This window comes from Octopus sinensis, linkage group LG22, assembly GCF_006345805.1.
Source record: "Octopus sinensis linkage group LG22, ASM634580v1, whole genome shotgun sequence".
Taxonomy (NCBI): domain Eukaryota; kingdom Metazoa; phylum Mollusca; class Cephalopoda; order Octopoda; family Octopodidae; genus Octopus; species Octopus sinensis.
The window spans coordinates 13,536,841-13,608,929 of NC_043018.1; the positions used below are offsets into that span (position 1 = coordinate 13,536,841).

At 39.5% G+C, this 72,089-nt stretch overlaps 2 protein-coding genes, 1 long non-coding RNA gene and 1 other non-coding gene across 8 annotated transcripts in view; 3 read left to right on the forward strand and 1 right to left on the reverse strand.

The window, feature by feature from the left end:
- Positions 1 to 577: 577 nt before the first annotated feature.
- Positions 578 to 2,599, forward strand: LOC118767537. The gene is made up of 2 exons (XR_005003456.1): positions 578 to 1,996; positions 2,212 to 2,599. It is a non-coding gene; the product is annotated as an uncharacterized LOC118767537 (long non-coding RNA).
- Positions 2,600 to 11,248: 8,649 nt separating this feature from the next.
- On the reverse strand, positions 11,249 to 58,730 carry LOC115223184 (WD repeat-containing protein 11). Of its 2 annotated transcripts, XM_029793627.2 has the most exons (31): positions 58,303 to 58,730; positions 55,248 to 55,317; positions 54,703 to 54,744; positions 53,468 to 53,621; positions 52,437 to 52,610; positions 50,483 to 50,584; positions 48,760 to 48,859; positions 48,324 to 48,504; positions 47,144 to 47,267; positions 45,773 to 45,960; positions 43,829 to 44,186; positions 42,300 to 42,384; positions 40,872 to 40,978; positions 39,503 to 39,575; positions 38,719 to 38,827; positions 37,900 to 38,036; positions 36,238 to 36,364; positions 34,036 to 34,086; positions 29,333 to 29,439; positions 28,049 to 28,169; positions 26,614 to 26,782; positions 25,998 to 26,166; positions 24,673 to 24,738; positions 22,454 to 22,538; positions 20,478 to 20,672; positions 18,401 to 18,567; positions 17,780 to 17,874; positions 15,319 to 15,416; positions 14,411 to 14,485; positions 13,621 to 13,765; positions 11,249 to 11,879 (listed from the first exon to the last, which is right to left on the reverse strand). In XM_029793627.2, exons 1-31 carry the CDS (start codon positions 58,434 to 58,436, stop codon positions 11,737 to 11,739), a joined length of 3,951 nt encoding a protein of 1,316 aa, XP_029649487.1. In that variant the 5' UTR covers positions 58,437 to 58,730; the 3' UTR covers positions 11,249 to 11,736. The 2 variants fall into 2 exon arrangements, with proteins under 2 accessions (XP_029649487.1, XP_029649488.1); XM_029793628.2 differs by lacking the exon at positions 34,036 to 34,086.
- Trnai-uau lies at positions 41,602 to 41,714 on the forward strand. Its single transcript has 2 exons — positions 41,602 to 41,639; positions 41,679 to 41,714. It is a non-coding gene; the product is annotated as a tRNA-Ile (tRNA).
- Positions 58,731 to 65,268: 6,538 nt separating the features above from the next.
- LOC115223322 (phospholipid phosphatase 5) overlaps positions 65,269 to 72,089 on the forward strand; it is a 19,491-nt gene continuing 12,670 nt past the window's right edge. The window contains exons 1-3 of one of the 4 annotated variants that reach the window (XM_036512135.1): positions 65,269 to 65,457; positions 70,038 to 70,060; positions 71,733 to 71,809. In XM_036512135.1, the coding sequence (XP_036368028.1) occupies positions 65,352 to 65,457; positions 70,038 to 70,060; positions 71,733 to 71,809 (206 nt within the window). In that variant the 5' untranslated portion in view covers positions 65,269 to 65,351. Of the gene's footprint in view, positions 65,458 to 70,037; positions 70,061 to 71,704; positions 71,810 to 72,089 lie in introns of all 4 variants that reach the window. The other 3 variants (XM_029793839.2, XM_029793840.2, XM_036512136.1) reach the window with 3 other exon arrangements.

Consider the following 72,089-nt stretch of genomic DNA (forward strand, 5'->3'; position numbering starts at 1 on the left):
TCATGCCTTTATGTTCTGAGTTCAAATTCCGCTGGGGTTGACTTTATCTTTTTATCCTTTTGTAATTGATGAAATATGTACCAGTTGAGTACTGGGGTCAAAGTAATTGCCTATCCTCTTCCCCCAAATTTTAACCCTTATTCCTATAGTAGAAAGGATTATTATTATTATCGTCTTTTTTTATTAAGACAGTTGAAATGCCAGTACATTATTCCCTTGAATGCTTGATATTTATCATACAAGTTTTTATTTTTTGTTTGTCTTTTCTGTTATTGTCTTTGTTTTCCTCCAGAAAGCTGTGAACCATCCAATATTATATTTATTATATAAATAAGAAACTCCCATGTTTCCAAAGGTGAATTATTCAAACCCCAAAGAATTCCTCTTAACACATGGCTATCATGCTCCCCCACTACTTCTGCTCGTGATCAGAGATGCATGTATCGTCAGCCACTAAGGGACATGCTCAACTGGTTACGGTCAAACAACTGACAAGCAGAATATTTGCTGTAGACCATCTTTTATACCAAGACAAAACAATGTACATGATAACACTTCCAATCAGTTAAGATCAGAAGCCATGAGAGCCACTGCCTGGTACTGCATTATCATTATCATTATTATTATTATTGTTATTTACTACTACTACTACTACTACTACTACTACTACTACTACTACTACTACTACTTCTACTACTACTGTTACAGTTACAGAGCTTTAAATTTTGAGTTTTTCAAATTCTACCAGAGTCCCAGAGCCTATAGAATATAGAGTGAATGGAGTTAATTCAATGAAGGATACACTCCTTCACTTCCTATTTGTGAATTTCTAGCACAGTTTCAATCGGATATCCATATCAACACAGTTGCATTGATAAAGAAAACACATGTCACCCCTGTTTGTGTTGTATTTACCTCATACCCTCCACATATGAACATAATTAAATAAAGTCTAACCATATGTAATGTAATGAACCAAATAAAATTTCTTATCAATTCAAGTTTACTCCCATAAAAAAAAAAAAAGAAGACAAACAAATTCCTGCTCCTGATAATTCTTGCCAAAAGCAAAAAACAAACAAATCCAAAATTCCAATTGATTACAAACTGAATGTGAGTCAGGTGTGGGCGTTTTGGGGGAAGTAACAACTCTGGACATGTTATTAGACTTCTTCAGCAAAGTATGGTCTTACATGTACTTATCAGACCTTGGAATCACTAAGATAATATATAACTCTTGAGTGAGATAAATATTCATTGATCAGGTCATTTAAAATGATATCATTTGAAAATTTCCCTTAAAAAGAAAAAGACAAAAATGTTATCAAATGGTAGTTAACATGTTTAATTTTGTTATATTTCGGGATGGTCGTTTTCATTTTTTTCTCATTTTTTTTTGTCAAATAAACACACGCACTCTACATTCATTCTTCACTTGTTTATTACTGTTCTTATTTGATCTTAAGTCCATTGTCTGGAAATCTTTCAGCACACATTTGTGACCTCTTCAGCAACCCTTTCCATCCATGTGTATCCTCCTGCTCCACTTAGTTCATTCTCTCAAAAATACAAAAAGAAAAAAACGACCGTCCTGAAACATAACAAGTTCTGTTTCAACAGACAGTTTCACATCGGGAATCTTGCGACACAAATTCATAAATGTAACATATTTAATGTAATCTACCAAATAAAAGGTTGATTAAGAAAGAAATGTCTGTTGTAGCATTAATGTGTCAGAGTGTTTGGAGATAACAAGTCTTCATACAACAGAGAACATTCGATGTGAATACCATTATTAACATTGTTTCAATGCCAAATATTTATTTCAGCTTGTATGAAAATTATTGTTATGGATATGTTTTTACAAGATTTCTTTAAAAGATTATTTGATAAACAATTTATGTTTTAATATGGTCAATCGTATATAAATAGTAATTGATTTAAAAAAAACTTTGGCTGTTTTTATCACTTGGTTGTAGACTTGATCTATCAGCTGGTTTAACCCTTTCGTTCTGTTGAGATGCTCTGTGTTTCTTTCAGTTACTTTAAATATAACAAAGAATTTACTAAAATAACTTCGTTATCATTCCGCTAGTGTTAGGAACATAAATTGTGACTAAGGTTTGCTGGGAGATTTTAATTCAAAACTTATAAAAACAAGACATTTGTACTCAGAGCCAGATCCAGTTCCAGCTGAGTTGGTAGCGAAAGGCTTAACACAACCAGATCATACTCAGATGCCATTTATAGGGTCCATTCTTTTGTGCTTGAAAGATAAACTTAATCTGTTGCCCCATTTAACATCACTTTATTGAAGCAGCCCCACTCTGTTGCAAGCAGGACTCCATTCTAAGAATAAATCATGGTCCCATCTTCTTGTTCTTCCTACCCACCATTGAGACCCAACAAACGTCACATGACTACTTCCCTTCCTCCTCCTCTGACAAACATATAAGGAATAAGTGTCGATATTATTTCATTTTTTTAAAAAATTCATTGTATTGTATATATATCAGATCCTTCCATGGTGACCTATTATAGAATTTATAGTATTTTCTATGCAACAAAATTCCTTGAAATAAAAATGATGCTGCTGTAATGCCCTGTTGTCTTCATTATTTACATTATTTATTCATTATCAACCTCCTCCTCCTCATCATCATCATCATCACCACCACCACCACCATCATCATCATCATCATCAACATTTAACGTCTATTTTCCATGCTAGCACGGGTTGGACGGTTTGACCGGGGTCTGGGAAGCCAGGTGGCTGCACCAGGCTCCAGTCTGGCAGTGTTTCTACAGCTGGATGCCCTTCCTAAAACCAACCACTCCGTGAGTGTAGTGGGTGCTTTTTACGTGCCACCGGCACAGCTGCCAGGGAGTCTGGCATCGGCCACGATCGGTTGGTGCTTTTAATATGCCACCAGCATGGAAACCAACCAAGGCAGCGCTGGCATCGGCCACGTTCGGATGGTGCTTTTTATGTGCCACCGGCACAGGTATCACAACTTCTATTTCCTTTGATATTTATTTCGATGTTCATGTACTTGACTGAACATCAAAATAAATATCATCAATATTATTTACATAATATTTTAATATTCAAGCAGACATTGGTCAGGTAATATTACAAAATATTTGCCTAACAGTGCGCAAGCATGACTGTAGAAGGAAGTTCACTTCCCAAGCCCATGGTTCAACATCCAGTCTCACTGTGTGACACTTGCGCAAGTGTCTTCTACAATAGCCTCAGGCTAACTAAAGGAGTGGCTGTGTGGTAAGTAGCTTGCTTACCAACCACATGGTTCCGGGTTCAGTCCAGTCTCACTGTGTGACACTTGCGCAAGTGTCTTCTACAATAGCCTCAGGCTAACTAAAGGAGTGGCTGTGTGGTAAGTAGCTTGCTTACCACCACATGGTTCCGGGTTCAGTCCAGTCTCACTGTGTGACACTTGCGCAAGTGTCTTCTACAATAGCCTCAGGCTAACTAAAGGAGTGGCTGTGTGGTAAGTAGCTTGCTTACCAACCACATGGTTCCGGGTTCAGTCCAGTCTCACTGTGTGACACTTGCGCAAGTGTCTTCTACAATAGCCTCAGGCTAACTAAAGGAGTGGCTGTGTGGTAAGTAGCTTGCTTACCAACCACATGGTTCCGGGTTCAGTCCAGTCTCACTGTGTGACACTTGCGCAAGTGTCTTCTACAATAGCCTCAGGCTAACTAAAGGAGTGGCTGTGTGGTAAGTAGCTTGCTTACCAACCACATGGTTCCGGGTTCAGTCCAGTCTCACTGTGTGACACTTGCGCAAGTGTCTTCTACAATAGCCTCAGGCTAACTAAAGGAGTGGCTGTGTGGTAAGTAGCTTGCTTACCAACCACATGGTTCCGGGTTCAGTCCAGTCTCACTGTGTGACACTTGCGCAAGTGTCTTCTACAATAGCCTCAGGCTAACTAAAGGAGTGGCTGTGTGGTAAGTAGCTGCTTACCAACCACATGGTTCGGGTTCAGTCCAGTCTCACTGTGTGACACTTGCGCAAGTGTCTTCTATAATAGCCTCAGGCTAACTAAAGGAGTGGCTGTGTGGTAAGTAGCTTGCTTACCAACCACATGGTTCCGGGTTCAGTCCAGTCTCACTGTGTGACACTTGCGCAAGTGTCTTCTATAATAGCCTCAGGCTAACTAAAGGAGTGGCTGTGTGGTAAGTAGCTTGCTTACCAACCACATGGTTCCGGGTTCAGTCCAGTCTCACTGTGTGACACTTGCGCAAGTGTCTTCTATAATAGCCTCAGGCTAACTAAAGGAGTGGCTGTGTGGTAAGTAGCTTGCTTACCAACCACATGGTCCGGGTTCAGTCCAGTCTCACTGTGTGACACTTGCGCAAGTGTCTTCTACAATAGCCTCAGGCTAACTAAAGGAGTGGCTGTGTGGTAAGTAGCTTGCTTACCAACCACATGGTTCCGGGTTCAGTCCAGTCTCACTGTGTGTGACACTTGCGCAAGTGTCTTCTATAATAGCCTCAGGCTAACTAAAGGAGTGGCTGTGTGGTAAGTAGCTTGCTTACCAACCACATGGTTCCGGGTTCAGTCCAGTCTCACTGTGTGACACTTGCGCAAGTGTCTTCTATAATAGCCTCAGGCTAACTAAAGGAGTGGCTGTGTGGTAAGTAGCTTGCTTACCAACCACATGGTTCCGGGTTCAGTCCAGTCTCACTGTGTGACACTTGCGCAAGTGTCTTCTATAATAGCCTCAGGCTAACTAAAGGAGTGGCTGTGTGGTAAGTAGCTTGCTTACCAACCACATGGTTCCGGGTTCAGTCCAGTCTCACTGTGTGACACTTGCGCAAGTGTCTTCTACAATAGCCTCAGGCTAACTAAAGGAGTGGCTGTGTGGTAAGTAGCTTGCTTACCAACCACATGGTTCCGGGTTCAGTCCAGTCTCACTGTGTGACACTTGCGCAAGTGTCTTCTATAATAGCCTCAGGCTAACTAAAGGAGTGGCTGTGTGGTAAGTAGCTTGCTTACCAACCACATGGTTCCGGGTTCAGTCCAGTCTCACTGTGTGACACTTGCGCAAGTGTCTTCTACAATAGCCTCAGGCTAACTAAAGGAGTGGCTGTGTGGTAAGTAGCTTGCTTACCAACACATGGTTCCGGGTTCAGTCCAGTCTCACTGTGTGACACTTGCGCAAGTGTCTTCTATAATAGCCTCAGGCTAACTAAAGGAGTGGCTGTGTGGTAAGTAGCTTGCTTACCAACCACATGGTTCCGGGTTCAGTCCAGTCTCACTGTGTGACACTTGCGCAAGTGTCTTCTACAATAGCCTCAGGCTAACTAAAGGAGTGGCTGTGTGGTAAGTAGCTTGCTTACCAACCACATGGTTCCGGGTTCAGTCCAGTCTCACTGTGTGACACTTGCGCAAGTGTCTTCTATAATAGCCTCAGGCTAACTAAAGGAGTGGCTGTGTGGTAGTAGCTTGCTTACCAACCACATGGTTCCGGGTTCAGTCCAGTCTCACTGTGTGACACTTGCGCAAGTGTTCTATAATAGCCTCAGGCTAACTAAAGAGTGGCTGTGTGGTAAGTAGCTTGCTTACCACCACATGGTTCCGGGTTCAGTCCAGTCTCACTGTGTGACACTTGCGCAAGTGTCTTCTACAATAGCCTCAGGCTAACTAAAGGAGTGGCTGTGTGGTAAGTAGCTTGCTTACCAACCACATGTTCCGGGTTCAGTCCAGTCTCACTGTGTGACACTTGCGCAAGTGTCTTCTATAATAGCCTCAGGCTAACTAAAGGAGTGGCTGTGTGGTAAGTAGCTTGCTTACCAACCACATGGTTCCGGGTTCAGTCCAGTCTCACTGTGTGACACTTGCGCAAGTGTCTTCTATATAGCCTCAGGCTAACTAAAGGAGTGGCTGTGTGGTAAGTAGCTTGCTTACCAACCACATGGTTCCGGGTTCAGTCCAGTCTCACTGTGTGACACTTGCGCAAGTGTCTTCTATAATAGCCTCAGGCTAACTAAAGGAGTGGCTGTGTGGTAAGTAGCTTGCTTACCAACCACATGGTTCCGGGTTCAGTCCAGTCTCACTGTGTGACACTTGCGCAAGTGTCTTCTACAATAGCCTCAGGCTAACTAAAGGAGTGGCTGTGTGGTAAGTAGCTTGCTTACCAACCACATGGTTCCGGGTTCAGTCCAGTCTCACTGTGTGACACTTGCGCAAGTGTCTTCTATAATAGCCTCAGGCTAACTAAAGGAGTGCTGTGTGGTAAGTAGCTTGCTTACCAACCACATGTTCCGGGTTCAGTCCAGTCTCACTGTGTGACACTTGCGCAAGTGTCTTCTACAATAGCCTCAGGCTAACTAAAGGAGTGGCTGTGTGGTAAGTAGCTTGCTTACCAACCACATGGTTCCGGGTTCAGTCCAGTCTCACTGTGTGACACTTGCGCAAGTGTCTTCTATAATAGCCTCAGGCTAACTAAAGGAGTGGCTGTGTGGTAAGTAGCTTGCTTACCAACCACATGGTTCCGGGTTCAGTCCAGTCTCACTGTGTGACACTTGCGCAAGTGTCTTCTACAATAGCCTCAGGCTAACTAAAGGAGTGGCTGTGTGTGGTAAGTAGCTTGCTTACCAACCACATGGTTCCGGGTTCAGTCCAGTCTCACTGTGTGACACTTGCGCAAGTGTCTTCTATAATAGCCTCAGGCTAACTAAAGGAGTGGCTGTGTGTAAGTAGCTTGCTTACCAACCACATGGTTCCGGGTTCAGTCCAGTCTCACTGTGTGACACTTGCGCAAGTGTCTTCTACAATAGCCTCAGGCTAACTAAAGGAGTGGCTGTGTGGTAAGTAGCTTGCTTACCAACCACATGGTTCGGGTTCAGTCCAGTCTCACTGTGTGTGACACTTGCGCAGTGTGTCTTCTACAATAGCCTCAGGCTAACTAAAGGAGTGGCTGTGTGGAAGTAGCTTGCTTACCAACCACATGGTCCGGGTTCAGTCCAGTCTCACTGTGTGACACTTGCGCAAGTGTCTTCTATAATAGCCTCAGGCTAACTAAAGGAGTGGCTGTGTGGTAAGTAGCTTGCTTACCAACCACATGGTTCCGGGTTCAGTCCAGTCTCACTGTGTGACACTTGCGCAAGTGTCTTCTACAATAGCCTCAGGCTAACTAAAGGAGTGGCTGTGTGGTAAGTAGCTTGCTTACCAACCACATGGTTCCGGGTTCAGTCCAGTCTCACTGTGTGACACTTGCGCAAGTGTCTTCTACAATAGCCTCAGGCTAACTAAAGGAGTGGCTGTGTGGTAAGTAGCTTGCTTACCAACCACATGGTTCCGGGTTCAGTCCAGTCTCACTGTGTGACACTTGCGCAAGTGTCTTCTATAATAGCCTCAGGCTAACTAAAGGAGTGGCTGTGTGGTAAGTAGCTTGCTTACCAACCACATGGTTCCGGGTTCAGTCCAGTCTCACTGTGTGACACTTGCGCAAGTGTCTTCTACAATAGCCTCAGGCTAACTAAAGGAGTGGCTGTGTGGTAAGTAGCTTGCTTACCAACCACATGGTTCCGGGTTCAGTCCAGTCTCACTGTGTGACACTTGCGCAAGTGTCTTCTATAATAGCCTCAGGCTAACTAAAGGAGTGGCTGTGTGGTAAGTAGCTTGCTTACCAACCACATGGTTCCGGGTTCAGTCCAGTCTCACTGTGTGACACTTGCGCAAGTGTCTTCTACAATAGCCTCAGGCTAACTAAAGGAGTGGCTGTGTGGTATGTAGCTTGCTTACCAACCACATGGTTCCGGGTTCAGTCCAGTCTCACTGTGTGACACTTGCGCAAGTGTCTTCTACAATAGCCTCAGGCTAACTAAAGGAGTGGCTGTGTGGTAAGTAGCTTGCTTACCAACCACATGGTTCCGGGTTCAGTCCAGTCTCACTGTGTGACACTTGCGCAAGTGTCTTCTACAATAGCCTCAGGCTAACTAAAGGAGTGGCTGTGTGGTAAGTAGCTTGCTTACCAACCACATGGTTCCGGGTTCAGTCCAGTCTCACTGTGTGACACTTGCGCAAGTGTCTTCTATAATAGCCTCAGGCTAACTAAAGGAGTGGCTGTGTGGTATGTAGCTTGCTTACCAACCACATGGTTCCGGGTTCAGTCCAGTCTCACTGTGTGACACTTGCGCAAGTGTCTTCTATAATAGCCTCAGGCTAACTAAAGGAGTGGCTGTGTGGTAAGTAGCTTGCTTACCAACCACATGGTTCCGGGTTCAGTCCAGTCTCACTGTGTGACACTTTGGCAAGTGTTTTCTACAATAGCTTCAAGTTAACTAAAGCCTTGTGATGTGATGGCCTGGATCAACTTCCAACTGTTCTTTCATTTCATGACATGCATTTAGTCATGATGAAATATATATATATATGCATGTGTGTGTGTGAGTATATGTATACATATACATATACATATATACACACACACACTTGCTTGAGTTGTCTAAGAGACCATAAGTCAGAGAGAAGATGCACTCATATAACTGTAGTAGAGTAGGTGTATTGTCTGAATTTTATAGTGTTTTGTATCCATCACAGCTGGTCTTACCAATGTGTTTCACGTAAACTTATATCCTGGAGCGTTCGGCAACAAACCAATTCTGCAAGATACGCTCGTCAGAGTAAACCAATATGGCAGGGGGAAAATGGTGACTGCTCTCCACTGCCAGAAGTGGATTAACACAACCAGTTGGCATTTGCTGTGAAAAGGTGATGAAATGTAAAAAGGTTCCAGGCAAGTCTGCTATGAGTTATGTCCCTTTGTTAAGTCCGTCGTGACACTGGCAAAAAAAAACAGTTTTGAAGTGGGATAAGATTGTATTAAAAGTGTATGGTTTCTCTGCTGAGGAGGGTGTGTGTGAGGTGTGTGGTGTATGTAGGTGGGATGTGTGGTGTGTGCAGTGGTGCTAAATGTCTACATTTTTCTGGGGGTGTCAAATGCATAGACTTATCCACTCTTTCCCCACTTCAAATTTTTTTTTTTGCTAGTATCACTACGGACTTAACCAAGGGACATAACTCATAGCGGACTTGCCTGGAACCTTTTTTTCATTCCATCACCTTTTCACAGCAAACGCTGACTGGTTGTGTTAATCCCCCTTTTTGGCAGTGAAGAACATTCACCATTTTCCCCTTCCATACCAGCCAACTCTGACGAGCATATCTTGCATAACTGGTTTGTCGCCTAACACTCCAGGATATAAGTTTATGTGAAACAGATTGCTAAGACCAGCTATGATGGATATGGAAAAACTATAAATTCAGACAATATATATATATATACAATAAAAATGGTAAATCATTTTTCAGTGGTTTTTCATATAACCAACAATTATTTACCGGTAAATTTCGGTATGTAAATATGACAAATTCATCGTCAGGAACTTTTGTAAAGTTCAGTATATAGTAAAAATAATTAAAAGGGCAAGCAACAGGCTGCTTTAACGCATACCGAAGGAATTAGAAATGGCAGTCAAAGACTGTTTTTTTCCATTTTCTATAAGTGATATATATATATATATAGGGCCTCTAATTTTCCTAATAAGTTCGAAAGACCTATATATATATATACTGACCGGGGGATCATATATCTGAGAAAGAAGCACACTCTAAAGTATAGATCAGGAATGTATTTACATGCAGTTAGATATGTCTGGCCATTGAGTGACCAATGGTTTCACATCCATAAAATGTTAAGCTTCATGGATGGCTCAATCAGACTCAAGTGGTGGAGGGCATATAAACCATCTTCCAACCGTCAGGTACCTCCAGTTTGAAGAGGGGTTATATGTCCTCCACCATTTAAGTCTGATGGGTCATCCATGAAGCTAAGTGCCCTATGGATGTGAAACCATTGATCACTCTTTGGCCAGACATATATTTAACCCTTTCGTTACCGTATTTATTTTGAGATGCTCTGTGTTTCTTTCAATTACTTTAATTATAACAAAGAATTTAGTAAAATAACTTAGTTATCATTCAGCTAGTGTTAGGAACATAAATTGTGACTAAGGTTTGGTGAAAGATTTTAATTCAAAACTTATGAAAACAAGACCTTTGTACTGCAGAGCCAGATCCGGTTTGGTAATGAAAGGGTTAAACATTTTCCAGCTTCACTTTGTGGATCATTGCATCATTCATCGCTTGAAGATTCACTTGCACAGTCACCCCCAAAAGTGGTTTAAACACCCAGTTTTCTGGTATATAATGGCAAAATAATGTGACAGTGAGAAGTCTGATTGTCAAGATAAAGTTATTCATTTAAAAAGGACTTCAATTCTGTTGTCAAGAAAAGTTATGGAGCAAAAAACATGTTTGGCTCACAGCTAATATACATATGTATATGCATTTTCTTTCTTTATATTTTAATCCATAATTCATTTAGTGCCTATAACTTTTTCACTGGTTTCAGGGGTTCTTTGAAGGTAATAGACACAGCCCCTTCTTCCTGACAAACCATAATATAAAAAAAAAAGAGTGATGCCTTTTGGGAAAACAAGTTTAAGAATGAGTTGATGATAGCAACTCTACACAGTCGCTTGCTCTGCTAAATAGGAACCATATACTCCTTCGAAAAACATCTCATCTTAAAAAGGAAAGCAGGAAGAAAGGGAGAAAGAAAAAAAAGGAAGAATGAGAAAGAAAAAGGAAGGAAAGAAAGAAAGAATTAGATTACCCAAAGCCCAAAGGAAAAGTCTTTTAAAATCTTGCTGTTCCACAAAAGGATGAAAAGATGCGGAAACAGTTTCATAAATCAAATGGTTACAAATAAATAAAGAGATAAGTAAGTGGCTGTGTGGTAAGTAGCTTGCTTACCAACCACATGGTTCTGGGTTCAGTCCCACTGCGTGGCACCTTGGGCAAGTGTCTTCTACTATAGCCTCAAGGCTGACCAAAGCCTTGTGAGTGGATTTGGTAGATGGAAGCTGAAAGAAGCCTGTTGTATATATGTATATATATATGTGTGTGTGTGTTGTGTGTCAGCGTTTGTCCTCCCAACATCGCATGACAACCGATGCTGGTGTGCTTATGTCTCTGTAACTTAGCGGTTCGGCAAAAGAGACTGATAGAATAAGTATTAGGCTTACAAAGAATAAGTCCATAGAGTCGATTTGCTCGACTAAAAGCGGTGCTCCAGCATGGCCACAGCCAAATGACTGAAACAGGTAAAAGAGTAAAAAGAGTAAAAAAACAAACAACAAATTTCGCGGATGGCTGTACAAAATATTTTATTATATAACAGAAGATCACAGGTAGATTACTGAACAAATTGCATTTTGAGCATGATGCTAAAACACTTTATAATTATAATAAACTTATTAACAAGCGGCACAATAAAAATTAACATTTAGATTTAGAATGTTCTGCTGTGGCCCTCATCCACATCTTTCCTATCTTCTGATTACTCAACCTTGTTTTCCTTTCATTCTCTAAAAATTTATAGATTTATTTATTATGTTTTTTTCCATTCATTTGAGTCAGGGAAACGAGTAAGGGTTATTTATAAAATTTTAATTACTATTAAACTTTGATAGCTAAACATAATGGAAATTGTTTGCATATTTTTTGTTAAAGATCCAATGGAAACCCTGATGGTTCAATTTTTACTTTTTCAGGGACCTGCGTCATTCAGTAAGACCAGAAGAACCTCAGTAATTTCTGTCAAGTCTTGCTTTGCATTGTTCCGACCCAACCCTGACCCTTTAACTGAATAATATGTTCACTTCTTTCAGCAGTTGTTCTCCTTTTTCTCCAGCCATTTGACCATAATACAGAGCCGCTTGTTTCATACCGATGTTTATAAGATACCGGCTGAATGCAAGGAATATAGCTTCAATCAATGGTGCTGAAAAATTTTGTTAAAGAAAAATTTAACTTCAAAAAGAATTTTTTAAAATCTTTATGAAACTTTATGAAAATGAAATTTAAAATTATGAATTGGCAGACACACATCTCATACCCAAAACTTTAGTGATGATGGACTGAACTGAACCGTAACTAATCTGTACATCCTCTGATAACTCACGGGTGGTGATTCAACAATTTCCCCTCAGAGCTGCACGCACATCTCTGATGTTATTCTCAGTTCTCCTGGTTGCGTGTCTCCCAGAATGTTCATCATTATCAACATTTTTTCAGCTCATACACTCTCTCCATACGCTTTCTGCAACTTTACGTTGGCCTCTGAGAAGATACGGCCAAGCTTTTGGCAAAATTCGATGCTGATTCATGGTCAATGCAATGACCACAAGCTACACACCTTCCTTCCAAGCACTGCTGTAAACCACAGAAGTGAGCTAGACTGTTAAAACTTAGTGCACATGCACTACAGAGAGGTCAAGGTCAATCTGTGCCAAGTGGCTTCAATCTGCGTGCTTTAGCTTCGTTACTATGGCAACAGTCTGGATACTTATTGATCAGACTACGTATATATATTTCTCTACTGCCCACAAGGGGCTAAACACAGAAGGGACACAAGGACAGACAAACGGATTAAGTCGATTACATCGACCCCAGTGCGATACTGGTACTTTATTTATCGACTCCGAATGGATGAAAGGCAAAGTCGACCTCGGCGGAATTTGAACTCAGAACGTAATGGCAGACGAAATACCGCAAAGCATTTCGCCCGGCGTGCTAACGTGTCTGCCAGACCACATATATCAGTATACAAATATATGCATATAAGTATTTCTGTTTGCAATACATGGACATTTGAATTTACAAATAAGAGGAGACTACATCATCATCATCATCATCATCATCATTATTATTATTATCATTATTTAACGTCCATTTTCCATGCTAGCATAGGTTGGGCAGTTTCACCAGAGCTGGCAAGTTGCACCAAGTTCCAATTGTGCATTTTGGCTTAGCTTCTATGATTCTATGATGCCTTTCCTAATGCCAACCGTTTTACAGAGTGTACTGGGTGGGTACTTTTTATAAGGCACCAACACAAGTGGTTTTTATGTGGTATATGTATATAGCACAGGCATTACTGAATGGTTGTGAACATAGCCGCACGCCCTTGCCTGCACCGGGTTAAACAAGTATCAGAATCTGGCATTTGCTAAAACAGTATCTGTTGTTTACTCACAAGGACAATGACATTACTGCCATGGCCACCACCACCACCATCACCACCACCTTGGCTAATGACAATTTAATTTATATAAAATGAGTTACATCATCATCATCATCATCATCATTTAACGTCCGCTTTCCATGCTAGCATGGGTTGGACGGTTCAACTGGGGTCTGTGAAGCTGGAAGGCTGCACCAGGCCCAGTCAGATCTGGCAGTGTTTCTACGGCTGGATGCCCTTCCTAACGCCAACCACTCCGTGAGTGTAGTGGGTGCTTTTTACGTGCCACCCGCACAGATGCCAGACAGAGCTGGCAAACGGCCATGAACGGATGGTACTTTTACGTGCCACCGGCACGGGGGCCAGGTGAGGCTGGCAACAGACACAAACGGATGGTGTTTTTATGTGCCACCGGCACGGGGGCCAGGCGAGGCTGGCAAAGTAAAACAAAGGAAGGAAAGAAAAAAATTATAAGGAAGCTGATTGTTGTAAAGGATACCATTCTCTTCTGATTTCTCAATGACACCAAATTCCATACATGCCTCTATAAACCTGGCTGCCCTGTCAAAGTATCTCATGCCATACAACATTTCAGAGACACGGAGGAACTGGCCAAGCGACAGCATAGCAAGGATTGCTCTGCTCTGAAAAACAAAACAAGAAAGAAAATCAGTGGAACAGAGAAAATAGCCATCACATCTCCAACATTATATTACCCCCACCCCCCACATCACCTCTACCACTAGCAAATCACCATCGAACCCCATCACCACCTCACCCTCCACCACCAAATCAACTTCATCCAAGCCAATGGTAACCTGACATGCTGGAAATAGAAGATAAATTTCCAGAAAATTACATCTTAATTTCTGAAGGAAAAAAAGAAAGGATTCTATAGTTCTCGACATCCCTTAAAAGTCACAACTTTTGCTATTACGATAAATCTGCTCACTCAGGACTGGACCTGGGATTAAACATCGACAACAGCCATCATATTTCTCATCTCCTCAGTTCATTTAGCCATGGGTAATAGGTGTGTGTGTGTGTTTGTCTGTTCCGCAACCACCACTCGACAACCAGGGTTGGTGTGTTTACGTCCCTTTAGCTTAGTGGTTCAGCAAAAGAGACTGATAGTATAAGTACTAGTACTTTTAAAAAATAAATACCGGGGTTAATTCAGTCAACCTGAATTCTTCAAGGTGCTGCCCCAGCGTGGCCATAGTCCAACGACTAAAACAAGTTAGAAAAAATAAAAAAGATAAAACGATAAAACAAAAGGTTTCCCTTACTTTTTGGCCCTGCTGAGACAAATGGTCGGCCCACCTCTTCACAACTTCACTGTATTCGCAATAGTTGAGGGTTGCCTGGGTTCAAACAAAGAAAGAAGATTAAAAACAGCAGCAACAACACAATCAGAATGTAAAATATAAATTGATCCAATCTCCCAACCACATTTCAATGATTCCATTCCATTTACAAGGCACAGGTGTGGATGGGTGGCAGGAAGCTTGCTTCCCAACAACATGGTTCTGAGTTCAGTCCCACTGCATGGCACTTTGAGTACCTATTTTCTACTTGTCAGTGGATTTGGTAGACAGAAACTGAAAGAAGCTCATCGTATATCATCTTCTTATGGCCGGGTTCCAACCTGGGCCACAGCAACAAAATCTACCCATCACACCTCCCAGTCCAACCTCACTGCTTTCAGGTCCTGGATACATTCCAGGCCAGCATCTGCAATCAAGTTGATGATGTGTGACAATGTTTTCTCTCCCTACATCATGAAGCAGACTCCACAAGCCTAATTTGGTCTGGATGTCTGCTACACAAGGATGCGATGAATGACCCTAAATGTGAAATGGCAGCAACATATGACAAACAAATGTCTTTAAGGAGACTGGCTGAAAGTTGGCAAGAAGATCAGGCAAAGACAGCTGTGACTCTATGGTCAGAACTGGCCTCTCATACCTACTCTACAATGTCTTTCTAAAATTAAACAATCTCATCATCAGAGTCTTGAAGCTACGAGATAATGCGTGATTAATTCAAAACAATGTTAATAAATAAGCATTACATTTGAAAGAGTAATCTAAATGCTAAAGGGATATAATAAAAAAAAGGGATGGCCATGGTTGGAATGCTGGTGATCAGAGTTGACCTGTGACTGAATAAAAAAGCATATAAACATAAAAGATACCTTGGCTAACCACACTGCTTCATCCCAGTGACCATAGGTCTGCAAATAACGGCAGGCATCAAGACCTTTGTCTATTAAACACAGCAGTTGGATTCCCTCTGCAAAATAACAACAGGCAATTAATTCCAAATAAAATCTGTATTTTGTTGATTGGTTTTAAGATAAGGAAATAAGGAAGAGACTTGTTGTTGTTGTTGTCACTCACTTTTTTTTTTAAGGACTCACGCCATTAGCCTCAAAGAATAATCTCTAATTCGAGCCTACTCTAAGCTACTAAGAGTGCGTGTGGAAACTTGAAGATCCACCCACCACACGCGATAGACTGGCGGTTGCACGGGTGCGAAAGCTACGTTGTTATCCTCATTCCGTAAATGGAGAGCTGAACCATCCTGTGGTACAGAGGATTCGCAATCTAGACTAGGGTCTGAAAGTTTACCACACCATAATGGGTTACACCATGGTTCCTCTGCTTGGTGGCAGAAGTAGGAAGAAAGAGTGAGAGAATGTTGTGGTGAAAGAGTAATAATCTTTCATGTAGCTTTCTTGTCAGAATCATTAAGTGCAAGTGCACCAGATCCATCCATACACATTTCTCTCCTACAACATCATAATTTTCTTGACACACTACCTTGCAATAAGCAACATGTCATGCCTCTGTTCCTCAAGCCACAAAACACTAGCAAACCTCTTCTTTCCTAATCCTCCCTTTGCTAAATAAACCTGTCACCTAACTTCTCCTCTGCCTATTCCTGGTACAATTCTCTGTGAGTCCCATTCTTCCAAACTGTCCACACTTGCCTCTTTGCTTTTGTGGCTCAGTTTACTTTCCTGTTCCACCATTCTTTCACCTTTGGTCTGGCAGGAACTTTGCACCAACCACAGATTTGGTACGCAGCCCTCAAGAGGTTTCCCCATTAGAACTTCTAGTTGACCTCTATGTTAGACATCTCTATCTCCTTCTTGTCAAATGCTTCAATTAGAACTTCCTAAATCTCTGACTGTTCAAAAGATCTTGGCTTTTGTCTCCAACTACCTTCTACTCCTAAATCTGAAGTTACTAACAATTAACCTATTTTGAACAGCTCATTCCTCACCTGGGAAGGACTTAGAATTTATGAGCATCCATCTATTTTGCTTTCTGGTAAGAATGTAGTCAATTTGTCTGTGTGGCCACCTGACTTACAGGTAACTGGCTGTTTTTCTGAAGTTAGTGTTGCCAATCAATTGCATCGCAGAAATCCAAGAACCTGATTCCTTCCTCATGTCTAGAACCAAATCCATAGCCTCCAAGCATACCATGGAAGCCACCAAGATGCTGTCCAGTATGTCCATTGAAGTCACCAGCCACAAAGATAAGGTCACTGTTGTTCATCCTTGAGCTAGTCTACAGGATCAATCCTGATTGAGGAGCAGAGGCAGAGATGACAGTTGTTGCTGTATTTCCCAAGACTAGTCTAAGCATAAGTATCCTATCTCACACTTTCACTATCTTGAGCCATTTATCTATCCACTTATCACTGGAAGTATGTCTACACCCTGCTACCCCATTACTATTGCTATCCTAGAAAATTTTATATCTGTTCTTTGCCCATGAGGATTCTAGCTGAGACTCTCCTCCAGCTTACTTCTTGCATGCAGCACATGTTTACAAACTTTTCTTCTAGTATATCAAAAATCCCACTTTTCAATGTGCCTTTATTGACTGTGGCTGCTCTAAAGATGCTGACGGAGTAGAAAGAATGAGTAGAAAGCTGGGGACAGCTTTCAGCATCTGAAAAGTAAAACGTTTTCAAGGATGTTTGCTTGTACACAAACTGCTTTTGCACACTATCAGCTACACAGATCAAATATTACTGCTCCCCTGAACCATCATTTGCCCAAGCCCTTAAATATCAAGGCTAACTAGACACAGAAAGAAAGAAAGAAGGAAAAGGCAAGGGGAAGGAAAAAAGAGAAAAGGGAGAAAGATTGTGCAAGATGGTGGTGGTGGTGGAGGAAAGGGGGTAAAAAGAGGTGTAAAGATAGTGAAAGCAGTCATATAAGTCACTGAAAAGTTGATAGAGAAAAAAAAAGATTTGCATAGGACAAGAAATTAATGTTTGAGATTTTATAATTAAGACACTACAATGCTTAAACCTTATACATTCTAAGAGAAAAGCTACGGAGAAAATGCAGAGTAAACCCTTAAGGCCATGCATACATATGAGAAAATTAATATATTCCAAAGGTTCAAAACTGCTGCTGACCACAAAATAGTTATGAATGAATGAGAAAATGGATGGATTGCAGAAATTTCAAGTGAAATTATTATATTGCATATTTATACAAATATATTTCAGTAGATATCAGATTTTACTTTTTTTTAAAAATTAAATTTTAAAAATGAAATAATCAAATTTTGATGAAATAATTGAATTTAACATTAAAACTGACTTTAAAAAATGTTCAAAATGTAACTAACCTGATAGTTTTCCATTGGCAATCAAATTAGTGGCCACCAGTTTGATGGTACTTTGACTGGCCCCTGATGACCGGATGCTGGCAACAAGACATGCTCTGCAACGGTAGAAGGTAACACAGGTATTATAAGGGTGTTTATTGTATGAGCTTAGTGTTGAGGATCAACCTAATCAACAGTGCTTTTCTCCAAACAAAGATTTGTGGTCTTGGACCAATGTTAGGAAGAAGCAGTCCGGAGACTACTTCCTAAAGAATTTGATGAAAAAAAGAAAAAAAATTTAATTAATTGTTGACATATCGGTGCAGGTGGCTGTGTGGTAAGAAGTTTGGTTTGCAACCACATGGTTCCTGGTTCAGTTTCACAGTGTGGTACCTTGAGTAAGAGTCTGCTACTATAGCCTCAGGTTGATTAAATCCTTGTGAGTGAATTTGGTAGATGGAAGCTAAAAGAAGCCCATTGTGTGTGTGTGTGTGTGTGTGTGTGTGTGTGTGTGTGTGTGTGTGTGTGTGTGTGTGTCCACTGCTTACAACTGCCAAAAATACAGGGGTCAATATGATCAACTGAAAATGCTGAAGGGCAATACCCAGCATGGCTGAAACCAGGAAAAGAGTTAACTGTTACCTTAGGCTGTCCACATAATAGTTATCGTTATCAGCTTCAGTTTCCAATAGCAACTGGACAGCCCGGTCAGTCTGTCCTAACAGCATGTAGTTCTCAGCACATTTTTTGGTATTTTCATAGGTGGCCCTCTTGCTATCATGCAGGGCAATTCGATCAAGTTGATATTTCTGGAAATAAAAAAAAAATCATTTTAAATGTATGATGTATGAGTAAAACCTGTTGGCTTTGGTCTAACCAGACCAGAGGTAACCTGGACAGAAGTAGCCAGATGTAACCAGTCCAGGTACATGTCAGAGTAGCCAGGTTAACAGTAGTCAGGCCAGAAGTAATCAGGTCGAAGTGACCGGGATGGAGTAGTGAAGCCAGAAATAGCCAAAGTAGTGAGGCCAAGGAGAAACCTTGTCAGGCCAGAGTAGCCAAGCCAGAAATAGCCAGGCAAAGAGTAACCAAGTCAACAGCCATGCAAGAGTAGCCAAACCAGAGATTGGCAGTGAATGGAACAGACTGACCACAGTGGACAAGCCACATGTAATCATAACAAAATAGCTGCGACAGAGGCAATGCAAGAAATGATTTAAGACAAATTAGTTTAATAATTTTCAAATATGATTTTTCCTTCTTTAAGAGAAGCTCCGGGAAACATTATAGAAAATAACAGATATTTCCTTTTAAAATAAAATATTCAAGTCTGTCGAAAACCTTATAAGCTCACTATGAACAGAGTATGTGGTTAAGTGAGAATGCGGTTATAACTGAGTGCAGGAAGGACAGTTTGGTTAAGAAGTTTGCATCAGAACCATGTGGCTTTGGCTTCATCCTTACTACATGGTGCCTTTGGTAAATTGTCTTCTAACAGAGACTTAAGTAGACCCAAGCACTGTGAATGAAATTATGTGGAGAGAGATTGTGTAGGAACCCATCGAATGGCGTTTCCTGGTTCTCTGGCGGCTGATGTAATTTGTCAACTGGTTCAACACCACAGCATCTGGCACTCAAATACCTTTAGCAGGGTCCACTCTAAGCATTCGGACCAAGCCTCCAGCCTGAGAATAACTATATATTTTGATATGCTGCTTCCAACTGTAGCCACCCATGGCATGAACAGGCAGGCCTGTGTTGCATGCACAACTGTTATGCCTTATAGAAATGGTTTAGAGAAGGAGTTGTGAGAAGGGAGGCTTTATCTACTATCTTCCTCACTCTATCAATCACAAAAGCCCATGCAATGGTATGTGGGGGGGGGGGTCACTCTTCCTCTTCTGACAGAGCTATAGAAATATACTGCATTAAAAACTTATGAGACAAAAGTTTCTGTTGGCAAGTGGGTCACCATCAAAATGTGAATGGATTGAAACCAAATGTAAATACAAACATGAGGTTCATAGCAAATATGAATATTGTAAGGAAACCCTCCTCTCAACATGAAATCCTCAGAAGCAACTCGTCTCAGACATTTCCATAGTTAACCCGTTAGCATTCAGATTTCTCCATGGAATGCAATTGCTTGTTTATTTCCATCATTTGGAATTAATGTTGTGTTATCTTGCAGCTTTAAGATTTCAATGATGTGACTGCTTATTTTTAGAATGACATTGTAGGGTAGGTGTGAGAGGCTGGATTGAGCTGGCCACTTTGAATGTGAAATAAGAAAGATATTTGGGCCAGATATGGTCAGTTTAAATGCAGAAAAGTTAAGCAAAATTTTCTGTAGTGGTGGTAAAAGAGATTCAAAATGTTGGCCAGTAATTATAATTGATTTCTAACACAGCTATTGAAACACAAATTTTGTTAAGACAGTGTACAACCAATTAAACTGATCCCAGTACATCACTGGTACATTATTTTGTCAAGCACTGGAAAAATAAAAGCAATGTCTACTTCACTGGAATGTAAAAGGTCATAGGGAAAGGAATTTCATTGGATGCTCTACTGATTCTGTTAATCCACTGCCCTTGCCATAAAATATGACAAACACTACGAAACACTACAAATAATCCAGAAACAACACACACACACACACGTGCATACACACACAGGTATCCACTTGAATGAAGAAAGCACCTGCATGTCAACTTACCTGAAACGTAGCGCTGTCCTGGAGGACATCATAGCATTTCTCCAAGGGTTCGTCCCTGAATTGCTGAATCAAAATGTTGTTGTTGTTTTGTTTTGGATTATCAAAGACTACCAAGTCATGGACCTCTTTGTTGTTCGGACCCAAGGGGACAAATAGATCTCCGATCATTCCCTCGGATATGCTGCGGCTAACATTCTGTATTTTAGAAAAATATTTTTACATTAATTAAACAAGTAATTGAATAGTCTGATAATCATTTGTATGCTTTTAATGACACAAGGTTTATCAGTATAGAGAAGGAGAAATGTCACTTATGAGGAGACAAGAAGAGAAGTTAGAGTAAAGTAGAAGCTGGCATGGTAACGTGTGAAGGAGTGTGTGGAGATGAACATCACTAAGACATCAGGCCTACAATCAATTTTTCTGACTTAATGTGTGTGTGTGTGTGTGTATGTATATATATATATATATATATATATATATAGTGAAGGTGCATGGCTCAGTGGTTAGAGCGTCAAACTTACGATCATGAGATATATATATATAAATACATATATACACAAATACATATATACATACATCTACATTTATACGTAGCCATACATCTATACAAAACAATAAAATGGAGGCACAGTTTAGTGGCCTAGTGGTTAAAGTGTTGGACTCATGATTGTAAGATTGTGGTTTCGATTCTTGGACTGGGTGATGTGTTGTATTCTTGAACAAAGCATTCCATTTCATGTTGCTCCAATCCATTCTTCTCACAAAAATGAGTAACCCAGTGACAGGCCAGCATCACCTCCAAGGGAAATGGCTCTGATGAAAGTAGCGTTAATTTTTTTTTCAGGTTGTTCAATCTTTCTCAATGGATCAATAGACCCATTGATCAGCAACGTACCTATAATGCCTACTGGAAACAGGTGTAAGCCACATTTGCTCTAATAATAATAAGGGATGAATATGTAATGACCTTTATTTACAGCTTGTCTTACAAATCACTTTGTGAAAAAAACCCAGTTTGACTGGAGCCCAGCCATGGATTTATAATGTAGAATGGTGAAGAACCATAACCTTTAATCCTGCCATAAGAGTACTTGGAGTACTTTGCGAATCTAAATAAATATTGTTAGCCTGTGGTGCCAACAGAGATCGTATGAAGTATTTTGCCCGGATTGATAACCCCTCACTATTAACTCTGTTACATATATATACATATATATATATATATATATATATATATATTTCAATACCAATAACCCAATGTAGAACTCAATACATGCATGTTTCAGAATGAAGTGTTTGCTGAATAACACCTTATAGCTCATGGCTCTGATGAAGCTATAAGGTGTTACTGAGGAACTCAATTAGCAGAAACAGCTGTAAGATAATGAAGTTCATTTATTTCTTTGTCATCTCTCTTTCTTTTATGCACACACACACACACACACACACACACACACATATATGAGTGGCTGTGTGGTAAGTAGCTTGCCTACCAACCACATGGTTCCGGGTTCAGTCCCACTGCGTGGCATCTTGGGCAAGTGTCTTCTGCTATAGCCTTGGGCCGACCAAAGCCTTGTGAGTGGATTTGGTAGACGGAAACTGAAAGAAGCCTGTCATATATATGTATATATATATATATGTGTATGTGTGTGTATATGTTTGTGTGTCTGTGTTTGTCCCCCTAGCATTGCTTGACAACCGATGCTGGTGTGTTTACATCCCCGTCACTTAGCGGTTTGGCAAAAGAGACCGATAGAATAAGTACTAGGCTTGCAAAGAATAAGTCCTGGGGTCGATTTGCTTGACTAAAGGCGGTGCTCCAGCATGGCCGCAGTCAAATGACTGAAACAAGTAAAAGAGTAAAAGAGTATACTTACATATTGCACAACCATATATGTAACGTTAAGTAAATATTTGAATGATGTAGAGTAAGAGATTAGTTCATCAAATAAGCCCGATTGGTAACTTACCTTACTCATGGGAGATATTTTCTCAGATCTAATATAGTGGAGTGCAACTGTCCAAAAGTGAAGTTCAGCTTCATCACCAAATAACCTTTAAATGATATATAAAACATTTTAACTTTCAAATAGTTTATACAACATATCATAAGCTGTAAATGGTTTCAATAACACAGTGGTTTTCAACCAGGGTTCTGCCAGTACAGTCCAGGGGTTCTGCAAGAAGTTACAAAACTGCTAAAATCGGCAGTAATTTTTAATTCTCCTGTGCAGATATGTGTGCATAAGACTATTAAATTATTGCACAGGGTTCCTCGAGCTAGTGGAATGTTTCCTTGGGGTTCCGCTCCAGCAAAAAGGTTGAAAAGCACTGCAATAACATGTTAAATAAGTAATTTATACAACATACTGATTTAAAATTTTGGCACAAGGCCAGCAATTTCAGGTGAGGGAGTAAATTGATTACCTCAACTGGTACTTATTTTATCAATCCCGAAATGATGAAAGACAAAGTCGACTTTGGCAGAATTTGAACTCAGAACATGAAGACGTGTGAAATGTCGCTAAGCATTTCGTCCAGTGTGCTCATGATTCTGCCACCTTGCCGTCTGTTTATACAACATTTTATATACACAGTTTGTTTATACAGCATCATTCACAATATCGTATAACGTCTGCTTCTCATGTTGGCAGGCATTGAACAGTTTGATAAAGAACTGGCAAAACCAAAACACTGCACCAAGACCCACTGTCTGCTCTGGCATGGCTTCTATGGCTGGATATTCTTCCCAATACAAAGCCTCATGTATCACAGCACACACACACACACATACCAGGACCTCATGCAGTGACTGAGACATTCGGTGGTGAGGGAAGCACTCCGTCGGTTACGACGACGAGGGTTCCGGTTGATCCGAATCAATGGAACAGCCTGCTCGTGAAATTAACGTGTAAGTGGCTGAGCACTCCACAGACACGTGTACCCTTAACGTAGTTCTCGGGGATATTCAGCGTGACACAGAGAGTGACAAGGCCGGCCCCTTGAAATACAGGTACAACAGAAACAGGAAGTAAGAGTGAGAGAAAGTTGTGGCGAAAGAGTACAGCAGGGATCACCACCATCCCCTGCCGGAGCCTCGTGGAGCTTTTGGTGTTTTTGCTCAATAAACACTCACAACGCCCGGTCTGGGAATCGAAACCGCGATCCTATGACCGCGAGTCCGCTGCCCTAACCACTGGGCCATTGCGCCTCCACGACATTTGGTGGCATACCATGCTGTGTGGACCTGTCGAGCCAAGTGAGACTGTAATTGTGGCTGATGTTAGTGTCAGGTAAATAGCATTTAAGCCGGAAGCACGTAAAAAGCACCCACTACATTCTCAGGGTGGTTGGTGTTAAGAAGGGCATCCAGCCATAGAACCCATGCCAAAGCAGATTGCAACCTGGTGCAGCTTCCTGGCTGACCAGTTCTCAGTCCAACTGTCCAACCCATGCCAGCATGGAAAATGGACATTAAATAATGATATAAAGTATTTTATTCTTTTATTAGTTTCAGTCATTTGACTGTGGCCATGCTGGAGCACAGCCTTTAGTTGAACAAATCAACCCTAGGACTTATTCTTTTGTAAGCCGAGTATTTATTCGGTTAGTCTCTTTTGATGAACTGCTAAGTTATGGGGACACATACACACACACACACACACACACACATATATATATATATATACATGGACAGTGCTGAGTTGTCAAACATTTAAACCAAATTTTCTCAAAACAACTTGTCCGACTGTCCCATAGGCCTCCCCTTTGAGAAACACTGATTTAACCTAAATTTGAGACACCATGTATTTTTCTCGCATACGTGTATTATCAATTGCAACAGCTGATGTACTTGCACGTACAAATGCATGTTCCCACGACTTTATCGATCGCATTCTCACCTGGAATTGATTTTTGTAATTTTTTCAAGACTTATACACGCTCTGATACCGTCGGTATCTACATATCAAATTTGAGCACAATTGGATGGCAGATGCCCAAGATCCTAGAAGACACACAGACGGACAGAACGGATTTTATAGAAGAGATAAGGTAAACCAATACCAGTGGCACTAGTATTTGCCTGATATTGAATGAATGGTTGAAAGACTATATTTTTGCTCATTTACAATAAAGGAAAGACACTATAGTGAAATGAAGAGAAATGAAAGGAGAAAAAGTCACTTACTTGGCAACGAAAAGACAACGTTGAGCTACACCGAACTTTGAAGAAGGAAGGTAAGTCATCAAGTCACTGAAAAGGGGGGGCAGAGAAAGAATAACAACTGATAATTATTATTACCAATGGTTATCATCATCATCATCATCATCACTGTCATCTTCATTAACGTCATCATCACCATCATTGCCACTGTCTCTACTACCACTATTACCATTATTCTTGCTGTCATTACCAATATTACCATAATCATTATCATAATTATTACCGTTATTACCATTATCATTAGCAGTCATTACCATCATCATTATTCACCTCATTAACATCCTTCATTATCATTCTCATTATTCTTTCATTACTTTCAAATTTTGGCACAACGCCAGCTATTTAGGGGGAGGGGCAAGTCAATTAAATCGATTACATGGTTTAACTGGTTCTTTTTTTTATTGACCCCGAAAGGATGAAAGGCAACGTCGACCTCAGCAGAATTTGAACTCAGAATGTAAAGATGGACAAAATGCCATTTTGTTCATCATGCTAATGATTCTGCCAGCTTCAAGAACACAGCACATTGCTCAGTCCAAGAATCGAAACTACAATCTTATAATCATGAGTCAGACACCCAAACCACTAAGCCATGCACTCTCACACTATCGTTATCATTAACATCATTATTATTGGAGTAAAGATTGTTTGCCAACATAACATGGCAGTCCTGGTTTAGGATGAATGTTGCTGTAATTTAGCCCCAGGAGACATTGTCTCCAGCTGGTTATACGACACGATCTGTGAGCGCATATTTTTGAACAAGGGACTCTAGCACCCCAACTCGGCTCAAAACAATATCTGTGTATCACGGTTTCCGGGTTATTTCCCTTCATCAGCCCAGAATAATTGTTCTGCAAGAGGTGGTGCTGCCAAATTCCTGTTCAAAATATATAGTTTTCAAAGTGACAACGAGTCACTGATCTATAAATTAGAAAATTACTTTATAGCCAGCTGGAGACGATGTCTCCTGGGGCTAAATTACAGCAACATTCGTCCTAAACCAGGACTACCACGTTATGTTGGCAAAAATCTTTACTCCAAAGTTCTGTTGATGAATGTCTCTCCGTGTGAGATTTACAAATAGTAATTTTCTAATCATTATCATCGTTGTTAATCTCATTATTACCACCATCATTACCATTGTCATTAACATTATAATTACTTTTCGAATGCCCTTAATCATATGTCTGTTTGACCAATGCTGACCTGGGGTAAAAGAAGATCACCAATCACCCCCATTACTCTCCCATAAAATTATAGACAAGAGAAACAAAGAGGAAGCTTACCTGTTAATAAGTTTCAGTTGTTTATTGACAGCAGTCTGAATTTCTTGCTCCTCATCCCTCATACCAGACAGCTCAAACGTATATTTTTCATTCCACGGTTGATGTTGAAGAAATGTTTTCATCAATAAAGATCCAGGAGAAGGTAGAAATGAAGGACAAAATATTTTCTCTAAAAACAAAAGAAAATAATTTTAATTATGCGTATGCGTGTTTGTGTATGCATGCATGTGTGTGTATACACATACGCATACATTTATATATATATAAAACATGCCAGCATGGTAAAAGGGATGTAAAATGAGAATGTGTGTGCGTGTGTGTTTGTTTGTGGGTAGTTTTGTTGTCAGTTTCTTCTGCCAGCAAAATGGTCAGGCTTCTTCATGGCTTCAAAGCAATGTGGAATAAGGGATCCCTTCCTTTAAAAACAGGTTAAAGGGTTAGCATTAGGAAGAGCATTTATTTGGCTGTGAAACAATGCCTCAAATGACATTCGCTCAACCAAGGCAAGCATGGAGAAGCAATCATAAAATGAATGTGTGTGTGTGTGTGTGTTCAGATATAATCAAGTGGTGCAACAGTCCACTGAGTGGAAACATTGAAAGACTAAAGGGGATACCTTCTAAATCCCAGTCCATCATGTGAGAGGAGGCTTTCTTCATAGTAAGGTCGAATACTCTTATGCAGCCATCGGACATCAAGACCACTGGCTTGTCCGACTGACCCCATTCAGCATCAATGATTTTGGGAACATCTTTGGAACACTTGTAAGAAACGATCAGTTCTTCCTGAAACAGAAATAACAATTACAATAAGAACAATAATAAAGTATCACCTGAACTCTTTCATTTCAACTTTGTTGGTTTTCTTAGTGTGTGTATGTGTGTGTGTGTGTGGTGTGTGTGTGTGTGTGTGTGTGTGTGTGTGTGTGTGTGTGTAGTCTTAGATGTAGATTTGGGTCTTCCTTCATTGTGAGACAAATAAGGCAGCAAGATTCAGTTAGTATGATTAATCTGTTGCTTTTTTCCTTTCCCTACCCAACTGGTCCTTGTGCATTTGAGGCCTTTCTGGACATTTTGGTGCCAGATGTTCTGGATATGTCTGTATATAAAATCATCATCACTTAGCGTCGGCTTTTCCATGCTGGCATGGATTAGACGCTCTGACCGAGACTGGTCAGCTGGAGAGATGTACCAAGCTCCAGTCTGGTTCGGCTTGGCTTCTATGGCTGGATACCCTTCTTAATGCCAACTACTTCAATAGTGTAGTGGGTATCTCCTAGATGTCACTGGCACAGGTGCCCTTTATGTGTCACCAGCATAGGAGCCTTTTATGTGTCACCAGCACAGGTGCCTTTTACATATCACTGGCAACCATGAATCCGCTTTCTGGTGAGAATGTGGTCAATCTGGCCAGTGCGGTCAATAGATCGATAGATTATCAGGTGACTGGTTGGTTTCCTGAAGTTGGTGTCGCAGACCATTAGGTCATTTGCATTGCAGAACTCCAACAGCCTTGTTCCCTCTTCATTTCAGGAACCAATTCTATGGCTCCCGTATACACCATGGAAGACACCTAGGTCTTGCCTGCCATGTCCACTGAAATCACCAGCCACAAGGTCCCTGTCATTTGTCTTTGAGGTAGCCTGCAGAAGAATGTCGTAAAAGCAGTCCTTTTGCTCATTTGGCAGATATACGTGTGTGTGTGTGTGTGTGTGTATGTATGTATATATATATAAACATCTGGCACCAAAAATTGGATGGATGGATGGATGGACAGTTAGATATACATATACATTTATGTGTGTGTGTGTGATGTAGTGCATTCTGGTGAAGTAGGGTAACCTTCCTCTGAAGATTTCAAATTTCTAAGAAATGTAGATGAAGATGCATAGCTTGTCAGTCGTGCATAGCTTGTCAGTCAGCTGTACATTTGTAGGTCATAGGACCCCTGAGCATTAAAGACACTTAACTTATTCAATATTTACAGAAACAATATATAATTATAAAAAAACACTGTCATTAACAAAATGGGTGAAAGTTGTTCTCTCTTACCTTTTGACTTTTTATCTCGTATATGTCTAAGCCATCGTTATACTTGAGGAAAAATTTCAAATTTGCTTTCCCTGGTCCAAAACGTATCTTTTTAATGGCTGATCTGTGGGTGGATATGGTTCTGGAAAGATGTACACAAAAATTTTTAAATTCTTCTTGCGTTGGGGTATACATGCTCAATAAATATTCATATGTAAAGTGGTTGGCATTGGGAAGGGCATCGAGCCATAGAAAACAGACTGGAACCTGGTGCAGCTCTCCGGCTCATCAGCTCCAGTCAAACTGTCTAACCCATGCCAGCATGGAATGAGGGTGTTAAATGATGATGATGATGATGATGATGACGATGATGTAATGTCCTCTTTTCTTTAGTGGCATGAGTTGGACAGTTTGACAGAAACAGACCAGCAAGGGTTGCACCAAGCGCCAATGTCCACTTTGGCACTGTTTCTACTGTCAGATACCCTCCAGAACGTCAACCCCTTCATAAGAGTGTTACTGGGTGCTTTTTTCATGGCACTAACACGATTGAGGCCATCAAGTACCCACAAGACAAGACCCCCTTAAATGAGTGGGGTATAGCATTCAGGAATACGAAAGTAACGTAGAGTAACAGAAGCAAGTGTCTTGCTGAAGTGGTGAGTCTATGGCTTGCTCACCTGGAAAGAGAGAGGGAGAGAGATAACGGGGTCGAAGTAGAAAGTGGATATGAGATAGAGGAGAGGACAGTGGGTAAGTGTACAAGAGTGAAAACAGTGTGAGAAACAGTAGGGATTCAGTTGGATGCAGTGAATAACAGATATGCGACCTAAGGGAGATTTGTAGCCACTCAATCTGCAAAAAAAAAAAAAGCAGCTAAATCTCCCTCAAATCATAAATTCTCATCTTGAGAACAGTAACAAGCCTTAGACACAAGAGAGTGCTGAAAGGCTTCTGACTTTGGGTAAAAGAAAATACAGGAGAATCAGTTTATTCAACAGATTCCCCTCTCAGAGTCACACACTCGATGCAACATTCCTTTGGTAATTCTAAGCCCAGTAAAAGAACTTGGAAAGTTGGGCTTCCAACCAGGCCCTTCATGGTACCCTTGGAGCCAGGAACTTTGCAACACCCCACCCATGCACTACATTTAGAAAAAACACACAAAAAAAAGAGTATGTTGCAAATGAAAGAAATGCTTCCTATAACTTTTTTTTTCAGGGGTAAATCTCAACAAGTCTGTGGTGATTACTGAGGGAAAAAGATCTTGGTAATAAAATAGAGTACAAATATCATGAAACAAACCTTGATATTCTTCCTTTGAGGTCCCAGATTGATAAGACACCATCAACATCACCAAAAGCCAAATGATCGTTTTTCCAGGCTAACGAAGTAATTATACTAAGTCCACTCTGAAAATTAATTTAAATAACAATGATGATGATGATAATAATAATAATCCTTTCTACTATAGGCACAAGGCCAGAAATTTGAGGGAGGGGATAAGTGATTACATCGACCCCAGTACTCAACTGGTACTTAATTTATCAACTCTGAAAGGGTGAAAGGTAAAGTTGACCTCGGTGGAATTTGAACTCAGAACGTAGTGACGGCCAAAATACGGTTAAGCATTTCACCCGCGATGCTACCAATTCTGCCAGCTCACCCATCTTAGGCCAGCTGGAATAATTTTGGTAGAAGGCCAGTAATTTTGGGGAAGGAGCCAAGTCGATAAAACCAACCTCAGTGTTCAACTGGGACATATTTATCCACCCCAAAAGGATGAAAGGGGAAGTCAACCCTGGCAGAATTTGAACTCAAAACATGAAAACAGACAAAGTGCCACCAAGCATTCTGCTCATCATGCAAATGGTTCTGCCAGCTCACCACCACCGCCACCATAATAATAATAATAATAATAATAATAATAATGAGCAAAGTATTTTCAGATGGTTAAAAAGAACAGATAGCATGGTACTATAGGCTGCAGGTAGCAAGTCTGCAACACATGCAAGACTCCAGCAGTTCTAACAAAACCTGTGTCGTTGTTGTTGTTAATAATAATAATAATAATAATAATAATAATAATAATAATAATAATAATAATAAGCAGCAGCAGCAGCAAAGAAGTTCAGTATGATTTAGAAGCAAACTGGTTATGGAAATTTGAAAGTGAAATGGAAGATGGATGAAAACAAAGTGACAGAGGTGTTTAAATTGGGAAACTCCTAAACCAGATGGTATTCAGAGATTCTGGTTCAAAATCTCTCAAAAATATACACAACCATTAGGAAATGTGAAAATACACAAGGGGACATTCATGGAAGGCTCACTCTCACCATTCCTTTTTGTTATTGCGTTAATACCTCTGGCATGTCTACTGAGAAAATCCAGGTCTGTTTATAAGTTTGCCAAAATTGAGATAAAACATAAATCCTTTGCTTTATACGGAGGATCTCCAACTATGTACGAAATATGAAAAAGACTTGGATTCGTTGATCCAAACAGTAAAAATATTTAACGAGGACACTGGGGAGGGGGGCAGTTTTTGGTAAATAAGTGCATAGTTCTAAGTATGAAGAGAAGTTGGAAGATAAAATCTGATGGTATCAAATTACCACAAGATAATATCATTAGATTGCCGAGAAATAATGAGGGATACAAATACCTAGGGGTATTTGTATTAAGACAATAAGATAATGATGGAGAAATAAGAGAAAATCTCCAAAGAGTACAAGAAAAGAAATAGGAAGGTGCTTGAAACAAAACTAAATGGAAGGAATATCGTTAAAGCAATAAATGTATGAACCATGCCAATATTAAGAAACTCTGCTACCTTTCAAAGAGGATAAAAGTTGAGATACAGATCTTAGATTAAAAAAAAAATCTAGGAAGCTTCTCAAAATGTAAAGTGTGCAGCACCCTAAAATGGTAAAATCAAAAGACTTTGCCTCCCAAGAAAGGAAGGAAGCAGAGGACTGCTAAATGCAGAAGACATCATTAGGATTGCAATGTTGGGTTTGGAAAACTATGTTATTATATGTAGTGAAGAAAGAATGCAACTAGCAGCTAGAAATGTCCCAAAACGTCACTGAAACTGTCCAAGGAATAACATGGCCATTCATGCAACAAACCAAGAATGTCAGAAGTAAAGAACACTGGTTGTGGCTGACGGGCAGAAAGCTGAAACAAGAAAACTGGGGTGCTGGCTAGAATCCCTCAGGAACAAACCATTAAAATGAATTTGATGAAGACAAAGATTGATAAAACTTGAACTCAGAGAAGAGGACATTTGTATACTGATCGAAATGAGAAAACTGAGCAAGAGTCCCAAATTGTACGAGAAACAGGAATCATCCAAGCTTCTCAGTATAGTCCCTGGTTGGCTATGAAATCTGACCCATAATACTGCAGAGTGTCTTGATAAGCAAAGGAGTTCAGGCAGCTTCTAAGGGCCCTGGACAGTTTCCAGGTCTTTCAAGTGTAAAAAAAGACAAGGAAGGACCAAAGGGCTGAAGACCTGAACCTTTGTTCTGTTGCTCAGTTATAAGCAGCACCAAACCCCCCCCACCCTTGTCCAATGAATCCACATCTTCATTAGCAAACCCAACTCTTTTTAAGACTTCAGATTCACAGCTCAAAAAATTTTATTACACAAATAGTAAATATGATTTCTAATTTTGGCACAAGGCCAGTAATTTTGAGGGAATGGTGTTAGTCGAGACCATCAACCCCAAAACTTTATTTCATTGATCCTAGACTTGACCTTGGAGGAATATGAACTCAGAATGCAGGGTGCTGGAACAAATACCACAAGGCATTTTGTCCACAGCTCAAACAATTCTGTCTATCTTGTCACTCATAACAGTTTCTTGCATAAGTGTGAAGCCAGAAATTTGGGGATCTGGTACTTTGATATTGGAAGGATGGCAGGCAAAGCTGACCACAGCAGGTTTCAAACTCGAAACATAAAAAAAAGCTGGAATAAATACTGCAAGGTATTTTGTCCAACACTAATGATTCTGCTAATCCAATAATGGTAAAAATAATTGTTTGTTTTGTAAGGCTGCGAAGGCCCATTCATACATTAACACAAAACAAAATGGTTAGAAAGATGTGTAAAGAGATACATTGATGACTTTTTATAAGACAAAAAGGGGACAAACGTGTCATACAATATATTGGAATATATTAAAGATTTTTTAAAGCTTTACACAAATATATAAAAAAATATAAATAGATTTAAATAAAAGAATATAAATAAAACACAAAACAAATAATAGCAACCAACCCACACACATGCAAAAAGCAATCATCAGAACTTGCTAAGGGCACCCATTTACACTGACCACCTACTTTTTTCATGTACTCTACATCCATATATACTCAAAATGATCAGTCCTGAAGGTGGTGCTAGTGAGCAACTCAAGTTTCGGAGTGTATAAAAGAGGTGCCACATCCCCTGATACCTAAAATAGTTTGTCGCTTATGTGTTCCACATAGACAAAGCTCATCACTGCTTCAGGATACAATTTTATCTTCTATGTCTTCCTGCATTTCATTCAAATCCTCCAACAGTCCTCTGGTGGGGTTTTTTTTAAGGATCGTCAACTGCACACAAACCCAATGAGGGATGACTCACTTTTTCTGCTTGAGCTCTTTTTTTTTTTTTTTGGCAGGAGAAGTATTTTGTTTTCCAATGTCCCCCAACGTTTATCCACCCCTGGCTCCCTTCTATCACCTCCTCTTTATTACAAGATGATGGGGTCACACCACTGGTCATGGCTAGAGGAAAGGAACTCCTGTGATCAATTTCTGGCATTGAAGATGAAGAGATTTTTTTTTTCACTCTCTTTGAGGCTGAAACTAGTGATGCAATTGGTGCTACTCTAGAAACAACCTGCAATTACTGTTGCTGTTGTCCATTCTCACTGTCTTTCCAGCTTCTCTGGACAGGAAGTCCACACACTGTAACTCACACATGAAGCAGCTATGCTTTCTGCTTTGCACCACCAGCCTTATTGCCCTTCTCTCAGCCCTGACAATGGGAAACAGCTCCAAGATTATTTTGAAATTTTCAGGGGTCATTAGAACTTGCATAGCCATGCAAACCCCATCTAACTACATCATTCTGTCTCACCTCTGTGCTCACCACCTGCCTGTAATATGTCAGAAACACCAAGAAGATAGGCCAAGGGTTAACACCACCTCCAACATCTCTTGCTGAGATTCATGTATTAAAGCATCCATATAAATTGCAAGTGTGTAACACACCAGCCTCACCTGCATTTTACCTTATCCTCAGTTCTGAAGACTTGGTACATACCTTATATGCCCTACTTCTATCAATGGAATACACATCATACCACAAATTGTCAAAGGTTTCCATTAATTGTTCCTTTGAGGGCATATGGCAATATGTGGGCATTGTGGTCATCTGCTCCAGCCTTTGCTTGCTCTTGAATAAATCCCTCAGGCAAAGAAGCACACTTCTTTGTAACTTATCATTGCCAGTGTCTAAAACCTCCCTATGATTTGTTATGACAGCAAAGGAGTTGTTAGTACTTTTGTTAAATTCATACAAGTTTGCATTACTGTTATTGTTGTTGTGTTTGTTGTGTGTACTTCTGTTTATGTCATGCAAATTTGTGTTTTTGAGTATCAGATTTTGTTTATAACTGAATTTATTTATTTCATTGTCATTTTTTTTTTTGGTTACCTTTTTTTTTTAAAATTCACTTTCATGTGTTCAAAAGTTATTTTGTTATTTGGAGCATAGTCAGTGCCACTTCTTTTTTCATTAGTACCTCTTTTTTTCATTAGTACCTCTTTTTTCATTAGTACCTCTTTTTTCATTAGTACCTCTTTTTTCATTAGTGCCTCTTTTTTCATTAGTGCCTCTTTTTTCATTAGTGCCTCTTGGTGTGCCTCTAGTAGCAGAAGCCATACTGAACAAAGTGTAAACACAAGAAAGTTTTTCAGAAAAAAAAAATGTCTAAAAGACAAACCTTTTGTCTACCCCAGGAATTGGGAGAGACATCCACACACTCCGAAGTCCCCTGTTTACAAAATAATCCAAAAAAGAAAAACTTTGATCGAGTAAAACTTGTCAACATTCCGATTCTCTTGAAACGACTCGACAACATATTCATTCACACCAAAATACAATAATACAGGTTGGACAGAAGATAACTAGCTAAAATATAGAAATACATCATTTATATGTATTCACATCAATATTCTTTCTTTCCCCGTCTGTCTTGATAGACAATGGGTTGCGCCAAGGGTGGGGCCTACTTTGATGATGTGCAGCGTCTGCTGTGACTGAACAGTCCAATTCTAGAGTGGCAGTCCTTGGTACATTTGCTGCACACAAACATCGATGGGTACGTGTGGGGTGTTGCTGCAGTTGTCCTCCTCCTGTCCCGCCTGTCCAACCACAGCTGTGCTCTCCTCTCCTCAGCCATGGAAACGCCTTTCCTCACCGTCCGACGCCAGGCAGAGCGGTCAGCAGCTGTTTCCTCCCACGTGTCCACACAGATGTTGGCAGTCCTCAGGTCGCGCTTGCACACGTCCCTATATTGTAGCTGTGGACGTCCCTTGGGTCGGGATCCCGTGGTGAGTTCGCTGTACAGGATGTCTTTAGGCATTAATATATTTATATCCTTAACAAATGCCTTAGACTTGCCCAAAACTACTACAAGTTGTGGCAACATGGTGAGGTAGCGAAAATGCTACCTCTGTGAAAAATGGAGTCTAGAGCAAGGCGAGACGTGGTATGAGCACAAACTGCAGAGAGCGGAGGAGTTGGAGAGCTAGAAAATCTTGTACTAGAACACAACAAGACAGACCTAGAGGTGGACAGACCATGGTGAACCACACATGCTATACAACTGATGTTGAATGTCCCTTTGACGAATGAATAGTCAAGAAGGAAGGCAAAAAAATAGACATATTCAATTCTCTAAAGTATGAAACAGCCCAGCTATGGAAAATGTAGTATGTGAAGATAGTGTTGGGTCCTTCAGGACAGTATGAGAAGGCATCAAGAGGAATCTAAAGGAAATCGGAATAGAGGGCCCAGCAGAACTGTTATAAAAGGTTTGCCTCCCTGGCACAACCAGAATAACTAGGGAAATATTAGATAGTTGAAAAGAAGAGATAGCATGGTACCGTAGGCTGGAGGTAGCAAGCTTGCTACACATGCAAGACTCCAGGAGTTCCAACAAAACCTGAGTTGAAAGGAATGAAAATAATAATAATAATAATCCTTTCGACGAATGACACAAAGCCTGACATTTTGTGGGAGGGGACCAGTTGATTATATCAACCCCAGTGTAATTAATTCATTGTAATTAATTCTCTTTGAAGAAAGAAAACTTTTGGTGCATGTCTCAAACCATGAATAATTTCTGAAATAAGACACAAGGCCAGAAATTTTAATAAGGGAGGGGGAGGGCGTTGGCCAGTTATACTGACCTCAGTATTTATTGGTTCTTTATTTCATCGAACCCAGAAGGATGAAAGATAAAGCTGACTTTGGTGGAATTTGAACTCAGAATGCAAAGAGATGAAGTAAATACCATGAGGTATTTTGTTCTATTGATTTTCTCAATGTTTTGCCCTCAAAATATAATTTTTAAAAAGCAATAATAATAATAATGATGATAATGGTTTCTAACATAGGTACAAATGAGTTTTATAAGTTTTTTTTGTTTTGGAGGAGGTAGTCAATTAATTAATTAGTTCTCAAATATAAATTCATTCACATATAAGATGCATTATAGACATAGTAAATGTGACTAACCATCGTTTTGTCTAGGACTAGATTGTCTGATGTGTACCTTCTTTTTAAAATGGTAAGGTAAGTTATATCTATTTCTTTACTACCCACAAGGGGCTAAACACAGAAGGGAGAAACAAAGACAGACAAATGGATTAAGTCGATTATGTCAACCCCAGTGCATAACTGGTACTTATTTAATCGACCCCCAAAAGGACATGTTTCAGTCTTATTATGACCTTATCAGCAAATCATAGATTAGCCAATGACTGATATTGCTTATTTCTCACCACTTGGTTATTTCCAATTATCTTTTGAACGTTCCCTGCATTAAACGATGTTTATCTTAACACTAACTAAACCACAGTGTTGCTTATGGATGGTGTCTTTGGGTAAATTATTTTGAAGATGTAATAAGCTAGCTTACCTCCACAGGAAGTTTAGAGACATCTGTGATGGTGCTTCCTTCAATAACAAAATGGTACAAGGTGCTTTCTTGGTCTGTAAATACCAAATGTTCCTTACCAGTTACTTTACCGCTTGGCTTGTTCTCACTAAAATACCAAAGATAAAACGGAACAATGAGACAAAACACTCAGAATATTTCTATTTATTTAGTTTTTTACTGTGGCCATGCTAGAGCACCATCTTTATGGACTTTTGATGACTATCATAACCTTAGTACTTATATATGTCCAGATTTATCAAATTATGTTACATTTTTTGACATTATACTAGTTTTACACAGGTATAAAGAAGAAAAAAAAACGATACAGACTTGTATTTAAAGGTAGTTATATCTTTGTTTAACATTTGTTTTCCCAACACAAGCAGAAGTTCAGATAGATTTTTTTGAGGCAGGATGTTGCAGCAGCCAGTTCTTTCTGTTATCAGTCCTTAAAGTAAAGAAATCCCTTTTCAGAAAAGGGTCTCTTTATTCTATAGGCATTTGACAGTGCAGAGCAACCAGTTACAACATCAACATCAGAGCTGCCGCTTCACTCCAGACAGGGTGATGAGAGAGGAACACATAAACAGTGAAGCACATATGCAGGCAGGCATCAAATCCACTCATGAGGCTTTGGTTGGCCCAAGGTCATAGCAGAAGGCATCTGTCCATGGTGCTTTGCAGTGGGACTCAACTTGAAACCGCAGAGTTGAGAGAAGCAAATGTTTTACAACCCAGCCATAGTAGTGTTGTCTATCGGTGACTGCATAGTAAGAAGTCGGCTTCCCAAGCACATGGTCCCAGGTTCAGTCTCACTCTGTACCAATTTGGGCAAATGTCTTCTACTATAGCCCTGGACTGGAGAGAGTGCAATGTATAGAAGCAGTCCGGATAATGGACAGAATACACATCCCCACCGTCACACTGCATCCCACAGGATCAAGGACCATACGTTAGAGTATGGTCCTTGGCTAGGTACAGAAACAAGTTTTATCTAAAAGAATAAACTCATGGGCGACACCTTGTCATTTGCCTAAATGTGTGCCATGGGTCTGTGTGCCATGGGTCTGTGTGCCATGGGTCTGTTCAATTAGAGTGCGACAGGTCTGTGTGCCATGGGTCTGTTCAATTAGAGTGCGACAGGTCTGTGTGCCATGGGTCTGTTCAATTAGAGTGCGACAGGTCTGTGTGCCATGGGTCTGTTCAATTAGAGTGCAACAGGTCTGTGTGCCATGGGTCTGTTCAATTAGAGTGCGACAGGTCTGTGTGCCATGGGTCTGTTCAATTAGAGTGCGACAGGTCTGTGTGCCATGGGTCTGTTCAATTAGAGTGCGACAGGTCTGTGTGCCATGGGTCTGTTCAATTAGAGTGCGACAGGTCTGTGTGCCATGGGTCTGTTCAATTAGAGTGCGACAGGTCTGTGTGCCATGGGTCTGTTCAATTAGAGTGCGACAGGTCTGTGTGCCATGGGTCTGTTCAATTAGAGTGCGACAGGTTGTGTGCCATGGGTCTGTTCAATTAGAGTGCGACAGGTCTGTGTGCCATGGGTCTGCTCAATTAGAGTTGACCTGAGAATGACACAATACAAAAGCAATTGTTAAAAAACAAAGAGAATAGTAAATCAATCAATCGAATTCTTACTTTGAGGAATTATCTAAATTAGACAATGATGAAGAAGAAAGGCTTTCGGTGTTGATGTTTACAGAACTATCAGAGTCTTTAGATTCAGTATTGAGTTTCCTCTTCAATGTCCGAATGTTAGAGGCAGGAAACCATTCCTAGATGTGACAAACAAAATACAAAAGTCGTCAGAGTCAAGAGGGAAAATAGGGAAGAAAATTTAATTCAAAACAATTAACAGATGTTTTTAAGGAATCATGACATTAACATGTTCTAAATACAATTAAATAACACATCACATAGCAATATCAATAAGTTAATTCTCTATAAAAATACATACATGCAAATACAGATATATATATATATATATTATATTAAATTAGAGATAAAACCACTATTAGGCAAATCAAACAATGAAAAACTTAAGCCAATACATAAAATTAATTAATTTATATTATTTTAAATATATATCAAAAGTATTAAAATTTTAATAAAAGATAATGAGTAAAACATTAGAAAATTATATATATATACACACACACACAACAACAACAACAAATTGTTAAGGCCTTTGTTGTGTGACATGTATGATTGATATATCTGTAGTGGGGTGGGGTGGGGGAAATATGGTCAACCTGTTCATTTCCAAGACAGAACAGTAGCAGTCACCTCTCAGGGAAAACATTCAAAACAACTCAGATTCTCAAACCATAAAACGGCAGTCATCTTTAAGAAGAAAAAAAAACACATTCAAGACATGTCTGGTCTTGGGAATATATCATGGCTGACCTCTACTGCAAGAGAAAATATTCAAAAAGAAGTTGGATCTCCGAAACCTACCACAGCTGTCATGCGTGCTGAACTCTTCCTCACATCTCGTAGCAGAGATAAATTCTTGAGGTCCCATAATTCAAATGGTTTGTCTTTAAATGTAATTACAAAATACTGTCTGCAAAGGAAAAGAAAACAAGTATACATCTTCTAATCTCATTAATTGTACCTCATTATAAAAAAAGTTAAAAAAAAATGGAAATTCTTAAATTTTAAGTAGAAAAGATACTAATGTAAAGGCTGTGTGGTTAAACACTTTGCTTTGCAACCAAATGATTTCAGGTTCATTTCCACTGTGAAGTCCCTTGGGTCAGTGTTTTCTGCCATAGCCTTGGAGACAAAAATCTTTGAAATTTGTAATTCTTTAAGTCTTCAAATAACTTCCAAAACTCGTAATTCTTTAAACCCTTGCAATATTCTCTCCCTGTTTCATGACCCATGTGTTCCCATACTTTGGCCATGATTTCCTCAACAATCCTTCCAGGTCTCTCTCCCTAAAATTCATAAACATTCTTGCCTTGTTTTTATAACTTGTGTCTCTCTCATTCTTATCATGATTTCCCCCAGCAATAAACTCTTTCAAGTCCCTCTCTCTGCCTCACAAGTGTCTTCTTACTGCTATTTCTATTTCTTGAGGTGAAGCTGGCCATTGTTTGTCCATGATGCATCCACCCATTCCCGCATGATGTGAACATGAAGTGCAGAACATCAGAAGAAATACTGCAAACCAGGGTCGGCTCTCTGCATGATCATTTTATATCTTTACCCTGAGATAATCTGGTTAATAATTTACCTCATTGGTGACACACGTAATGCATGGATAGGGGATTCTTCATCACGTTGAATTCGAATTGGGGTTTCATTCCCTGTAAAAGAAAGTGTAATTGTTTATATGCAAAGGAATAAAGTGTCAGAAACATATGTCTCTCTATATGTGTGTGTTTATATATATATATATTATATATATATATATATATATATATATATATTATATGTCCATATATCTATGTTTGTCATAGAGTGAATCATCAGCTTCAAACAAATAAAGAAACTCTACAATATTTATTGAGCACAGAGATTGACAGCATATAATTATATCAAAAATAAACCAGAATTCAGACAAAGCAGCCAGTCTAATTTGCATTTTAGGTGAAGTGGGTACTTGCTGTCAGATGAATCTCCAAATAGAGATGAAACTGGTTAGGATAATAATAATTTATTTGCCCACAAAAAGATGAATTTTTTTTGGCACTTTTTTTACATTATGCTGCAAGGGTCAGATTACAGTTATACTTTGCATTCAAATTTCAGATTATCCAATTTCATGAAGGGCATCCCTAATTTATTAACTAAGTTGTCAGCAAATGCAACTTAAACTGGCTACTTTGGCTGAATCCTGATTTGTGTCTGATGTAAATAGCTAAAATCTACCATTCTCTTTCTCTCTGGACATAGAAAGTGAGGACCTCATCTCTGATGAGTCTCCAAATAGAGATTGAACTTACCAGGATAATCTCAGTCTTTCTGCTCACAGCAAGATAAAATGAGTTCACACTTGTGTATATTTAGCAGTGAGACCAAAATCATGAATATATTTCGCATTACAACTTCAGACAAGCATACGTATATGTATACATGCAGGCATATATACATTAATACATATATAAAAGGGTAAAGACCCCCTTCGGTCATGAATGACCATGGGATTGCACCTAGAAAGTTACCCTCCTAGACACAAGTCCGGGCAAGGTTGTTTATGGAAGACCAGCAGTCGCCCATGCATACCAGCCTCTCCTCTCCACGCCACCAGTGTTATCCAAGGGAAAGACAAAGGTCGATACAGCTTGGAACCAGTGATGTCGCAACTCATTTCTACAGCTGAGTGAACTGGAGCAACGTGAAATAAAGTGCCTTGCTCAAGAACACAACACGCAGCCCGGACCGGGATTCGAGCTCACAACCTCACGATCGTAAGCTCGACGCTCTAACCACTGAGCCATGCGCCTTCACATATATACAAACATACATAAATATATGTGTGTGTGCATACACACACACACACACCTACAGAAAACCATTGTCTAGGACTCACCACACTGTCTATAAAAGGCTGGATCTTACAAGGAACTGTGTGTAAATCAACGAAAATATAATTTGCATACCTGAAATGATATCAACCAACAGAATTTCATTCTTTACAAGTCCTGAAGCACTTGGGTCAGGATATGCGAATGATATGAAGAAATGTAGACCAGCCCATTCAATCCCTCTGTAATAAAAATATAAAATAAATAGCAATCACACGTTGTGTTGTAAGTTTAAATTTAGAATACATGTACACATGGAGGACACATGTGAAAGAGAATCTAATCAGATGCTTATTTTGGTTTCTTAGTGTCCCACTACAAGCTTAGTTTAAATGTGTGTGTGTGTGTCCGCACGTGCGCATGGGCATGTGCATGCCAGAGATGCCAACCTCATAAAAAAATGATTAGTCAAGATAAATATTCAAGTCAGGAAAATATCTAATATAAGGATCGTTAAGGGAACCAGGTAATGTTTTTCCTTCATTCTCCCCTAAATGATCCCATTGCCCTCCACAAACTAAAATGCAACATCCTACGTCTCCTTAGTGATTATTTCCCGTCCTCACTTCAGCACATCATCGGTGAAGGCCAAGCTTAGCTGATGAGACTAGAACTGGAACCAAGCTGGAAACGTGTCTAAAATTATCTCCAAGACTTATTGAAAACAAAAAACAAAAAAAAAATGAAAATAATACTAGTCACTGACTAATATTGTTTTTTTCCTTACTGTAAAATTATTAACTTTTAAAGTTATATTAACTACCTTAATACTATGTTAAATATATTAAACTTGTTTTTTTAGTCTGCCCCGGTAGCACAATCGGTTAGCGCGCCGTACTTATAGAGGGTACCTTCCTTGTGTTAACTCACAAGTCGGGAGATATGCAGAGGTTGTGAGTTCGTGCCTCACCCGGGGCAGCGGTATCTCTGGCCGTTGCCAGCGCTGCCCCAACTGGCCTCGTGCCAGTGGCACATAAAAAGCACCCACTACACTCATGGAGTGGTTGGCGTTAGGAAGGGCATCCAGCTGTAGAAACATTGCCAGATCAAACTGGGCCTGGTGCAGCCTCCTGGCTTCCCAGACCCCAGTTGAACTGTCCAATCCGTGCCAGCATGGAGAACGGACGTTAAACGATGATGATGATGATGTTCTGAGACTAATCTTGAATTAGTCCTAAAAAAATCATGAAATGGATTATGTTGATTAGATAAGGTGAAGAGGGAGCAGCAAGCTGATCCTCATACTCTCTCTCTCTCTCTCTTTTTCCTTTCCCAATATTTTTGAGGAATGATTACTAACAATTAATCAACTGAAATACTTAACCTAATTATTTAATCAACCCAGAATTTTGAAATGAAAGTTGACACCTACAGGATTTGAACTCTCGATAGAAAGGGTTTTAACTAAATACCACGAAGCATTTCATCAGTTGCTCAACTGATTCTATCAAATTGTCACCATTTTACCTCACAAAAAGTAACGAAAGAGATAAAAATGTTTACCTGACAATGGTTGAGTGAACACAAAATTCTTTGTCCAGTTGTCCACTGCAAAGGTTAAAAATCTGTATAGATCCTGAATTGTTACCTGGGAAAAGAAAAAAAGACACACAACACTTCTTTTTAACATTTGTTTATCCCTACTTCATCCATGTTAGAATATGTGGGGTAGGATTTTATAAGTTTAACCTTTAAGTTGAGCTGTTGTTTAGCTCCAGGTCAACACAGAACAAAGAGAGATATGATTAATACACACACACACAGTTGTAACTAACTTGCTTATTTCTTCATCTATGATATAACAAGCATAAGTTATCTACTGATCTTCCAGTAGAGTGAGATTTGATGGAAATTTAGTGACTGTTTCTAGAAGATAGAGTAAGCACATTAAGCAGTCTTTTAACTTTGAGGTGCACTGGGATCAAGCAAAGAATTGTTGGTGCACTTTGTTTATATCATTTAATTAATAATATTTGTGTATAACAAAATTATGAATGGTGTATTTCCTGGTATACAAGTTAAATTTTTCAGACCAAAATTTAAGGAGTGGCTGTGTGGTAAGTAGCTTGCTTACCAACCACATGGTTCCGGGTTCAGTCCCGCTGCTGCGTGGCACCTTGGGCAAGTGTCTTCTACTACAGCCTCAGGCCGACCGAAGCCTGGTGAGTGGATTTGGTAGACTTGAAACATCTACTATAACCCTGGACTAACCAAAGAATTGTGAGTAAATTTGGTAGACAGAAACTGAAAGAAGCCTACACACACACACACATACATATGGAATAAAATATTCCTCACTTAAAAAACAGGTAAGGGTTAGTGACAAGAAGGACATTTGGCTGTAAAACAATACCTCAATAACACTTTGTAACAAAATTTATATATATATATATTTGCCTTTGGTCAGTAAGTGTTATTTCCTATTCGCTTCTATCTGGAAATCAATGGAAATTGACTGCTATTCCTGTCACACTTTGCTTTTCTAACCTGGACATCAATGTACTGAAACTGACCTATTTTCCATTACATTTCAGACAGATTCAGCACTGGGTTGCTGAAGCAGAAATATCATTAGATCAAATATTCTGCTCAAAACCACAGATTTGCTTGTCGGTTGCTTGACCATAACCAGTTGAACAAGCCCCTTAGTGGCTGACAATATGTGCATCTCTGATCGTGAGCAGGAGTAGTAGTGGAGCATCATAGGGGTTTGAACAAATGTAACAAATGCAAAATTTGAAGGAAATATCAGGCCTTTTTCATACTTTCTAGGGATAAGCAAATAGGGAATAACAGTTTCTACTCAAGGACAAAAATCGTATCCCACAGTGTTATACATTTGTCCAACTCATTTGCATCTAGGACTGCAGTGTCAAATATATCAAGGCCACATTGGACAATGCAGTCCTAGATAAACAGAAAGGTAGGATAGTCAAAGCAGGGTTGACCTGGGGTTTAAAAAGCAGGAGCAGTAGTAACAACAACAACAACAACAGTAGCAATGTAAAAGAGGAGGCGTTCAACAGACTTACCAACAGCCAGAAGGGGTTTGTACATGGAAGCATTTTTCTGGGTTAGTGGTGGTGACATCCTAATCACAGACACCGGGGAAGCAACGCCACTAAGGAGCCCTGTTAACATGAACTTGAGTGCAACACCATGGTTTGATACACGATACGGAGAACTGGACTCATACATTCCACCAGCACTCAACTGAGGCTGACCTATCAAATCATACAGTGTATTGCGAGGATACGGGATATCGCTGGTGATCGGGAATTGGTTTGTTCCATCGCAGTAGACAGTGTTGGTAAAACTGACCAGAGGGTCCAAAGAATAGCCAGGTGTGTACAAAGGAGAAGTCAGCTGTATTGGATAATTATAACCAACCTAAGGAAACGAAACAGATGAGAGATCAATCCATGATAATTAATAAGAGAAAAACACTTTCAACAGCAACCAAGTTTCATTACCCAACAAAGGGATTAAAGTTAATGAATTACTGGATGCACAATAATAGGTTTCTTTTGGACTTAATGAGGGGATACATGTCCAGCATCCTTGGCTCTTCAACCAACACCCTACCCAGTTTCATCAGGACAGAGATTGCCATTTTACAGAATAAGCTCAGTAGGTCGGAATGGTTCTTTCAGTACTCATTCTGTCTGCTGGGACTACAAAATATTTGCCTGACTCAAAATAACATATTTCTCAGTAATTAAAAAATATTTATGGTGCCATGGGAAAAGCCCCCATGCTGGAGCTACATAGGAGTACCCAGTGCACTTTGTAAAGTAGTTAGCATTAGGAAGGGCATCAAGCCATAGAAACCATGCCAAAACAGACATAGAGCCTGGGTGGCCCCTCTCAAACCATCTAACCCATGCCAGAATGAAAAACAGACGTTAAATGATGATGATGATGATTAAACATAATCATAATCATCGTCATCATCATCATCATCATCATGGTAATTATACTGTCTCTTGGTTTGTTATTGTTATTGTTTAATCCAAAGCCAGGTAGGATCAAACAAAACTATGTTGAAAAGCATTCAAGACATAACTGCAACATCATTTTTTGTTGACTTCAGGAATTGTGTATGCTGGACTACACTATCCAAGCCGACCTAGGTAGAGTATAGGTCTGAGGGATATTTGGCTGTCATGTCCAGAACCATATAAAGGCGATTATGTCTTGCACATCAAGAGACCACAATTATACATGTATGACAGAGTGTACACCCTGTGGCATGAGAGCCAAACTTTCAAATTGATTTGAATAATTCAGTTTGGAACTTTCATCACGCACTCTCAATGATGCTACTCTAACTGCAACTTATCATGCTGGTTCACAATTCCTTTATCAACAGAGCCCTACACTATATACACACACACATTATATATGTATGTATATCATCATCATCGTTTAGCATCTGCTTTCCATGCTAGCATGGGTTGGACGGTTCAACTGGGGTCTGGGAAGCCAGAAGGCTGCACCAGGCCCAGTCTGATCTGGCAATGTTTCTACGGCTGGATGCCCTTCTTAACGCCAACCACTCCGTGAGTGTAGTGGGTGTATTTACGTGCCACCGGCACAAGTGCCAGGCCAGGCTGGCAAACAGCCACAATCGGATGGTGCCACGGGGGCCAGGTGAGGCTGGCAAACGGCCACAATCAGATGGTACTTTTTACGTGCCAACGGCACGGGGGCCAGGCGAGGCTGGCAACGGCCACGATCGGATGGTGCTTTTTTATATAATATTAATAGTTAGGAAATATAAAAATTCCAAGCCAACAGGGAAAAAAATTCAATTTAGTACACTAAAATCAAGAATTCACAATATATTATATATATATATAGAATTTAGAGACAAACCGCTATTTATATATACACACACACACACACACACATTATATTAAAATGCAATATAAGATACAAGAAATATAAAGCAAATAACAGAAGGCAAAGGTTACCTTGTATTCTGTAGCTTTTAACTCAATGAAAAGCACTCTGCTATCACTCATTACCAGAGCTAGTAACCTTTCTGATACAGCACATAGAGAGACTCCAAATACTTTACTATGTCGAGTTATTCGTAACGGATCTGATTGGCATCGTAGGTCATAGGAAATATCCAAAGCTGGATTCAACAAGCCATCATCTACAAAGGAAAGAAAAACATTGAGTGTAGGTGTCGTGAAAAAAATGTACTCAAGAACATTCTGTAAAATTGGTTGGTATGAGGAAGAATATCTAACCAAAGAAACTAAGTACGGGCACCAGTCTATAAGAGAAGCAGCTCCCAATAGGAACTGATTTGAACTGTGAGGAATCATCCAACCCATGCTTGCATGGAAACCAGACATGAAATAATGATGATGATTATGATGTGTGTGTGTGTGTGTTAGTTAAGTTAAGTTAATTTTTTGGCTCAAAAAGCAAAAAGCAAGGCCATGTAGGGGGACATGGAGTTATGTACAGGGTGGTGTTCATGCAAAGAGTTCAGGCCATTTGTGGTCAAGGGAGACTTTGGACCGAGCGGTCGTCGGCATCTTCACTATCTCGTCCGGCAGCTTATTCCACGGATCCGCAACCTGGACGGAGAAAGCCCGTGCGTGCGTGTGATCCTTTGATGTCCGTTTTCCATGTTGGTATGGGTTGGTTGGTTTGACCATAGCTGGCAAGCTGGAGAGCTACACCAAGTTCCAATCTAATTTGGCTTGGTTTCTACAGCTAAATGTCCTTCCTAATGCCAACCACTTTACAGGGTGTGTTGGGTGCTTTTAATGTGGCACCAGCATGAATACTTTCTACATGGTTCCAGTACCGAACTCATGCAGCCCAATCCTCTTCACCATGGGATGCAACCTTAACAACACTTCTGCTGCTGCCGTATTTAACCCTTTCGTTACTGTATTTATTTTGAGATGTTCTGTGTTTCTTTCAATTACTTTAACTATAACAAAGAATTTAGTAAAATAACTTAGTTATCATTAAGCTAATGTTAGGAACATAAATTATGACTAAGGTTTGGTGGAAGATTTTAATTCAAAACTTATGAAAACAAGACATTTGTACTCAGAGTACAGAGCTGGTTTCAGCCGGGTTGGTAATGAAAGGGTTAATGCTGCAACTTTTAGTAGATAAAGCTTAAGTACAGTGAATTAAGGAACCAATGACTTGCTTGTTAATGTCCAAAATGACTATCAGGATGCAATTCTTTTAGTCTCCAAAACACAATCTTGGATCAAATTACTAAACAAGGGTAACTCAAAAGTAAATATCTACCGATAAAAATTCTTTCTATATTAATTAAAATGATAAATGATAAAATAGTTTCTTACCAAATGCGCCGGTTCCCTCTGATGCTGGAGTACTGATTATGTTTGTTTTGCGGCGCACACGTACGGTGATGCTTCCATTCTCATGAAGACACATCAGTACATCCCTCTGTCGACAGGACAACACCTACCAAAACAGAAAATAATCCCAAAATATAAAGCTATTGAAGTATTCTTCGGTTGGCTTGACTCAACATTTTCCTTAAGTCCAATACAACATGGCCATACTACAGTCTCACAAACCAACAGAGGAACATCTACATACTTGCTCAACAAGAAGCTATCAAATTTCTCTCAAATCACATGACAACATATGTTTTAACATACTAAAGAAGCGTGTGTGTGTGGCACGTAAAAGCACCATCCGTTCGCGTCCGTTGCCAGCCTCGGCTGGCCCCCGTGCCGGTGACACGTAAAAGCACCGTCCGTTCGTGGCCGGTTGCCAGCTCTGTCTGGCCCCGTGTCGGTGGCACGTAAAAGCACCATCCGTTCGTGTCCGTTGCCAGCATCGCCTGGCCCCGTGCCGGTGACACGTAAAAGCACCATCCGTTCGTGGCCGTTCGCCAGCTCTGTCTGGCACCTGTGCAGGTGGCACGTAAAAAACACCCACTACACTCGCGGAGTGGTTGGCGTTAGGAAGGGCATCCAGCCGTAGAAACACTGCCAGATCTGACTGGGCCTGACGAAGCCTTCCAGCTTCACAGACCCCAGTTGACCCGTCCAACCCATGCTAGCATGGAAAGCGGACGCTAAACGATGATGATGATGATGATGATGATATATATACTGTGTATATATATATGTATATACTTTATTTAAAAGCAGCAGAAATATAACAAATATTTCGTTTGTCCACTTACTTGTGTGTATATATATATATATATATATATATATACACACTGTGAAATGGGGTTACTTTGAACAGTTTTAGTCTTCTTATTGCAATAATTTCATAACACTTTTTTTTTCAATCTTAACTAAATTTGACTATGTTAGGGGGAGTAAATAGGTAAACTGATTTCATTGACCCCACAAGGATGAAAGACAATGTTGACCTTGGTGACATTTGAACCTAGAATATAAAGAGCTGGATGAAATTTCTCTAAGCAGTTTGACCAGTGCAATAACAATGCTGCCAACACACAGCCCTCAATGGACTGATCATAAAATCTATGAGATTTACCTGCATAAAAGGTGAACCAGTTCTCTCCATGGGTATAATTCCAACAGTTTGGTTGATTTTCAGATCCAGTATGAGAACTTCTCGAGGATAAACGAGTATCAAGTGATGCCGACAGCAATTATGGTAAGCTAATTGCAGACATTCATTCAAAGTGAAAGGTTCTTCATCATTTAAGTTTGACCTAGAAATTAGAAATAAAAGACAAAATTGTTAAACAATGTGGAAAGATTTTTTTTGGGGTTTTTTTTTACTGGTTTCAGTCCCTGGATACTGGTCATGCTGGGGTATTCTCTTCAGTAGATCTTAATCCATTGTATTAACCCCAGGGCCTTGTCTCATACCGAATTTAGTTTTTCACAACAAAGGACAAAAGCTGCAGAACATCAACAACAATAAATCATTATATGAAATAAACTTAAGCTTTAAAATAACTCACTTTAATTTGCTCTCACCAACAAGGACCCTAGAGACCCTTTTCGCAAGATTCCGGGACGACTTTTTATCCAAAGATTCAGAATTTGACGATCGATTTGAACCTGGAAATGTAACAGTGAAATATTTATTGTTTTTTTTTTTTCAGCTAAGTACTCCTGGGTAGGGTTTTAAAAGCTCAATGATTGTGTATTGCAAAAGTATAAAAGCAGAATTGCATATGAATTCCCTTGGCAAAGGATCGAAACAAACCCAGATGGCTGTTTCCCATTTATCTGCAAGCAAGAATTTTGCATTTACAAGCAGACACTTCGCATTCATCATAATATAATGTTACAGAAATCCTCTACAGTTTGGTATATTATTAATAAAACAGTGTTAAAACACTGGTAATTTATCACTAATACATTTGAAAACATTACTATATCTGACGCCCTTAAGGCGTTGAGCTGGCGGAATTATTAGCGTGCTGGACGAAACACTTGGTGGTATTTCACCTGTCGCTATGTTCTGAGTTCAAATTCCACTGAGATTGACTTTGCCTTTCATCCTTTCGGGATCAATAAATCAAGTACCAGCGAAACACCGGGGTCGATGTCATCGTCTAGTCTCCACCCACCAAATTTCAGGCCTTGTGCCTAAAGTAGAAAGGACTATATCTGATACCATTAGCATTTGCAATGATAATATGAGAATTGAAATCAATCAACATCAATGGAAATTGCAGCTGTGATACCAGTGCCGGTGGCACATAAGAGAACCATCCAAACGTGGCCGTTGCCAGCGCCGCCCCGACTGGCCTCGTGCTGGTGGCACGTAAAAAGCACCATCCGTTCATGGCCGTTTGCCAGCCTCGTCTGGCACCTGTGCGGGTGGCACGTAAAAAGCACCCACTACACTCATGGAGTGGTTGGCGTTAGGAAGGGCATCCAGCCGTAGAAACACTGCCAGATCAGACTGGGCCTGGTGCAGCCTTCTGACTTCCCAGACCCCAGTTGAACCGTCCAACCCATGCTAGCATGGAAAGCGGACGCTAAATGATGATGATGATGATGATGAATATGACACTCCTGTCTACTTTATAGCAGAAACAAAATGACTCAGTGAATACAGATCAAAGCCTTTCTTTGAAATCTACTGTTATTTTGTAGCTGTTATTGTTTAACTCCAGATCAACTTTGATTGAACAGACCTGTTATCAAAAGCATTCCAACAATAGTCATCATATCTTTCAATGTAAAACTACATTATCCAATGTGTCTTTCTTTTAAGAGAACAAGATGATGACAGGTGACTGAAACGTTTGGTGATTTGCTGCGCCTGAGAAAATACATCATCCCAAGTGAAATCATAGTCGTAGCCAGGGCTGGTGACACATAAAAGGCACCTGTGCTGGTGACACATAAAAGACCCAAAACGATAAATAAAAGTTCCACTCCTGGTGCCATGTAAAAATGTCTGTGCCAGTTCCTTGTAAAAGCGCCCGTGCTGGTGTCACATAAAGACACCTGTGCCGGTGCCATGTAAAAGCAGGTGTCATGTAGAATACACTCTGTAAAATGGTTGGTGTTAGGAAGGGCATCTAGCCATAGAAACCCTGCCAGAACAGATAATTGGAGCCTGAACAGCACTTAAGCTGGCCAGCTTCTGTCAAACTGTCCAACCCATGGAGAACAGACATTAAAAGATGATGATGAAATAAAAACCGTTTTGTAAATGATGCTTACCTTGTGCCGAAGGACTAGAAATGTAAAACTTCTTCCCATTACTAGATGGGAGTTTATTCACAGAGAAGTCATCCACAAATATGATACAATCCTGACCCAGAACTGAAAATATGAAAAAAAGTATTTCAAAATTAAATGAAAGTGGCAGTAGGGGTTTTATAAAAGGGGAAAATAAAAGCAAAATATTCACCACAGAAAGAGGAAACGGAATAAACAGAACAGAAAGAGACATGTGGGATAGAAAGTTGCTGAAGAGGTCACAGGATGTTTGTTGAAAGGGACTAAACTACTAAAACTGAAGCGAAGACCAAATACTTGGCACAGGTGTTTAATCTCTTTTATAAAATCCGTTCTGTCTGTGTGTCTTCTAGGATCTCGGGCATCCTCCATCTGATTGTGCTCAAATTTGATATGTAGATACCGACGGTATCAGGGTGTGTATAAGTCTTGAAAAAATTACAAAAATCGATTCCAGGTGAGAATGCGACCGATAAAGCCGTTTTTGTCCTGCTTTTCTTCCGTCAACCTTTACATAACTGCACCTTCCATTTTTTGTTGTTTTTGTACGTTTCTCCCTCCTGCCAAGCTTACAGTTTAAACCATGTTTGTGTTCTCCCAGTCAACAGCCTTATCATTACTGGTACTTTAAACACTTCGGTTGCATATTTGTGTGAATAAAATCGTTTTTCTTTAGAATAGAAAAAAGTCTATCTTTATTTTTTCGTTTGCTGGTGTCTCTAATTTAGGTTAAATCAGTGTTTCTCAAAGGGGAGGCCTATGGGACGGTTGGATAAGTTGTTTTGAGGAAATTTGGTTTAAATGTTTGACAACTCAGTGCCGTCGATTGGACGCGGGGCGTTTTGCTCGTTGGCAATATATGACTATCCCAAAATATAACAATATCTGTTTCAACACACAATTTCACAAGAATCTTCTTGCAAAACAAATACATAAACGTAAAAGCAAAATGATTTTCATAAAAATAAGAAATACAATAGCTGTACTTCTTATAATGGTTTTTAAGTTATTCACAGAGCTTTTTGTTATCTTTGCTTTAATAATGGTTTCAAATTTTGGCACAAGGCCAGCAATTTCGGGGGAATGTGCTAAGTCAATTACATCAACCCCAGTGCTCAACCGGTACTTACTTTATCAACCCCAACAGGATGAAAGGCAAAGTCACCATGGCAGAATTTGAACTCAAAGCTGGCAAGCTGGCAGAAACGTTAGCATGCCAGACGAAATGCTTAGCAGTATTTCGTTTGCTGTTACGTTCTGAGTTCAAATTCCGCCGAGGTCGACTTTGCCTTTCATCGTTTCGGGGTCAATTAAACATAGAGGGGACAAACAAGGACAGACAAAGGGATTAAGTTGATTACATTAACCCTAGTGCATAACTGGTACTTAATTTATTGACCCCGAAGGGATGAAAGGCAAAGTTGACTTTGGTGGAATTTGAACTCAGAACGTAACAGCATGCTAACGTTTCTCCCAACTCACCGCCTGATGCTCTAATAATTCTGCCAATCCGCACCCACCTTATAATTACAACAAGAGCACTAACAACAACAACAACAACATTAATAACACTGATATCAATAATACATGTAAGTACTGATAAGAATCATAAAATCACTAACATAATTACCAAATTTATTTTTAATACGCTTCGGCAGGTTCAGACGCAAAAGATGCTGGTTGTTGTTGTGAACACATTGCAGAAGAAGAAGAAGAATTTCTCTTTTTTATAACAACAGTTTGTTCAACACACTTGGTTCATTGGTGCAAAGGATTCTGGGACATGCTGTGTCATGCCAAGCAGAAGCACCGAAACCTTTCGGCCTCAACCAGCTGCACTTATAACGTTAGCAGTTATAAGCTTTAACATTAACAACACTTGGCACAAATAACAGAATGAGGGAGAACAACAACAGCAACAACAAGCGTAACTTACAAGCAATGTTCTTCATTTCAAACGGGTCAAAGACAAATGAGACGAGCGATTCTGTGTACGATTTCTTCCAGATTTTATTTCCAGTCTCTGCATTCCACAACACCAAAGAATAAGGAGGGTGTAGAGCCACTAAGTAGCTGTGGTTTGTGTCCTGACATGACAGCCACTCCATATCTACAAGAATTAAATTCATCTATCAAAATAATATTCAAATCACAGACACTGAATAGCTTCAACAAAGCTACAACATTCTTTCCATCTTCTTTAATCGTGAATTAAAACAATTAAAAACAATTAAATGCTAAACCTTAAATAAGGTTTATTAAAATGGTATAATTTACATTTCAAACTGCCTGATATAGAAGTGTATATTACTTAATATAGTATCTGTATTCTTGAAGAATTCTTCAAAGCTAAGAAACTGATATGAGTTACAGCTGGTCAAATCAATAGCCAAAGGACCTTCTATATACAGGCTTCAATATTTGCATCTAAACATTCGGTAAACATTTTCAAGTCCATCTGAGTTCTTGTGCTTTATCAACGGAAGCAACCTAAGATACCTGATGTATTGTGACCCCCTTTGGTCATGAATGACCATGGGATTGCACCTAGAAATTTACCCACCCAGGCACAAGTCTGGGCAAGTTTGTTTATGGAAGACCAGAGGTGACATGGAACAAGGTTCTAGAACATCTTTAGTTTGACTTGCAAATGTCTGTGCCAACTGCATCAGTGTCTCTCTCTCTCTCTCTCTCTCTCTCTCTCTCTCTCACACACACACACAAATAGGAAATGAATCACTAACAAGATTAATTTTCCTTCAAAAATGTAAGTTTGTTTCTATGAACAGCCAGCCCAGCAACGATAATTTTTTTGGTAAAAAATGGCCAATAATATCCAAATGAATTTTTTAAAGTCTTAGAACAAGAACGTATACATGAAAAACAATGACAATAAAATGAGAATTCTACAGACTTAAAAGCATTTTGTTATTTTAAAGAGAATCAAATCAAACAAAATTGTCACACCTTGGATTGTCTTGTTCCCATCTGAAAACTCTGATTTAACTTCACCAGTGACAACATCCCACAGCATGATTGTACCTGATGCATCAGCCGAAGCGAGTTGCAGTGTGTAGGGGCTGGCAGTGTCATGGTGATAATTCTGTCGGGCCCATTTAACCTAAAGAAAAATATTTACTTTAGTTTTTTCACAAACAATAAAAGTAGACAAGCACATGGAGTTGAAAAAGGCTGCAGAACATGTAGCAGAACATGTAGCAGCCAGTAAATTAATCTTAATACATTTAATACTCAGAAGGCTGCAAATCTAACTAAAAATTAGGTGGCTGGAAAAATTTCCATATTAACCAATGGCTATTACTATATTCGGAGGTGCAATGGCCCAGTGGTTAGGGTAGTAGACTCACGGTCGGAGAATCGTGGTTTCGATTCCCAGACCGGGTGTTTTTTTATTACTATATTCACTTTTCAAGTAAGTACAGAAGAACCTCAGACATATTTTGGTCTTATTCTGGCAGTATTAACAAAAAATGACCTTTCCTTATGACTGGAGTGATGAAAGAATCACTAGGTACATGTTGGCACATGCACAGTGACCAATGCATTCAAGATGTGCATTTGTGTTAGCGAAGAGAATGTGATGAGTGTTTGGTTGCAGCAAAGTCAGTCTATCAACGAATACAGATATTTCCAAAAAAATTCACGATACTTTGTTGTTATCAAAGTACATCGTCCGTTCACACCTGATATCCATATCAAAATAATCATCTATCATACATACAATAAAGTGTGACATGAGGGAACTTTGACTGTAATTTCTAGCAACTTAAACAACTACATATGCAGTCGCTTGCTTATATTATTGTTGTTGCTTAATTTCTCCCTCCCTTCACAGCAGACACACCTATGAATAGAAGCACTATAGACACGACTAATTAAATGAAAGGGCTTCATTTAATTTAGTGAAGTTGTTTAACCCTTTAGTGTTCAGATTATTCAATCAAACATAATGCCTATTAATTCCCATTGATTTGAATTAATCATGCATTATCTCATATCTTCAAGATCTTGATGGTGTAATTACTTAATGTAGAATAACATTGTAGGGTAGGTGTGAGAGCCTGGATCTGGCCAGTTTGAACATAAAATGGATTAGCTACTTTGGCCGGATATGGCCGGTTTAAATACTAAAGGGTTAAAGTACACGTCATGACAAGCAGAATAATATCCCGGATCCTTACCTTGACCACGTTACTCTTGTGTTTTTCTAAGACTTGAAAAACCTGAAAACAAGAAAAAAAAAAAAAAATTAATTGAATCAATTAAAACAAAGGTTTAACATTTCCCACAACTTGTAAGAGTTTGCTGAGGAGAGACGAATGGCAGAAAGGATTGAGGGGAAGAAAAAATGGGGAGAGAAGAAAATGTGGAGGGATTAACAGTTCAACATGAAAGGGTCAGAAGAAAGAGGCTGGGTGAAAGGGGGTCCTTTTTTTTAAATATATATATATATAGAGGAAGAGTTTATGAAAATATATATATATATTTCTTTACTGCCCACAAGGGGCTAAACATAGAGGGGACAAACAAGGACAGACGAAGGGATTGAGTCGATTAAATCGCCCCCAGTGCGAAACTGGTACTTTATTTATCGACCCCGAAAGGATGAAAGGCAAAGTTGATCTCGGCGGAATTTGAACTCAGAACGTAACGACAGACGAAATACGGCTACGCATTTCACCCGGCGCGCTAACGTATCTGCCAGCTAAAGAATTAAATCACTTACTTGCACAGTGCGGGGATCAATAATGGTTATAAAACTGTGGCAGGCATGTGCCAAGAAACCTTGCCAACCCCTGAAAGCAAAACAAAGATTAAATTTACTTACAGAAACACTGCAGAAAACAAAATTACAATTATATAAATGTGAGTGTGAATGTGTATAAGTGTGAATGTATTTGCGTATAAATGTAGGGTAGATACTAATTAAATTCATATTATAAAGTTGACATTAAGTACCCAAACAGATACCTTCAAGGTCTACACTGTCCAGTCACAGTTACATAAGGAGAACCTCTACATATATACTCGGCTTACTAGAAATAATAGTGACATCACCCTCACATCATGCCCTGCTGTCTTAAAACAGAAGAGACCTCCAAAAACATATTGCTAAATAAAATGGAATGGCCATGGTTGGCTAGCCAGAGGAGGAGGCTGGTATCAGTAAGTTTTGCAGGCCCATCAGATTGGTGGAATATATGTGGCTGATGCTCAAATTAAATATTTGCAGATTTATAAATGTCTGCAGTAAAGATATGTGAGGATAGAGAAATGAAAACTTGGTCTAGATGTCTGCAGCATTGTGGATCCAACTAAAAACATTGAAATAGATGTGAAGGTGCATGGCTTGGTGGTTAGAGTGTTGAGATCACAATCGTGAGGTAGTGAGTTTGATTCCTGGACCAGGGTGTGTGTTGTGTTCTTGAGCAAGACACTTTATTTCATGCTGCTCCAGTTCACTCAGCTGTAGAAATTAGTTGTGACATCACTGGTGCCAAGCTGTATCGGCCCCTTTGCCTTTCCCTTGGATAACACTGGTGGCATGGAGAGGGGAGGTCGGTATGCATGGGCGACGGCTAGTTTTCCACAAACAACACTGCCAAGACCTGTGCCTCGGAGGGTAACTTTCTAGGTGCAATCCCAAGGTCATTCATGACTAAAGAGGGGGTGTGTCTTTTTTTTAAATATATATATATATATAAATGGTGGTGCCCCAGCATGGCCACAGCTCGTGAGCTGAAACTAGATAAAAATAAAATATATATATATATATATCAAAATAAGCAACAAGGATATCCAGAGGGTAACCAAAGGCTACCTCTGAATATCCTTGTTGCTTATTTTGATTTCAATCACCTTACTTTGAAATTGTATGGATAATACCGTACTAAATTCTGGTGCCTCAACTTGAGTACCATATTCATCTGAATCTAAATTTTTGCTGAATTCATCTACCACACCCAATGTATATATATATATATATATATGTCGGTCCCGGGTTGAGTCGGGGTTAACCACAGTAAATAAGGTACTCAATACATAGCAGAGTAAATTAATTTATTTTATAGATGGAGCTTCTACAGGACTAGAACTGTTTCATTCAAATGAAATCTTCAGGAAGCTCAATATATATATATATATATATATATAATAATAATAATAATAATAATAATATTTTATAATTACGAATATAATTATAATTAGGGTTCAGCAAATATTTGCTTTACCACATATCGAACTTTAGAAATAGCAGCCAAAGAACCTTAGCTAGTTCTTCTGCTATAACAAGAGACTCCCGGACAAAAACAAAATACTCTTGGACAGGATTTGAAAACAGATTGTAAAGAAGCGGAACAAATATAGCAAAGCATTTTCCCAACTCTCTAATTCCGCCAATCCTACAAGAGTGACAGACGAAGGGATCATTGTAGGGACAAATTACAGAAAAAGAAAAAAAAGGAGGGGTGCACAGAATAACAACAACAACAAAAATAATAATCCTTTCTACTCTAGGCACAAGGGAACATTGTGTTCCACTGGTACTTAATTCATCGACCCCGAAAGGATGAAAGGCAAAATCAACCTTGGCGGAATTTGAACTCAGACTGTAGCGACGTGTTAAGCATTTCGTCCTGCACGCTAACGATTCTGCCAGCTCGCCGCCTTCTTAATAATAATAATAATAATAATAATAATAATAATAATAACAATAATAATAACAATATAATAATAATAATAATATAATAATAATAACATAATAATAATAATAATAATAATAATAACAATAATAATAATAATAATAACAATAATAATAATAACAATAATAATAATAATAATAATAATAACAATAATAATAATAATAATAATAATAATAATAATGCCACAAGGGCAGCAATTTTGGAGGAGGGGATAAATCGATTAAAATCGATTCCAATGTTCAAATGGTACTTATTTTATCGACCCCCGATTGGATGAAAGGCAAAGTCGACTTCGGCGGAATTTGAACTCAGAACATAACGACGGACGACATAACACCAAGCATTTCGTCCAGTATGCATAATTATAATAATAATAATAATAATAATAATAATAATAATAATAATTAAGACGATCATTTCTAAAACTAGCACAAGGCCATACATTTAAAATGGACACATCTCGATTGAATATGTTGCAATACGTTACAAAACAGTTAGAAATAGCAGTTAAATCTCACTCAAATAACACCATATTATTTTCAAAGGACAGAGGGTCGATAAAGTAAAGTATGAGTCAAGCACCAGAGTCGATTCCTTTAATGCATCCAAGACATGAACAGAAAGAAGTCGAGAACACGTAATATGTTGTCCCAAAATACCCCAAAATTTGGAGGTTTTTGATAAAAGGGTTGCAGGATCAGGATTGACCTGGGGCTAAACAACAACAGGGATCTTATTTTGGCAATTCCAGAAGGACATAATTACGTCTCTTAATGCGTTTGGTTGCTTGACCTGTTAGAAATAGCAACCAAATTACACACTCTTGTAAAAGGAAGAACATGTTGAAATGATATAACCTGGGATGTATTTGTTGTTTGGAAACAAGACGAGGTGGTCACAGCTGGAACGATTTTCACTACAGACCTGATCGATCGGAACGAAACAACAAGTGGAACAAGACACAAATTGGTTTTGTGAATTCTCAAACAAATGCTTTTTGAGTAGAGAATAGGAGTAGAAAGAGAAAAAGCTTATTTTTTGGGGGGTTTGAAAGAAGAATAGCAGACGAGCAACACCCACCAGTCGGAAGCATTTCGGTTCTGGGAATGCAAGACTCCAGTCAAGACTTTCGGGGACACCAAAAGCTTCCAGAGGTTCTTGTAGATGTTGTTCTCTTTAAATCCGCTCATGCTATTATTGTCTTGCTGATCCATAATCCGTGTTCACTCTTAAGCCAAGTCGACTGCTACATGTAGGAGGAATGTCGTCGACGCGGCGGCCACCACCATCTCACAACAGAAACCAATTCCTGTTCCACACCAAACACCTAACAACAATTACACTGACATCTTCCACAGAGACCAGTCCAAAGCATTAAAATAGTCCTCAAAGGCAGTGGAACATTACTTGTATGCAGTCCTGGGTTGTTGAAATGAATTGATGGGCGAATCAGATGAAAATGACGATCTTTTTTCAGAGTCGACTTCGACGAAGAAAATTTGGGAAATGAGGAAAAAAGACAACAAAATTCAGTATGACTGATTATTCACAGCCGTTATTTTCGTATAAATAATAATAATGAACCGACAAAGTCCCATTATTTAAAGCTGGAATATACATACATACATACATATACACACACATATATATATATTAATATTTTTTATATTTTATATTTTATATTTTTTTAATTAATTTTTTTTTCTATGTATTGGCTTATGATTTTCACTGTTTGATTTGCCTAATAGTGGTTTTATCTCTAATTTAATATAATATATATATATATATATATATATATATATATGTATAGGTATGTATATATGTATATATATATGTATGTGTGTGTGTGTGTGTGTGTGTGTGTGTGTGTGTGTATTTCGACCTAATATTTAAAATAATACATGTTTACTACGGACTTCCGGTAACGCATGTGCAATGACCTCGTACACGCTTTGTCCTGTCCGGAGGGAAGTCTCCATAACCGGAGTACAATTTGTGTACATGCGCAAAAGCAACGTTTTTTTTCCTTTAATTTTTACCTGTCAAACCTTATTATTTTTTTTGGTGGGGATCTTTTCGTTTTGAACGGCACTTTGTAACATAATTTCTAGGTAACTAAAAAATGTTAACTTCGTATACTGGTAGAATGTGTTTATAAAACATCATTTTCTCTTGGCTTTATTGAGAAAATTCTATAGTTTGTAAGATATTTCGTCTGAAATTTGGAGCATTTCGGCAGTTTTAACCAATCGATTACCTCCATTTAGGTAAATAACATTCTGTGCATAATGAATATGTCCCTCCTTTAAGAAACAGATTGTGTTTATTTACATTTGTGAAGAAAAAAGATACCCTTCCCCAACCCCTAACCCTAAATCTAAAATAGATTGAAATGCAATTGATCTATACTAGGGCCATAATTATGGGTGACATTTTCATTTGACACCGCTAGAAAAAAATCACATTTTCCGTAGCGGTGTCGTATGAAATTGTCACCCATAATTATAACCCTAGTATCGATCTATTGCATTTCAATCTATTTTAGATAAGGCTTGTGTCCTGCATATGCAGCCCTACAGATTTGGAAGGACACATACAACACTTCATCCTCCACATGCAATTCTCTGGCTACAACCAGAGGATTAGAATGTACAAATGGGGCCATGGCTAAGTACAAGGCCATCATAGAGGGTGATAGAAATGGGATCTGCTTGCTATACAGGGGTAAATCCTGGAACAGTAAAGAAAGGACCAGGAAAAAGATCGATGAAGCCAACTCATGGAATGACAAAAACAATTTAGGTGCAGGAGTGGCTGTGTGGTAAGTAGCTTGCTTTACGAACCACATGGTTCCGGGTTCAGTCCCACTGCATGGCACCTTGGGCAAGTGTCTTCTACTAATAGCCTTGGGCCGACCAAACCCATGTGAGTGGATTTGGTAGATGGAAACTGAAAGAAGCCTGTCATATATATGTATATATATATGTGTGTATGTCTGTGTTTGTCCCCCCCCCCAACATCACTTGACAACCGATGCTGGTATGTTTACATCCCCGTAACTTAGCGGTTCGGCAAAAAGAGACCGATAGAATATAGTACTAGGCTTGCAAAGAATAAGTCCTGGGGTCGATTTGCTCAACTAAAGGCGGTGCTCCAGTATGGCTGCATTCTTTCAGTTTCCGTCTACCAAATCCACTCACAAGGCATTGGTCGGCCCGGGGCTTTAGCAGAAGACACTTGCCCAAGATGCCACGCAGTGGGACTGAACCCAGAACCATGTGGTTGGTTAGCAAGCTACTTACCACACAGCCACTCCTGCGCCTATGGCGAACATTGGTGGAAGCTGAGAGGAGAAAAGCTTGTCAGTGCTCTACCAACATGCTCAAGTACAACATAGAGGTTAAGGTGTATTATCGATGCATAGAACTGACATGACACTTAGACAGATTACAGAGGCCAACACACAGCAATAGACAGACTGAGCCTCAACAAAGAACAGGAATGGAACAATAACCACACCACACGATGACTAAAGACAGAAAGGAAAAAGAAAAATAGTCACAGCACAAAAAGTGTAATACACACACAAGACAAACATGCACATAATTATGATGAATATAAGAAATAGAGAAAGTAAAAATAAAACTAGGAGTGGCTGTGTGGTAAGTAGCTTGCTTATGAACCACATGGTTCCAGGTTCAGTCCCATTGCGTGCACCTTGGGCAAGTGTCTTCTACTATAGCCTTGGGCCTACCAAAGCCCTGTGAGTGGATTTGGTTGACAGAAATTGAAAGAAGCCTGTCGTATATATATATATATATGTGTGTGTGTCTGTGTTTGTGCCCCCAACATCGCTTGACAACCGGTGCTGGTGTGTTTACATCCCTGTAACTTAGCGATTCGGCAAAAGAGACACATAGAATAAGTGCCAGGCTTACAAAGAATAAGTCCTGGGGTCGATTTGCTCGACTAAAGGCGGTGCTCCAGCATGGCCACAGTCAGATGACTGAAACAAGTAAAAGAGTATATATAAAGGGCACAGATACAACATAATAAGCAAAACCCTATACACACAAACGACTGCAACAATAACAACCACAACAATATGAACAAACACAAAAAGATACAGTATCAAAAGTACGGGCCAAGAACGGCAACAACAGAAAACATAGGTGGGGAGGGGTCAAAGTACCACTGAGAATGACAATGATAACAGTAACAACAACATAAAGGACATGGATAGAAAGTGCAGTGGGCAAGCCCATATAAGCACATATAAGCACACATGCGAAACACATAGACATGCATACACACAGAGGCACACATGCAAGAGCATGTGCAGATAAGGATGCACATCATAGAAGGACTGAATAGACTTTCAGTAGAAATGTGATGCAAGGAATGTATTGCAGAGGCAGAGAGCTTTCCAAAAATTGTTGTTTTAGCACCCAAAAATATTGATATTGATCTCATTAATGAGGAAACCCTAAAACTTTTCAGGGATCGAAAGATTCTCTTTAGTCATGATCAATGTTCTCATCAAGATGACCCTTCAGAATCGACAAAGAGATTACTTAAATATGCTAAATACTTCAGGCTTACTATTACACATATTAAAGACTAATTCAGTAATCATTCTCTTACATACAATTGACCAAGCTAATGGCATGTGTAATGGTACATGTTTAGTTATTCCAGACCTTCAAGAAAAAGTCATGAAGGCCAAAATAACTGAAGGTTCACATCACAGAAAAACAAGTTCTACTAGGAGTTACCCTTTCTTCAATGCCATTTACAGGAGTTCAACAACAGATGAATCAACAATGACGAAGACGATTAATAGATAACAAGAGCAAACATTTGAAAAAAGCCTATATTTACATATGAACAAAGATATGCTGCTTTCTCTAGAGTGTTCATAGGGTTCCCAGGATTGAACACATTTACCAAACGGCAAACACTCCTCAGAGATAATTTTCTGAAATTGTGTTCTGGATATGTTATATAGTATCTTTAAAGCATTTAGAGAAGGTCATTTGCATGGCTGATATAGTTTTTGTAATATAGAGGACCTCTTACTCTTTTACTCTTTTACTTGTTTCAGTCATTTGACTGCGGCCATGCTGGAGCACCGCCTTTAATCGAGCAACTCGACCCTGAGACTTATTCTTTTGTAAGCCCAGTACTTATTCTATCGGTCTCTTTTGCCGAACCGCTAAGTAACGGGGACATAAACACACCAGCATCGGTTGTCAAGCAATGCTAGGGGGACAAACACACACATGCATATATATATACATACATATATACGACGGGCTTCTTTCAGTTTCTGTCTACCAAATCCACTCACAAGGCTTTGGTTGGCCCAAGGCTATAGTATAAGACACTTGCCCAAGGTGCCACGCAGTGGGACTGAACCCAGAACCATGTGGTTGGTAAACAAGCTACTTACCACATTTGTAAAAAAAAATATATTTTCACTCAGAGTCAAAAATGCAGTAGAAAATCCTCCTTGTGCCCACCACCGACTATTGTTTAAATGGACAGTTGTTGTTGTTGTTCTAGTAGCAGATTAAATAACAACATATGACAACCTTGTATTTATTTGAATTTGATTTAATGTTGTTGATTCTGTCCAGGTCAACCCGGGCCCAGCAGATTTACAATCAATGCTGTCCCAGCTGTTACTATTATCGTTATTTTCATTGTCGTTGTTTCCATGCTGGCTTTTTCCATGGGTTTACATCTGATGACACTGTCATGTCTGGCTGTGTATCCTCTTTTTCTTTTTTTTTTTAAGCCATAGTCTATCTAGGAGTGCATTACTGAATGTATACAACAGCAGGAGTTTAAGACAGATTGTCTTTGGGGACACCCCCAAATGGTGTTGACCTTATTCATCATCATCATCATCATCATCATCGTTTAACGTCCGCTCTCCATGCTAGCATGGGTTGGACGGTTCGACTGGGGATCTGGGAAGCCAGAAGGCTGCACCAGGCTCCGGTCTTATCTGGCAATATTTCTACAGCTGGATGCCCTTCCTAATGCCAACCACTCCGTGAGTGTAGTGGGTGCTTTTTACGTGCCACCTGCACAGGTGCCAGGCGAGGCTGGCAACGGCCACGGTCGGATTGAAGAATAAATTTCAGGCATTGAAACAAAACCTGAAATTGAATGGCCTTAAGGTAAACTTAGCCAAGACTGAAGTTGTGCTAAATAAGAAACAAATACATGACCACCACTGTCTGGGAAATAATCATGTTCCAAATACAAAAAAGATATGAACAGGAACCCATTAAAGTGTACGCTGAAGACAGGAGGAATATTGGGACCCCGGGAAGACGAACAAATGCCGGTGGCCTTCATATAAAATTGATGCTGAGGAACATTTAGCAGAAAGAATATCCAGGAAATACGGAGCGGGGGGAGGGGTTTACCCAAAAGTAACCTCAAATGTCCCCTGTTGTACTTCACGCTTCCATTGCTAGAAGCCACTTGATGTAACCCTCAGGCATCAGCCTGCCAACTGGCATTGTTGGGTACAGTTGTACTGGCGTAAGGGGGATCTTTGTTTTGCAGTACTTCTCCCCCTGTTTGTTGATTTTTGAAATGGCTGAAGTAAAGGAACAGTGTGCTTCCGTGAAATTCTATTTTCTGCCAGGGAAAATGGTGGCCAAAACAGTTGCCATTGTCTCAAACAGCTTACAGGGATGCTGCCATGAGCAAAACACAAGAAACTGTACAAGAACAGACATTTTCTCAGATAAACGTATGTACACACACACACACACACACACACAATGTAAAACTTATGATGTTGTGATTTGAGGGAATTTGGATGCTATTTCAAACAGATTGAAGAATTGCAAAGATGTTCTCGTTTACTTGTATTCATCAGAACGTTTCTATTTGTCTATTTTAACAACTGTACATTCTTGTAAGTAATTCCCTCAATAGACTTTGGTAAATGTGTTGAGTTCTGTTTTGCTGAGGAGGTTCGATTACACTGAAATATCCCCAGAGTTTTCTCCCCTATTTTTCATACAATATAAGTGGCAATAAACCACTTTATCATGTTGCTACTGTATAAGTCTCTCCGAGAGATTTAGAAATGCAATATTTCTAAATTAAAATATTTAGTTAATGGCAAATATTTTTTTTTTCTTTTTACCGCTCAATTTTCCCATTTTCTAATTTTTTTTTTTGCTAAGATCGCCGCTTTCTGTTACTAAAGGTAAAGCTTTAGTTTCCCAAGAAAAGTTCGTTCTCAATGGATATTATTAAAATAAATATCAGTATTGTGTAATGCTTGGTTTAAAAGTTTAAAGTGGTCGACAGTAATTCCTTGTATAGCACGCATTATGTCATAGTTACATAGACATCGTTTCTTTTTAGAGACATTTCGTTAGCATAATCTTTCGGTCTGACTCCCTCTGTATTCTGTCAAATATACTCATACGATTTGTTTAGCGTAATATATGATGTATTCTAAAAAAAAAAAAAATAATAATTATGATTTTAGAGGAGCCGTTCAATTTCTGGCTGACAATATTTAATAAAATTCGCTGCAAGAAAACAGACACCTAAGCCTGTCCTAACCCTTCATCCTTTGTGAATACAAGTTTCATAGGATAATATATTATTAAAACGGTTTAAAACTGACTTTAATACATTCGTACGAACATTTACAAGGCTACAAACAATTACGTAGGCAATTGTGCGCTCAGAGAACCTGCAGACCAGATTATATAATGAAAATTCGTTGATTTGTATATAGGCCTGTGTGTGTATATAACATGAATATACACATAACACATACATACATCTCTGTGTGCATGTATGTATGCATACACAGACACATACATGTATAGTCATACACTTTATAGCGAGAGCGAGCGAGCGAGAGAGAGAGAGAGGTTAATAAGTGCTCTATATATGTGTGTATAAAAAAAGCTGAAAAAATTTCCATTTGGAGAAAATTGAATTTTATACACAGAAATCTGTATAATTTTTTTTTTTTTTCAGTTTCATTAAAGAAAGTTATTTATAATATCTTTAATTTTCTATTAAAAAAATCATTACTGATATTGTTTCCTGTGTCAATATAGAGACAACTGAAATAATGTATGAAGTTTATTGAACGGAAAGAAGCGAAGCTGGCAGAGCAGCATCGGCGGAAGCCTGTTCGGGTCGAGTGCCACGGCGGCAACACTTCTTCGCCTCGTCTCCTTCGTAAGTATTAAATTCACACATAAAAAGCATCACGATTGTATTTATCAACCAATTAACTGTTAATTTAAATTAATTAGATTCTTCCGCGGGAGTCAGTGCTTTACTAATTTATAAATATAAAAGAAAAAAAACCCAAAAAACATCTCCGCCGTCGCTCGATGAAATCTCATTCAAATCCTAAATCCCAAAGGAAGATATACTAATTAATTTAATTAATGTGGTCGTAACGAGAGACTGCATATATATATATATATATATATATATATATATATATGAGACGAAAGATTGCCATATATATATATATATATATATACGCATACACACACCAACATACACGAGGTGGTCATGATTGGACTGTCCTAGTTGGCCTACTGGTTTCGTATTGACACCCTTTTTTCAGATCGATTGTCGAGACAGCAAACATTTCTGCCGTCAGCCGTCTGTAAATAGATCGAAGACATTACCTACATACATACATATATAAACAAAGCGAAGAGGGTTTTTTTTTTCTTTCTTCCCTTCAGTATTTGCCAAAATCAATCTCCTGAGACACAAAAAAAAAGAATTTCAAGGAATTAGATATCGATGACTAAAAAAAGTGTGTAGTTTTATGTGGTGATTTGATTTGCTTGAAATAGCAGCCAGATTTGCCGCAAGCCACACACTGACGTCTCGGGAAAAATGGGTGGAGACATTGGTGAATGTTGTCCTTTGTAGACTTAGCCTGAAGGAAAGAGAAAATCATAGAATGGACATCGGCTGGAACCACCTTACCGTTAATAACGTCTTCAATTGTGTATTAATTACTTCTACAACACCACTATCGTCTGCTATATATATATATATACACAACTGTATGTGTGTATATATATATATATATATATATATATATATATATATATACATATATATCTCATCATCATCGTTTAACGTCCGTTCTCCATGCTAGCATGAGTTGGACGGTTCGACCGGGGATCTGGGAAGCCAGAAGGCTGCACCAGGCTCCAGTCTTATATATTACACACACACACAACAGTATGTATATATTATATATATATATGTGTGTATGTGTGTGGTAAGTAGCTTGCCACATGCTTCCGGGTTCACTTCCACTGCGTGGCACCTTGGGCAAGTGTCTTCTACTATAGCCTCAGGCCGACCAAAGCGTTGTGAGTGGATTTGGTAGACGTCCTATATATGTGTGTATATATATATATGTATGTGCGTGTGTATATGTTTGTGTGTCTGTGATTGTCCCCCCCCCCAACATCTGGTGCGTTTACGTCCCCGTAACTTAGCAGTTCGGCAAAAGAGACCGATAGAATAAGTACTAGACTTACAAAGAATAAGGCCTGGGGTCGATTTACTCGACTAAAGGCAGTGCTCCAGCATGGCCACAGTCAAATGACTGAAACAAGTAAAAGAGTAATACAACTGTATATATAATATATATATATATATATATGAGACGAAAGATTGCCATATATATATATATATATATACACGCATACACACACCAACATACACGAGGTGGTCATGATTGGACTGTCCTAGTTGGCCTACTGGTTTCGTATTCACACCCTTTTTTCAGATCGATTGTCGAGACAGCAAACATTTCTGCCGTCAGCCGTCTGTAAATAGATCGAAGACATTACCTACATACATACATATATAAACAAAGCGAAGAGGGTTTTTTTTTTCTTTCTTCCCTTCAGTATTTGCCAAAATCAATCTCCTGAGACACAAAAAAAAAGAATTTCAAGGAATTAGATATCGATGACTAAAAAAAGTGTGTAGTTTTATGTGGTGATTTGATTTGCTTGAAATAGCAGCCAGATTTGCCGCAAGCCACACACTGACGTCTCGGGAAAAATGGGTGGAGACATTGGTGAATGTTGTCCTTTGTAGACTTAGCCTGAAGGAAAGAGAAAATCATAGAATGGACATCGGCTGGAACCACCTTACCGTTAATAACGTCTTCAATTGTGTATTAATTACTTCTACAACACCACTATCGTCTGCTATATATATATATATACACAACTGTATGTGTGTATATATATATATATATATATATATATTATATATATATATATATACATATATATCTCATCATCATCGTTTAACGTCCGTTCTCCATGCTAGCATGAGTTGGACGGTTCGACCGGGGATCTGGGAAGCCAGAAGGCTGCACCAGGCTCCAGTCTTATATATTACACACACACACAACAGTATGTATATATTATATATATATATGTGTGTATGTGTGTGGTAAGTAGCTTGCCACATGCTTCCGGGTTCACTTCCACTGCGTGGCACCTTGGGCAAGTGTCTTCTACTATAGCCTCAGGCCGACCAAAGCGTTGTGAGTGGATTTGGTAGACGTCCTATATATGTGTGTATATATATATATGTATGTGCGTGTGTATATGTTTGTGTGTCTGTGATTGTCCCCCCCCCCCCCAACATCTGGTGCGTTTACGTCCCCGTAACTTAGCAGTTCGGCAAAAGAGACCGATAGAATAAGTACTAGACTTACAAAGAATAAGGCCTGGGGTCGATTTACTCGACTAAAGGCAGTGCTCCAGCATGGCCACAGTCAAATGACTGAAACAAGTAAAAGAGTAATACAACTGTATATATAATATATATATATATATATATTATATATATATATATACATATATATCTCATCATCATCGTTTAACGTCCGTTCTCCATGCTAGCATGAGTTGGACGGTTCGACCGGGGATCTGGGAAGCCAGAAGGCTGCACCAGGCTCCAGTCTTATATATTACACACACACACAACAGTATGTATATATTATATATATATATATATGTGTGTATGTGTGTGGTAAGTAGCTTGCCACATGCTTCCGGGTTCACTTCCACTGCGTGGCACCTTGGGCAAGTGTCTTCTACTATAGCCTCAGGCCGACCAAAGCGTTGTGAGTGGATTGGTAGACGTCCTATATATGTGTGTATATATATATATGTATGTGCGTGTGTATATGTTTGTGTGTCTGTGATTGTCCCCCCCCCCCAACATCTGGTGCGTTTACGTCCCCGTAACTTAGCAGTTCGGCAAAAGAGACCGATAGAATAAGTACTAGACTTACAAAGAATAAGGCCTGGGGTCGATTTACTCGACTAAAGGCAGTGCTCCAGCATGGCCACAGTCAAATGACTGAAACAAGTAAAAGAGTAATACAACTGTATATATATATATATATATATATATATACATAAATGTGTCTATATATGTATATCATCATCGTTGTCGTTTAACGTCCGCTTTCCATGCTGGCATGGGTTGGACGGATTGACTGAAAACTGGTAAACCTGGAGGCTGCACCAGGCTCCCGTCTGATTTGGCAATGTTTCTACACCTAGATGCCCTTCCTAACGCCAACCACTCTGAGAGTGTAATGGGTGCTTTTATGTGCCACTGGTATGGGAGCCAGTCAGGCTGCACTGGCATCGGTTATGCTCGAATGGTGCATTTTACGTGCCACTGGCACAGGTGCCAGCCAGGCAGCAGTGGCATCGATGGGGCTTTTTAAATGCCAGCCAGGTGGCACTGTCATCGTCTATGGTTTCATTCGGTTCAGCAGGTCTTCACAGCATATTGTCCAACATTTTTTTTTAACTGGACACTGGCATTGGCCACAATTATGATCTCGCCTTGCCGGGTCTTCTCAAGCATGGCAAATATCTCCAAAGTTCTTGGTTGTGTGTCATTGCCTCTGTAAAGCCCAACCTTTGAAGGTCGTGCTTCACCACCACATCCCATGTCTTCCACAGGTTCCTCCATTGTTAGGGTGTGACACATCTTCACACACTGTCCTCATCCATACGCATCACATGGCCATACCAGCACTGTTGTCTCTGCACACCACATCTGATGCTTCTTATGTTCAACTTTCATCTACTAACATTACACATCCAGCAGATCATGCTAGCTTCATTTCTTTCAAGACTACACGTCCTCAGCAGTCACAACCCATGTTTCACTGCCGTGTAGCATGGCTGTTTGCCTCCCCCCACCGACTTTGTTTCCTCATACCCTCCAGAAAAATGGATATTTTTAATGAAATTTCCTACAAATACCCTTCAGATGGTGTAGATTCCAATTATATCGGAATTTGTTGTGAAAAAATTTTTCCATGGGTGGGGGAGAGGAGTTTTGGAAAATTCACGCGAGTTGACTTTGTTTCCTCATGACTTTGAGAAAAATGGGTTTTTTAGATGAAATTTTCTACAGATCTCTTTCAGAATGTATAGATTGTAATTATATTGGAATTAAAAAGAGAAAAAAAAAAACAAAAAGACTGGTGGGCTCACATACTTGTGATGTGTCAACACATCACATATATGATAGAGGAAATTTCGAAAAAGCTTGTGTGTGTCAGTCTGCATGTGTGCATGCTCACTATTTTTCTTTTCATATCTAATTCCGATATAACAGTACAAGAAAGACTGCATTTGATGTTAATATTACTATCATCAACTTTTCAGGAAAAATACTCATGCATTGTCTTCTCCTTTTCTTTCTTCTTTTTTCGGTATGCTGAGCATTTCACATCCAGGTCTCCTTTGAGGTAGGTTGCTTATGCCTTTATTTTTGCTACTGTTGTTCATAACAGGTGCCGTCTGAAAGATACCGTACACCATTTCCTTGGCTCCCTGCTGCACTGGTCTCAAGCCTCTGCCTGCTTCGGTAGAACCTTTTGATATCACTGTTTTTGTGGGAATTTCCACTTGATGTCAGGATCATGCAGATTTTAATGTCTATGGAGTGGATTTCCTCTACAGACTAGTCAAGTATAAGGTGTCGAGCTGGCAGAAACGTTAGCACACCAGGCGAAATGCTTAGCGGTATTTTGTCTGTCTTTATGTTCTGAGTTCAAATTCTGCCGAGGTTGACTTTGCCTTTCATCCTTTCGGGGTCAATAAATTAAGTACCACTCACACACTGAGGTCGATGTAATCGACTTAATCCCTTTATCTGTCCTTGTTTGTCCCCTCTGTGTTTAGCCCCTTGTGGGCTATAAAGAAATAAGACCAGTCAAGTATCCCAAACGTTGGTACCAACACTGGTACTGCAAATGCAAAAACTGTTGCTCCTACTGTCATACGGTACATATGTGCATTTATGTTTGTACCCCACTGCTTGACAACTGGTGTTTGTTTGTTTACATCCCAGTAACTTAGAGCTTTGACAAAAGAGGCCACTAGAACAAGCACCAGACTTCAAAAATATGTATAGGAGCGATTTGCTCAACAAAACCATTCAAGTCTGTACCCCAGAATGGTTATAATCTGATAACCGAAACAACTAAAAACTAAACGATGAAAAATAATGAAACTACATTATCAAAATCCATGGAATGATGGAAATGATAACTTGCATTCCTGTTCTTAATTACATTCCAGTTGATTTGAACATGAATATGCTTATCACTGTTGTGTTTTGTCGCAGGAAAATAGTTCCTCCTTTATGACAAATACGTGTTCACAACATACTCAGTTCATTAGCACAAGGGATTCTGGGACACCCACTGTTTTGACATTGTTGTCTCATTGTTTGTTCCTTCTCGAGCCATGCCTGGCTCATAAGGGCTGGTTTCCTGGTTTCCTTGGCGTATAGGCTCCCCACCTGGATGGGACGCCGGTCCGGCGCAGGTGAGCTGCAAGATGCAGGAGGAAAGAGTGAGAGAAAGTTGTGGCGAAAGAGTCAGCAGAAGCTCGCCATCACCTTCTGCCGGAGCCGCATGGAGCTTAGGTATTTCGCTCATAAACACACACATCATGCGGTCTGAGATTTGAACCCGCGATCCCTTGACTGCGAGTCCGCTACTCTAACCACTAGGCCATATGTCTGCACTGTTGTCTCATTAGCCAGAAGCACCTCCAGACCAATGATACTCTTGTTTAAACTTCAGTGAACAGTCTGGTTGTTGATCTGTGCCAATATTTGCCCCAACTGATAATAAATCCTCATCATGCATGATGGACAGTGTTCTATGTGCCTCTGTTTCAAGTTCACATCACAGAGGATTGAACCCTTCTCCATAAATCCATCATTCTGAAATTCTAGTAACATAGTGGGATTTCTTTAACAGTCCAATTCCTTCCTCTACCAACAATCACCAGAAGCCAATAATAATTATCTTAAAGCTTGAGTGTTTAAACAGCTTCTACTGTTTCATGTATGAATATGATTTTCAATTTGTTTTTATAAGGTATACTGAATGAATTTCTTTCAAGCAGAGCACAGAAACCATGAAGATTTTGGAGAGCTTTGGCGCAGAAGTACTTTTCCGGATTCTTTTCTTCCTATTGTATTTGTAAGTGGATAAATACTCAGTATTGTTTTTCTTCTCTCGTATGCATGCTAGCATGTGTGCCCACAGCCACTCTCACACTACCATCGTCATCACCATTGCCATCATCATTATCATATGTTTCTTTTTTTGCCATACTGGCAGGAATAGGATGTGCCTCATCAATTTCCCCCTCACCTTTGATACAGACAGCAACTGAGAAAACCTGCCAAATTTGGTTCTGTTTGTCTTACAGTGTTGAGACTGCATGCACTTTATTATATCTTCAGCACTACAAAGAGGG

Coding starts and splice junctions, on each gene's coding strand:
- LOC115223184 (XM_029793627.2), bottom strand. CDS start 58,436: ATGGATCAGCAAGACAATAATAGCATGAGCGGATTTAAAGAGAACAAC. Junction 54,745..55,247: donor TTGATCCCCGCACTGTGCAA/GTAAGTGATTTA, acceptor TCTTGTTTTCAG/GTTTTTCAAGTCTTAGAAAA. Junction 15,417..17,779: donor TGCCAATGGAAAACTATCAG/GTTAGTTACATT, acceptor GTTATTTTGCAG/AGGGAATCCAACTGCTGTGT.